Raw genomic sequence first — 72089 nt, 5'->3', positions numbered from 1 at the left:
TGTATACATAGTACTTTATATACTGCTTAAAAGTGTTAATGTTGAAGCTACTGTTGAAGTGTAATGTCTGCATGACTCTGCTAATAAAGCACTGTTATACTCTACTCATCCTCGGCTACACAAAACATAAATCCTTTTTTTATGAGTTTAGAGGCAAGTGGTAGAAATGGAGGGTCAGTTTAACTGGAAACGGGAAAGTTCCGAACGCCAAAGAAGAATTAAAGAGTGTAAGCTCAGTAGCCCAGTGACTGACTAGAGAAGAACTATGGGCAAGTTGTGAGAGTTACAGGATGGAAAGGGTTAAGGCAGGAGGGGGGTCAGCAAGGAGGAGAGAGCTTGGAGGGGGTCACAGTTACAATCTGATGTTTTGCAATAAAGTCCTGAGCGAGAGTGTCAGCTTGTGGGTTCTGTTCAAAGAGGAATCAATATAATTTGGTCGGGGGGCAGGGCTCAGAATCTGGAGAGACATTTCTACTGCGGGAGTTGTACTGTGTATAAGAACCAGAGTATGGAGATGCAGGGAGTTGTACTGTGTATAAGAACCAGAGTATAGAGATGCAGGGAGTTGTACTGTGTATAAGAACCAGAGTATGGAGATGCAGGGTGTTGTACTGTATATAAGAACCAGAGTATAGAGATGCAGGGAGTTGTATTGTGTATAAGGAACAGAGTATGGAGATGCAGGGAGTTGTACTGTATATAAGAACCAGAGTATGGAGATGCAGGGAGTTGTACTGTGTATAAGGACCAGAGTATGGAGATGCAGGGAGTTGTACTGTGTATAAGAACCAGTGTATGGAGATGCAGGGAGTTGTACTGTATATAAGAACCAGAGTATGGAGATGCAGGGAGTTGTACTGTGTATAAGAACCAGAGTGTGGAGGTGCAGGGAGTTGTACTGGGTATTAGAGCCAGAGTATGGAGGGGCAGGGAGTTGTACTGTGTATACGAGCCAGAGTATGGAGATGCAGGGAGTTGTACTGTGTATAAGAGCCAGAGTATGGAGATGCAGGGAGTTGTACTGTATATAAGAACCAGAGTATGGAGATGCAGGGAGTTGTACTGTGTATAAGAACCAGAGTATGGAGATGAAGGGAGTTGTACTGTGTATAAGAACCAGAGTATGGAGATGCAGGGAGTTGTACTGTGTATAAGAACCAGAGTATGGAGATGCAGGGAGTTGTATTGTGTATAAGGACCAGAGTATGGAGATGCAGGGAGTTGTACTGTGTATAAGAACCAGAGTATGGAGATGCAGGGAGTTGTACTGTGTATAAGAACCAGAGTATAGAGATGCAGGGAGTTGTACTGTGTATTAGAGCCAGAGTATGGAGGGGCAGGGAGTTGTACTGTGTATACGAGCCAGAGTATGGAGATGCAGGGAGTTGTACTGTGTATAAGAGCCAGAGTATGGAGATGCAGGGAGTTGTACCGTATATAAGAACCAGAGTATGGAGATGCAGGGAGTTGTACTGTGTATAAGAACCAGAGTATGGAGATGAAGGGAGTTGTACTGTATAAAAGAACCAGAGTATGCAGATGCAGGGAGTTGTATTGTATATAAGAACCAGAGTATGGAGGTGCAGGGAGTTGTATTGTGTATAAGAACCAGATTATGAAGATGCAGGGAGTTGTACTGTGTATAAGAACCAGAGTATAGAGATGCAGAGAGTTGTATTGTGTATAAGAACCAGAGTATGGAAATGCAGGGAGTTGTACTGTATATAAGAACCAGAGTATGGAGATGCAGGGAGTTGTACTGTGTATAAGAGTCAGAGTATGGAGATGCAGGGAGTTGTACTGTATAAAAGAACCAGAGTATGGAGATGCAGGGAGTTGTATTGTATATAAGAACCAGAGTATGGAGGTGCAGGGAGTTGTATTGTGTATAAGAACCAGATTATGAAGATGCAGGGAGTTGTACTGTGTATAAGAACCAGAGTATAGAGATGCAGAGAGTTGTATTGTGTATAAGAACCAGAGTATGGAGATGCAGGGAGTTGTATTGTGTATAAGAACCAGAGTATGGAAATGCAGGGAGTTGTACTGTATATAAGAACCAGAGTATGGAGATGCAGGGAGTTGTACTGTGTATAAGAACCAGAGTATGGAGATGCAGGGAGTTGTACTGTGTATAAGAACCAGAGTATGGAGATGCTGGGAGTTGTACTGTGTATTAGAGCCAGAGTATGGAGATGCAGGGAGTTGTACTGTGTATTAGAGCCAGAGTATAGAGGTGAAGGGAGTTGTACTGTGTATAAGAATCAGAGTATGGAGATGCAGGGAGTCCTACTGTGTATAAGAACCAGAGTGTGGAGGTGCAGGGAGTTGTACTGTGTATAAGAACCAGAGTATGGAGATGCAGGGAGTTGTATTGTGTATAAGGACCAGAGTATGGAGATGCAGGGAGTTGTACTGTGTATAAGAACCAGAGTATGGAGATGCAGGGAGTTGTACTGTGTATAAGAACCAGAGTATAGAGATGCAGGGAGTTGTACTGTGTATAAGAACCAGAGTATGGAGATGCAGGGAGTTGTACTGTGTATAAGGACCAGAGTATGGAGATGCAGGGAGTTGTACTGTGTATAAGGACCAGAGTATGGAGATGCAGGGAGTTGTACTGTGTATAAAAACCAGAGTATGGAGATGCAGGGAGTTGTATTGTATATAAGAACCAGAGTATAGAGATGCAGGGAGTTGTATTGTGTATAAGGAACAGAGTATGGAGATGCAGGGAGTTGTACTGTGTATAAGAACCAGAGTATGGAGATGCAGGGAGTTGTACTGTGTATAAGGACCAGAGTATGGAGATGCAGGGAGTTGTACTGTGTATAAGAACCAGTGTATGGAGATGCAGGGAGTTGTACTGTATATAAGAACCAGAGTATGGAGATGCAGGGAGTTGTACTGTGTATAAGAACCAGTGTGTGGAGGTGCAGGGAGTTGTACTGTGTATTAGAGCCAGAGTATGGAGGGGCAGGGAGTTGTACTGTATATAAGAACCAGAGTATGGAGATGCAGGGAGTTGTACTGTGTATAAGAACCAGAGTATGGAGATGAAGGGAGTTGTACTGTGTATAAGAACCAGAGTATGGAGATGCAGGGAGTTGTACTGTATATAAGAACCAGAGTATGGAGATGCAGGGAGTTGTACTGTGTATAAGAACCAGAGTGTGGAGGTGCAGGGAGTTGTACTGTGTATTAGAGCCAGAGTATGGAGGGGCAGGGAGTTGTACTGTGTATACGAGCCAGAGTATGGAGATGCAGGGAGTTGTACTGTGTATAAGAGCCAGAGTATGGAGATGCAGGGAGTTGTACCGTATATAAGAACCAGAGTATGGAGACGCAGGGAGTTGTACTGTGTATAAGAACCAGAGTATGGAGATGAAGGGAGTTGTACTGTGTATAAGAACCAGAGTATGGAGATGCAGGGAGTTGTACTGTGTATAAGGACCAGAGTATGGAGATGCAGGGAGTTGTACTGTGTATAAGAACCAGAGTATGGAGATGCAGGGAGTTGTATTGTATAAAAGAACCAGAGTATGGAGATGCAGGGAGTTGTATTGTGTATAAGAACCAGATTATGAAGATGCAGGGAGTTGTACTGTGTATAAGAACCAGAGTATAGAGATGCAGAGAGTTGTATTGTGTATAAGAACCAGAGTATGGAAATGAAGGGAGTTGTACTGTATATACGAACCAGAGTATGGAGATGCAGGGAGTTGTACTGTGTATAAGAACCAGAGTATGGAGATGCAGGGAGTTGTACTGTGTATAAGAACCAGAGTATGGAGATGCAGGGAGTTGTACTGTGTATTAGAGCCAGAGTATGGAGATGCAGGGAGTTGTACTGTGTATTAGAGCCAGAGTATAGAGGTGAAGGGAGTTGTACTGTGTATAAGAACCAGAGTATGGAGATGCAGGGAGTTGTACTGTGTATAAGAACCAGAGTATGGAGATGCAGGGAGTTGTACTGTGTATAAGGACCAGAGTATGGAGATGCAGGGAGTTGTACTGTGTATAAGGACCAGAGTATGGAGATGCAGGGAGTTGTACTGTGTATAAGAACCAGAGTATGGAGATGCAGGGAGTTGTACTGTGTATAAGAACCAGTGTGTGGAGGTGCAGGGAGTTGTACTGTGTATTAGAGCCAGAGTATGGAGGGGCAGGGAGTTGTACTGTATATAAGAACCAGAGTATGGAGATGCAGGGAGTTGTACTGTGTATAAGAACCAGAGTATGGAGATGAAGGGAGTTGTACTATGTATAAGAACCAGAGTATGGAGATGCAGGGAGTTGTACTGTGTATAAGGACCAGAGTATGGAGATGCAGGGAGTTGTACTGTGTATAAGGACCAGAGTATGGAGATGCAGGGAGTTGTATTGTGTATAAGGACCAGAGTATGGAGATGCAGGGAGTTGTACTGTATATAAGAACCAGAGTATAGAGATGCAGGGAGTTGTATTGTGTATAAGGAACAGAGTATGGAGATGCAGGGAGTTGTACTGTGTATAAGAACCAGAGTATGGAGATGCAGGGAGTTGTACTGTGTATAAGGACCAGAGTATGGAGATGCAGGGAGTTGTACTGTGTATAAGGACCAGAGTATGGAGATGCAGGGAGTTGTACTGTGTATAAGGACCAGAGTATGGAGATGCAGGGAGTTGTATTGTGTATAAGGACCAGAGTATGGAGATGCAGGGAGTTGTACTGTATATAAGAACCAGAGTATAGAGATGCAGGGAGTTGTATTGTGTATAAGGAACAGAGTATGGAGATGCAGGGAGTTGTACTGTGTATAAGAACCAGAGTATGGAGATGCAGGGAGTTGTACTGTGTATAAGGACCAGAGTATGGAGATGCAGGGAGTTGTACTGTGTATAAGGACCAGAGTATGGAGATGCAGGGAGTTGTACTGTGTATAAGGACCAGAGTATGGAGATGCAGGGAGTTGTACTGTGTATAAGGACCAGAGTATGGAGATGCAGGGAGTTGTATTGTGTATAAGGACCAGAGTATGGAGATGCAGGGAGTTGTACTGTATATAAGAACCAGAGTATAGAGATGCAGGGAGTTGTATTGTGTATAAGGAACAGAGTATGGAGATGCAGGGAGTTGTACTGTGTATAAGAACCAGAGTATGGAGATGCAGGGAGTTGTACTGTGTATAAGGACCAGAGTATGGAGATGCAGGGAGTTGTACTGTGTATAAGGACCAGAGTATGGAGATGCAGGGAGTTGTACTGTGTATAAGGACCAGAGTATGGAGATGCAGGGAGTTGTATTGTGTATAAGGACCAGAGTATGGAGATGCAGGGAGTTGTATTGTGTATAAGGACCAGAGTATGGAGATGCAGGGAGTTGTACTGTGTATAAGAATCAGAGTATGAAGATGCAGGGAGTTGTACTGTGTATAAGAACCAGAGTATGGAGATGAAGGGAGTTGTACTGTGTATAAGAACCAGAGTATGGAGATGCAGGGAGTTGTATTGTGTATAAGGACCAGAGTATGGAGATGCAGGGAGTTGTACTGTGTATAAGAACCAGAGTATGGAGATGCAGGGAGTTGTACTGTGTATAAGAACCAGAGTATGGAGATGCAGGGAGTTGTATTGTGTATAAGGACCAGAGTATGGAGATGCAGGGAGTTGTACTGTGTATATGAACCAGAGTATGGAGATGCAGTGAGTTGTACTGTGTATAAGAACCAGAGTATGGAGATGCAGGGAGTTGTACTGTGTATAAGAGTCAGAGTATGGAGATGCAGGGAGTTGTACTGTATAAAAGAACCAGAGTATGGAGATGCAGGGAGTTGTATTGTATATAAGAACCAGAGTATGGAGGTGCAGGGAGTTGTATTGTATATAAGAACCAGAGTATGGAGGTGCAGGGAGTTGTATTGTGTATAAGAACCAGATTATGAAGATGCAGGGAATTGTACTGTGTATAAGAGTCAGAGTATGGAGATGCAGGGAGTTGTACTGTATAAAAGAACCAGAGTATGGAGATGCAGGGAGTTGTATTGTATATAAGAACCAGAGTATGGAGGTGCAGGGAATTGTACTGTGTATAAGAACCAGAGTATGGAGATGCAGGGAGTTGTACTGTGTATAAGAGGCAGAGCCAGTGCTGTGTTATAGCAGGTAAATTATAGTGTTATATCCTTAGAGGTGAGAGGCTTCAGGAGGGGGTTGAATCCTCAGAAGTAGATCAGTAAATCTAAGTCAGTCCATTGATTCCAGTATCAGATCCGATGATTCTCTGTAATGACATTTCTTCCAGTTCTCCTTGTTGAACTTGTCGCATCATCAAATTATCATCCCCAGAAAATGCTTTTCCCCTGCAAATCACTAGATTTCTGTGAGTGTAATACCTACAGTGACCAGCAGAGGGAATCACACACCATTTCTGTGAGTGTAATACCTACAGTGTCCAGCAGAGGGAATCACACACCATTTCTGTGAGTGTAATACCTACAGTGACCAGCAGAGGGAATCACACACCATTTCTGTGAGTGTAATACCTACAGTGTCCAGCAGAGGGAGACACACACCATTTCTGTGAGTGTAATACCTACAGTGACCAGCAGAGGGAATCACACACCATTTCTGTGAGTGTAATACCTACAGTGTCCAGCAGAGGGAATCACACACCATTTCTGTGAGTGTAATACCTACAGTGTCCAGCAGAGGGAATCACACACCATTTCTGTGAGTGTAATACCTACAGTGTCCAGCAGAGGGAGACACAACCTCATCTTTTTCATAGAACAAAGGTGAAATTACTCTCTGTTGTACAAGGTGCAATAACAGAACGTGACCAGCAGAGGGAGATCGAATTGTTGGACTTTACTTGTTTCAAACTGGGAAAATGCAGCTGCCCCTCCCCCTCTGCTTTTCTCTCTTTATTTCCCCCTCCCCCAAAATTTTGTTCATATTTCAGAGCTCAGTCTGCCCCCCCAGCCCCTGAGACGCTGTTTAACCCCAAGTTGTACCCCAAATAATTCAGTTCCGCTTTATTGTACCGAGTTATTTATTCATTGTATTCACCCAAAGTGGGGGACCCCGTGTCAACCCAGATCAGTGCAGCCCAGTTAGGGGGAGATTTGGGGTGAGTGTTTATTTGTACCCTGGGTACCCCTGGAACTATAGCAGGGTGACACCCCAATGTTTCTATATATCTGTAACCTTGTTATGAGCTAAGGGGGCCCAGTCTGAAGGTCAGTTAGGGGGAGATTTGGGGTGAGTGATTATTTGTACCCTGGGTACCCCTGGAACTATAGCAGGGTGACACCCCAATGTTTCTATATATCTGTAACCTTGTTATGAGCTAAGGGGGCCCAGTCTGAAGGCCAGTTAGGGGGAGATTTGGGGTGAGTGCTTATTTGTACCCTGGGTACCCCTGGAACTATAGCAGGGTGACACCCCAATGTTTCTATATATCTGTAACCTTGTTATGAGCTAAGGGGGGCCCAGTCTGAAGGTCAGTTAGGGGGAGATTTGGGGTGAGTGCTTATTTGTACCTTGGGTACCCCTGGAACTATAGCAGGGTGACACCCCAATGTTTCTATATATCTGTAACCTTGTTATGAGCTAAGGGGGCCCAGTCTGAAGGTCAGTTAGGGGGAGATTTGGGGTGAGTGTTTATTTGTACCCTGGGTACCCCTGGAACTATAGCAGGGTGACACCCCAATGTTTCTATATATCTGTAACCTTGTTATGAGCTAAGGGGGCCCAGTCTGAAGGTCAGTTAGGGGGAGATTTGGGGTGAGTGCTTATTTGTACCCTGGGTACCCCTGGAACTATAGCAGGGTGACACCCCAATGTTTCTATATATCTGTAACCTTGTTATGAGCTAAGGGGCCCAGTCTGAAGGTCAGTTAGGGGGAGATTTGGGGTGAGTGCTTATTTGTACCCCTGGGTACCCCTGGAACTATAGCAGGGTGACACCCCAATGTTTCTATATATCTGTAACCTTGTTATGAGCTAAGGGGGCCCAGTCTGAAGGTCAGTTAGGGGGATATTTGGGGTGAGTGATTATTTGTACCCTGGGTACCCCTGGAACTATAGCAGGGTGACACCCCAATGTTTCTATATATCTGTAACCTTGTTATGAGCTAAGGGGGCCCAGTCTGAAGGTCAGTTAGGGGGAGATTTGGGGTGAGTTAAGTGAAGAGGGAGCAGGATAATGGGGTACATAGACCCCCCCACACCTCAGTCGCACTTGTGGCCCCTTATCCAGACACAGATTTATATGAATCTCGGGCAGTTTGTCAGGAGGTGATGGATGGGGGGGGCAGGAATGTTTTATCAGTAATTGCCCCCCCCCCCGGGTGTATTGAGCAGAGGGTGGGGGGAGGACAATGGGAGAGGTCGGGGGGGTTATTAGGACTAATTATCCCATTGTGTGAGGGAGAGGGAGGGGCAGGTGTAACATTTACCCCGGGGGGGGGGATTTAATTTGACAGATTTGTCTCTGGGGGGAACAAATGTCTGATCTATGGGGGCTCATTATCCCTCGTTTCCATGGGAATATTCCAGAAATCCCAAAGTACCAGAAGCTCAGGGGGGGCAATTCTCTGTCCCCCCCCGTCACTAATACTTTGGTCCAATTACACGAGGGGGGGTCGGTCCCACGTGACGTTTGTGTAAAGTCCAATAAAATGTTCTGTTTAGTTTCAGACACGGGGGGGGCACAGGTTTATTCCTTGGCCTCAGGGGCTGCTGGGAGTTGTAGTCTGACTGGGGGGGGGACTTTGTCTTTGGCTCATTAACGACCCGACCCCAATGTCCACTTTTATTTCCTACGATGAACCCCCCCTTCCCTTCTGCACATTCCCAATATCCCCCCATATCCCCCCTCTTTATCTCTATCTCTGTGTATAAACCCCCCTATTTATACCCCCCCTATATCTGTATATATTCCTGTATCTCCCAATATACCCCCTATTTATAACCCCCCCAAACACAAGGGAACACACAGACTCCATACAGATAGTGTCCTGGGCAGAATGAACCCCCAAACACAAGGGAACACACAGACTCCATACAGATAGTGTCCTGGCAGAATGAACCCCCAAACACAAGGGAACACACAGACTCCATACAGATAGTGTCCTGGGCAGAATGAACCCCCAAACACAAGGGAACACACAGACTCCATACAGATAGTGTCCTGGGCAGAATGAACCCCCAAACACAAGGGAACACACAGACTCCATACAGATAGTGTCCTGGGCAGAATGAACCCCCAAACACAAGGGAACATACAGACTCCATACAGATAGTGCCCTGGGCAGAATGAACCCCCAAACACAAGGGAACATACAGACTCCATACAGATAGTGTCCTGGGCAGAATGAACCCCCAAACACAAGGGAACACACAGACTCCATACAGATAGTGTCCTGGGCAGAATGAACCCCCAAACACAAGGGAACACACAGACTCCATACAGATAGTGTCCTGGGCAGAATGAACCCCCAAACACAAGGGAACACACAGACTCCATACAGATAGTGTCCTGGGCAGAATGAACCCCCAAACACAAGGGAACACACAGACTCCATACAGATAGTGTCCTGGGCAGAATGAACCCCCAAACACAAGGGAACACACAGACTCCATACAGATAGTGAGTATTTTTGGGGTGAGAGGAGGTTCGGGGGTCGCTGTGGAAGGAGAAGTGGCAGTTGGTAGAGGTGACAGTTTGTATTGAGGGGGGGCAGGGGACAGAAATCCTGGGGGGGTGATAAAGAAGATGAATGTGGAGTTTAAGGTCTGTAATTGTGGAGGGGGATTATGGGGGTGTCGATTGCTCAGATCCCATTGAGGGGTGAATAGAGATCAGTGAGAAGGAGTTTCCATTGCCCGGGGGGGGGGGGGGACAAAGAAAAGATTTAGGATTAAAGGGGAGGACAGAGTTGACCCCCAGGCTCTGATACTGGAGATTTGGATTCGACTCTCTTGTTACAACTAATCTGTGAGGCAGAAGCGTTTATTACAGGGGTCCCCCACTTTATGGTCCCACATTCATGGGCTGATGGGAAGGAAAGACCAATTGCAAGGGAGGCTGATGGGATTATACATAGAACCCAGTCAGAAGGGAGGGGGACTGGGACATATGTTCTGGGGGTTCCCCTGTGGCTCCTGTGATGAGGGAACCCCCCTAGGAGCCACTGTGATCACTGTGCATGGCTTCATAGAAATCCTTACAGTCTGCGTCATCACAAGTAACAGAGTGGGAGGAGTCACTGGAGTGGCCTTGCACTTTGTCTCCGTCAATATTGGGCTCGTCCTGTTGCACTTTAATTAACCCTCCCATTGTCTCCCACCAGCCCCACCTTCATGGGGGTCTCCTGAGAGGGGCAATGAAACCCTGACGCTCAATGGAAATGACCCCCATAAACCAACGACCCTTCATGTTCTGTACGACCCCCTGTTTACTGAGTAATAAACCTTCATCCCCTCCTCCTCCTCCTCCTCCTCTTCCCTTTATTCCCCCAATATCCTCTAAACTCTTTATTGTCCCACTGGGGGGTAACAACATACCTGACCAAGGTGTAAACAGGTAACAGGCCCCTCCCACAAACCCCTCCTTCTGCTTTAGGCACAAATATTCTCCTACTGGCTGGGGTGCACTTTGTCTACCCCCTACTGTAAATGATAAGGATATTAGAAGTCACTGAGGGGTTGTTCTGTGACCATATAAAGACACAAGGCTACAGGCTGAGTTATACAGGGAACTCTGAGTATCACTCATGTATTATAAGGGATAATGTACCCCCTACTGTAAATGATAAGGATATTAGAAGTCACTGAGGGGTTGTTCTGTGACCATATAAAGGCACAAGGCTGCAGGCTGAGTTATACAGGGAACTCTGAGTATCACTCATGTATTATAAGGGATAATGTACCCCCTACTGTAAATGATAAGGATATTAGAAGTCACTGAGGGGTTGTTCTGTGACCATATAAAGGCACAAGGCTGCAGGCTGAGTTATACAGGGAACTCTGAGTATCACTCATGTATTATAAGGGATAATGTACCCCCTACTGTAAATGATAAGGATATTAGAAGTCACTGAGGGGTTGTTCTGTGACCATATAAAGGCACAAGGCTGCAGGCTGAGTTATACAGGGAACTCTGAGTATCACTCATGTATTATAAGGATAATGTACCCCCTACTGTAAATGATAAGGATATTGCCTTTCTACAGCAGGAGGCCAGAGTTCTGCACTATGAATATCCAGGCCTACAGATTTGGCAGAATAATGGGAGTTGTAGTTAAACGGTATGATTTGCAATGCAGCCCCCCAGCTGAAATCCCCCGCCAGACAATGAAGTAGAGATTTGGGGGACACACTTACTGGAAGGACACATTTTGGACGCAACTGAACTAAGTTTTTACTGGAACTCCCATCACCCCTGAGAGTGTTTGCTATAAGTTGATAAGTGATAGGGTGCGGGGAATACTGATGATCCCCCTGTAATACACTGACAAGGGGCCCCAGGCCTGAAACAGCTCTCCCCTCCCCCGCATGTGAATGCACCGGTGCATGGAGTATATATATATATATATACAGTATATACACACAATCACTCTGGCAGCTCCGTGCCGCTTCACTACTGGCAAATTGCCTCCCACTACCCCTCCTTCCACTAACTAGTCCCACATGTTCCAATGCTGATAACTAACTAGCAGCACATGCCCAGCACCAGCTCAACAACAACTTAACCACTGCTCTGCCAGAGCCCAGCAGTTGCACTCCTTAACCCTTAATCTGCCAGAGCCCAGCGGTAGCGTAAATTAACCCTTATTCTGCCAGTGCCCAGCAGTAGGGCAATTTAACCCTTATTCGGCCAGAGCCCACCAGTAGGGCAATTTAACCCTTATTCGGCCAGAGCCCACCAGTAGGGCAATTTAACCCTTATTCTGCCAGAGCCCAGCAGTAGGGCAATTTAACCCTTATTCTGCCAGAGCCCAGCAGTAGGGCAATTTAACCCTTATTCTGCCAGAGCCCAGCAGTAGGGCAATTTAACCCTTATTCGGCCAGAGCCCAGCAGTAGGGCAATTTAACCCTTATTCTGCCAGAGCCCAGCAGTAGGGCAATTTAACCCTTATTCGGCCAGAGCCCAGCAGTAGGGCCATTTAACCCTTATTCTGCCAGAGCCCAGCAGTAGGGCAATTTAACCCTTATTCTGCCAGAGCCCAGCAGTAGGGCAATTTAACCCTTATTCTGCCAGAGCCCAGCAGTAGGGCAATTTAACCCTTATTCTGCCAGAGCCCAGCAGTAGGGCAATTTAACCCTAATTCTGCCAGAGCCCAGCAGTAGGGCAATTTAACCCTTATTCTGCCAGAGCCCAGCAGTAGGGCAATTTAACCCTAATTCTGCCAGAGCCCAGCAGTAGGGCAATTTAACCCTTATTCTGCCAGAGCCGAGCAGTAGGGCAATTTAACCCTTATTCTGCCAGAGCATTACAATGGCACGTTGTAACCCTAAGTCTTACTGAGTGTAAGAGCAAATGCAGGTGGGGCAGATGAAGCTCAGGGGACTGGAGGGTGAAACACCTGTGAGTAAGGGCCCTAAGTGCATGGGGGAGGGGCGGTCACAAAACTGAGATTAAAGGAGGATTTGGGAGGAATGTTAAAACTCTCATTAACATACCAGGTGAGTGAGAGAAGGAAAGAGGGATGGGGAGAGGTGCCCACACCTGTACATTAAACACGGGGGGTTAGTGAGGTCAGACAGAGCCCCAGGTACAAAGAGACTCATCCAAGTCTGTAGCAGCCCCGACTCTCACATCTTTCATCAAATGCTGAGCAGCCCCGGGCCCCCCTGCCATGTACAGAGAAAGTGCATCTCTCTTGTACCCTACTGAGCCTGGCATCCCTCTTGTACTGAGCCTGGCATCCCTCTTGTACTGAGCCTGGCATCTCTCTTGTACTCTACTGAGCCTGGCATCTCTCTTGTACTCTACTGAGCCTGGCATCTCTCTTGTACTGAGCCTGGCATCTCTCTTGTACTCTACTGAGCCTGGCATCCCTCTTGTACTGAGCCTGGCATCTCTCTTGTACCCTACTGAGCCTGGCATCTCTCTTGTACTGAGCCTGGCATCTCTCTTGTACTCTACTGAGCCTGGCATCCCTCTTGTACTGAGCCTGGCATCCCTCTTGTACTGAGCCTGGCATCTCTCTTGTACCCTACTGAGCCTGGTATCCCTCTTGTACTGAGCCTGGCATCCCTCTTGTACTGAGCCTGGCATCTCTCTTGTACCCTACTGAGCCTGGCATCTCTCTTGTACTGAGCCTGGCATCTCTCTTGTACTCTACTGAGCCTGGCATCCCTCTTGTACTGAGCCTGGCATCCCTCTTGTACTGAGCCTGGCATCTCTCTTGTACCCTACTGAGCCTGGTATCCCTCTTGTACTGAGCCTGGCATCCCTCTTGTACTGAGCCTGGCATCTCTCTTGTACCCTACTGAGCCTGGCATCTCTCTTGTACTGAGCCTGGCATCTCTCTTGTACTCTACTGAGCCTGGCATCCCTCTTGTACTGAGCCTGGCATCCCTCTTGTACTGAGCCTGGCATCTCTCTTGTACCCTACTGAGCCTGGCATCCCTCTTGTACTGAGCCTGGCATCCCTCTTGTACTGAGCCTGGCATCTCTCTTGTACCCTACTGAGCCTGGCATCTCTCTTGTACTGAGCCTGGCATCTCTCTTGTACTGAGCCTGGCATCTCTCTTGTACTGAGCCTGGCATCCCTCTAGTACTGAGCCTGGCATCTCTCTTGTACTGAGCCTGGCATCCCTCTTGTACTGAGCCTGGCATCTCTCTTGTACTCTACTGAGCCTGGCATCTCTGTTGTACTCTACTGAGCCTGGCATCTCTGTTGTACTCTACTGAGCCTGGCATCTCTCTTGTACTCTACTGAGCCTGGCATCTCTCTTGTACTCTACTGAGCCTTCAATTCCACACCATGAAGGAATTGAATGTATTCGTACATATCTGGGACAAGGGTCCTTACCCAATTATATGGTCAATTTTGTATGTGAATTACTTGATTTTGTTTTACAGAAAAATTATTTCCAGTTCAAAGAGGATTATTTTTTACAGTTACAAGGCTGTGCCATGGGTGCCAACATGGCACCTGCCTATGCCAATGTCTTTATGGATTATTTTGAGAAGAATTTCATTTTTGCTAATAATCACTTTTCCTCTTTTATCCAGGCATACATGCGTTATGTCGATGATACGTTTTTCTTGTGGACTGGGACTAAGGCAGAACGAGTTCCTTATATATTTAAATGGGGTACACTCAACCATTAAGTTTACATTGGAAGCTAGTTCTTCTGTTATACATTTTTTAGATGTTAATGTAATGGTTGAAGGTACTACATTTATCACTTCGTTATATACCAAACCCACTGATGTAAATAATCTACTTAGACCCACATCATATCACCCTCCCGGGTTGTGTAGTGGCCTCCCAAAGAGTCAGTTAACACGTGTGAGACGTATCACTTCTACTGAGGAACTATACGAAAAGGAGTCTAGGGAGATGTGTAATAAATTCATTGAAAAAGGATATAAGAGTAATAACCTAGAAATTACTAGAAAGAGTGTAGGAGATATCCCAAGGAAAGAGTTGCTGAAGAAAAACACTATTAATTGTACTAGGCCATCTAGAATCCCATTCGTATCTACGTATGATAGCAACTCTAAGGCTATTCGTAAGGTTATACTGAAATACTGGGCCATCGTGAGTGGTGACCCTAAATATGGTCACTTGTTTCAAACACCCCCGCTTTTTTCATATAGAAGGGGTAAGAACATAGGTGAATTGATTAAAACCAAACAAAGCTATGGGTTTGGTGAACAATGGTACATTTCCCTGCAGGAATTGTGGCCATTGTACTGGGATAATTCCAGGTAACATGGTCACACATCCGCATAAAGGCTCTAAGCACACCATTAAAGGGTTCTTCACATGTGATACAAATTCTGTTGTTTATTGTATTAAATGCCCATGTGGCTTGGCGTACGTTGGCCAAACATCCAGATCTATTAAAGTAAGATTAAATGAACACAAGTCCAATATACGCAACTACAAACCATCTGTTCCAAGGGTGGTCCCTATAGGTAATATAAGGCAAGAGAAAGTGAGAAAGGAAACTTTATTAGCCCGACATTTCTATACACAGGGACATCGGGTATCCCAGATACGTTGGCAGATATTGGAGAAAGTAAAGGCACGACAGGGTAGTGATATAAAACGTGAATTACTCCAGAGAGAATGTTTTTGGATCTGGCTACTCCAAACAAAAAATCCTAAGGGCCTAAATGAGGAGTATAATTTGTCCTGTTATTTATGAAGTAGTATCTAAATTAAGAAGTAGTATCTAATTCTGTGGTTATATATTTCTTTTCTTTTTTAACAGATAAGAAAACAGCTTCATATCTACCCAGGGACAGAAAAATTTCCCTTCCTTCAATGGTAAGGGAGTAGATATTTTGTAGCCTTTAATGTTGCTAAATGTTGCTAATGTAATCTGATTAGGGACAGAAAGATTTGATATTTTGTTGCCTATTAGTGGTTACTTCGGTCGGTTAAAGAAAAAGCTTTTTTAAGAAAATTTGTATGTCATTTATTATAAAGAATGTTTTTATTTTAGGATGTTTTAATACACTGGATTATTTTGGAAATTTTTAAAAAACGGATTTTTAAACGGATTATGGATTTTCATCACCATGGACACTATGGACACCTAATCTTCACCGAGGGAGTTGAGAATTTAATGCACTTTACATATTGTGTAATTTGAAGATTTTAATAATTATATATGCTAATTTGTTAATTGATCACTCTATTTCTAATGTCTGCACTATGGTTTCCACATGCTTGACAAAGGGGCGTGACCCCGAAACGTTGCAGTCCACACAATAAACGAGCAGGTAACACTGCAAATTGAATGCCTGTGTGCCGATCCTTCTTTGTTTTCTGCATAAGGGAGGCTGCCGGATCCTCTGGGATTGAGCACCAGGCTAATCTACTGAAGGGTGTGCGTCGGTTCTCTCCATTTTGGTGACTCTACTGAGCCTGGCATCTCTCTTGTACTCTACTGAGCCTGGCATCTCTCTTGTACTCTACTGAGCCTGGCATCTCTCTTGTACTCTACTGAGCCTGGCATCTCTCTTGTACTCTACTGAGCCTGGCATCTCTCTTGTACTCTACTGAGCCTGGCATCTCTCTTGTACTCTACTGAGCCTGGCATCTCTCTTGTACTCTACTGAGCCTGGCATCTCTCTTGTACTCTACTGAGCCTGGCATCTCTCTTGTACTCTACTGAGCCTGGCATCTCTCTTGTACTCTACTGAGCCTGGCATCTCTGTTGTACTCTACTGAGCCTGGCACCTCTCTTGTACTCTACTGAGCCTGGCATCTCTGTTGTACTCTACTGAGCCTGGCACCTCTCTTGTACTCTACTGAGCCTGGCACCTCTCTTGTACTCTACTGAGCCTGGCATCTCTCTTGTACTCTACTGAGCCTGGCATCTCTCTTGTACTCTACTGAGCCTGGCATCTCTCTTGTACTCTACTGAGCCTGGCATCTCTGTTGTACTCTACTGAGCCTGGCATCTCTCTTGTACTCTACTGAGGCCTGGCATCTCTCTTGTACTCTACTGAGCCTGGCATCTCTCTTGTACTCTACTGAGCCTGGCATCTCTCTTGTACTCTACTGAGCCTGGCATCTCTCTTGTACTCTACTGAGCCTGGCATCTCTCTTGTACTCTACTGAGCCTGGCATCTCTGTTGTACTCTACTGAGCCTGGCATCTGTGTTGTAGTGTACTGAGCCTGGCATCTCTCTTGTACTCTACTGAGCCTGGCATCTCTCTTGTACTCTACTGAGCCTGGCATCTCTGTTGTTGTACATTAGTGAACCTGGCATCTCTATTAGTAGATCTGGCACAGCTGATGCCCCGGTAGGAGTGGATCAGGGGTTGTTGAATTTAGGACACACAATCCTCATGGGGGAGGGGTGGGGAGGATCATGGAACGATGCTTAATCCATAATAATTAGTGTAATTGGCCCAATGTAAACACGTCGGGTCTCATTTCCTGAGTAACGCTCAGCCCCCCCAGCACCCACCCCCGGCCTGGCAGACAGCTATTAAACAAACTCTGCTAATTAACCCCCTGCCTCTTAAATAAACTCAGCTTTCTGCCTCCAGATGGGAGTGTCTGTCCCCCCATGAGAGGATTAGTTCAGCAGCTTGTTAGGGACAATTACAGGCCTGGCCTATTGGGACAATAAGTGTCCTGCTGAGCTCTTGTTAAACTACCACTCCCAGCATCCCCTGACAGCCAATAGCAGCCCAGCATGTCAGTACAGTAATGGGACTAAGAGGTGACTTCTGTGAGTTGTAGAATAGAACCAGATACTGATTAAAGGGGGTCCAGAACGTTCCTCACTCTGTTCCCACAGAGGCAGAAATTACCCCCCACACACACACCTGGGCAGGACAAGTGGGATCTGAAGTTACAGGAATCCCCTCCCCACTGGTCATTAGAGAATGAACCAATCACCTGCCTTGTCATTCCATAAACTGCAATAGGGCCCCAGGCTGAACCCCTTCCTTTTATTTGCCCATACACAGGCCAACGTGGCTTGAGCCTCTAATTATATCCCCAACTCCACTAGCTACCCCTCTCCCAGTATATATACACTATATACCCCTGCCCTCCTCTAGTCTGACATTCCTATACACTATATACCCCTGCCCTCCTCTAGTCTGACATTCCTATACACTATATACCCCTGCCCTCCTCATAGTCCTGGACATTCCTATACACTATATACCCTGCCCTCCTCTAGTCTGACATTCCTATACACTATATACCCCCTGCCCTCCTCTAGTCTGACATTCCTATACACTATATACCCCTGCCCTCCTCTAGTCTGACATTCCTATAACACTATATACCCCCTGCCCTCCTCTAGTCTGACATTCCTATAGCACTATATACCCCTGCCCTCCTCTAGTCTGACATTCCCTATACATATATACCCCTGCCCTCCTCTAAGTCTGGACATTCCCTATACCACTATATACCCTGCCTCCTCTAGTCTGACATTCCTATACACTATATACCCCTGCCCCTCCTCTAGTCTGACATTCCTATACACTATATACCCCTGCCCTCCTCTAGTCTGACATTCCTATACACTATATACCCCTGCCCTCCTCTAGTCTGACATTCCTATACACTATATACCCTGCCCTCCTCTAGTCTGACATTCCTATACACTATATACCCCTGCCCTCCTCTAGTCTGACATTCCTATACACTATATACCCCTGCCCTCCTCTAGTCTGACATTCCTATACACTATATACCCCTGCCCTCCTCTAGTCTGACATTTCCTATACACTATATACCCCTGCCCTCCTCTAGTCTGACATTCCTATACACTATATACCCCTGCCCTCCTCTAGTCTGACATTCCTATACACTATATACCCCTGCCCTCCTCTAGTCTGACATTCCTATACATTATATACCCCTGCCCTCCTCTAGTCTGACATTCCTATACACTATATACCCCTGCCCTCCTCTAGTCTGACATTCCTATACACTATATACCCCTGCCCTCCTCTAGTCTGACATTCCTATACACTATATACCCCTGCCCTCCTCTAGTCTGACATTCCTATACACTATATACCCCTGCCCTCCTCTAGTCTGACATTCCTATACACTATATACCCCTGCCCCTCTCTAGTCTGACATTCCTATACACTATATACCCCTGCCCTCCTCTAGTCTGACATTCCTATACACTATATACCCCTGCCCTCCTCTAGTCTGACATTCCTATACACTATATACCCCTGCCCTCCTCTAGTCTGACATTCCTATACACTATATACCCCTGCCCTCCTCTAGTCTGACATTCCTATACACTATATACCCCTGCCCTCCTCTAGTCTGACATTCCTTCCCTATACACTATATACCCCTGCCCTCCTCTAGTCTGACATTCCTATACACTATATACCCCTGCCCTCCTCTAGTCTGACATTCCTATACACTATATAACCCCTGCCCTCCTCTAGTCTGACACTCCTATACACTATATACCCCTGCCCTCCTCTAGTCTGACATTCCTATACACTATATACCCTCGCCCTCCTCTAGTCTGACATTCCTATATACTATATACCCCTGCCCTCCTCTAGTCTGACATTCCTATACACTATATACCCCCCCTCCTCTAGTCTGACATTCCTATACACTATATACCCCTGCCCTCCTCTAGTCTGACATTCCTATACACTATATACCCCTGCCCTCCTCTAGTCTGACATTCCTATACACTATATACCCCTGCCCTCCTCTAGTCTGACATTCCTATACACTATATACCCCTGCCCTCCTCTAGTCTGACATTCCTATACACTATATACCCCTGCCCTCCTCTAGTCTGACATTCCTTATTCCTATCTCCCCTGGCCCTCCTCTAGTCTGACATTTATTATACCCTGCCCTCCTCTAGTCTGACATACCTATACACTATATACCCCTGCCCTCCTCTAGTCTGACATTCCTATACACTATATACCCCTGCCCTCCTCTAGTCTGACATTCCTATACACTATATACCCCTGCCCTCCTCTAGTCTGACATTCCTATACACTATATACCCCTGCCTCCTCTAGTCTGACATTCCTATACACTATATACCCCTGCCCTCCTCTAGTCTGACATTCCTATACAATATATACCCCTGCCCTCCTCTAGTCTGACATTCCTATACACTATATACCCCTGCCCTCCTCTAGTCTGACATTCCTATACACTATATACCCCTGCCCTCCTCTAGTCTGACATTCCTATACAATATATACCCCTGCCCTCCTCTAGTCTGACATTCCTATACACTATATACCCCTGCCCTCCTCTAGTCTGACATTCCTATACACTATATACCCCTGCCCTCCTCTAGTCTGACATTCCTATACAATATATACCCCTGCCCTCCTCTAGTCTGACATTCCTATACACTATATACCCCTGCCCTCCTCTAGTCTGACATTCCTATACATTATATACCCCTGCCCTCCTCTAGTCTGACATACCTATACACTATATACCCCTGCCCTCCTCTAGTCTGACATTCCTATACACTATATACCCCTGCCCTCCTCTAGTCTGACATACCTATACACTATATGCTCTATAAATATGTCAGTATTTACAATTATGGCAAATATTGGCATTGCCCATGTACACTTATCACTATTATCTCTGCACCATCAGATATTGAAGTCATTGGTAGCCCACCTGCCTTAACTCCACCACCACAGCCATTGGCATCTGTCTTGGCAAAGTGTCAGCCATTCTTGACCCAGGCATAGATTTGGACCATGCCCAGTGACCCATCCCATCATCCATTTTAACCCCTATGGTAGCCAATGCCACGGTCATCTTTGTAGCCATTAGCAGCTGTGCCAACCTTTGGTAAGTAGCTTTGTGCCACCCCCTACCCTTTCCTGATGGGACAATGCTATGGTAGATCCACCAGAACTGACAGTGAGAAATGGCCTTTGTGCTTGGCATGTGTAACCAGAACTGCTGCTTCAGACTAAACAATCCCCATTCACTGGCCCATTTTTCATGAACCTTGTCCCATTATGCACTTGCCCTTCCCATGTAGGGGCTGATGTTCATTGTGTTTGTTATGTAGGGAGTGCACTGCAAGTTCTCCCCGAGCCCATCAGTACTACTGGTCTGGTACTACTATTAGTACTGCTCTCGAGGTGCTGGGGACCCAGAGAATTCTAGCCTGAGGATAAAAACCTTGAACCCATCCTGACTCCCAAGTGCACTTACCTTATTGGCACCTTCCTCCAATCACATTCCTTTTTGCTTTCACAGCTGCTTCTTGACCTTGAGCTCAATGTGCTGCCCAATATTTCTCCTGAGCCGGCCGAGTTTATTTTATGTCTGCGGCCCAAGAAAATGTTCCTACAGACCCCCCTTCCCACCCCAAAATCAGTCTTTTCCATTGGCCTTGACAGTAATTGCACCGGGAGAGGTAATTAAATACTGACCAAGGGCACATCACCCCCTCTGTCCCCCCTGAAAAATGACCCAACTGTACTTGCAGGGGCCCCACTCACATTCTTAGTGGATTTATAGGGAATGGCAGGTCTCACCTACAGACAATACAATGGGGTCCGTTGGGATTTTGTAATACAAGTAATGGGCCCCACAATAAGCCTGAGCCTTTCTTAATCTTTCCTGAAAGAGAGGCGGGGCCAAAGCACCTGAGGGAGATTGGGGCCCCAGTCTGAGGAAGTATAATGTATATCTAGAGGGCCACATGACATAGTGGTTGTACCTACTGTATATAAGGATCATATCTAATAATACATATGTCACGCCTGCTTTTATCCATCCATTAAGGGTCTTTATATTCAGATGTGGCCCGTGTGGTTCATTATATTGAGATGTGAGGCCTGGTCCATGTGGATCATTATATTGAGATGTGAGGTCTGGCCCATGTGGGTCATTATATTGAGAGGCTTGGCCTGGCCCATGTGGGTCATTATATTGAGATGTGAGGCCTGGCCCATGTGGGTCATATTGAGATGTGAGGCCTGGTCCATGTGGGTCATTATATTGAGATGTGAGGCCTGGCCCATGTGGGTCATTATATTGAGATGTGAGGCCTGGTCCATGTGGTTCATTATATTGAGATGTGAGGCTTGGCCCGTGTGGTTCATTATATTGAGATGTGAGGCCTGGTCCATGTGGATCATTATATTGAGATGTGAGACCTGGCCCATGTGGGTCATTATATTGAGATGTGAGGTCTGGCCCATGTGGGTCATTATATTGAGAGGCTTGGCCTGGCCCATGTGGGTCATTATATTGAGATGTTAGGTCTGGCCCATGTGGGTCATTATATTGAGATGTGAGACCTGGCCCATGTGGGTCATTATATTGAGATGTGAGGCTTGGCACATGTGGGTCATGATATTGAGAGGCTTGGCCTGGCCCATGTGGGTCATTATATTGAGATGTGAGGCCTGGCCCATGTGAGTCATTATATTGAGATGTGAGGCCTGGCCCATGTGGGTCATTATATTGAGATATGAGGTCTGGCCCATATGGGTCATTATATTGAGATGTGAGGCTTGGCCCATGTGGGTCATTATATTGAGAGGCTTGGCCTGGCCCATGTGGGTCATTATATTGAGATGTGAGGTCTGGCCCATGTGGGTCATTATATTGAGATGTGAGGCTTGGCCCATGTGGGTCATGATATTGAGAGGCTTGGCCTGGCCCATGTGGGTCATTATATTGAGATGTGAGGCCTGGCCCATGTGGGTCATTATATTGAGATGTGGGGCCTGGTACATGTGGGTCTTTATATTGGGGTCATTATATTGAGATGTGAGGCTTGGCCCATGTGGGTCTTTATATTGGGTCATTATATTGAGATGTGAGGCTTGGCCCATGTGGGTCATTATATTGAGAGGCTTGGCCTGGCCCATGTGGGTCATTATATTGAGATGTGAGGTCTGGCCCATGTGGGTCATTATATTGAGATGTGAGGCTTGGCCCATGTGGGTCATGATATTGAGATGTGAGGCTTGGCCCATGTGGGTCATGATATTGAGATGTGAGGCCTGGCCCATGTGGGTCATTATATTGAGATGTGGGGCCTGGCACATGTGGGTCTTTATATTGGGTCATTATATTGAGATGTGAGGCTTGGCCCATGTGGGTCTTTATATTGGGTCATTATATTGAGATGTGAGGCCTGGCCCATGGAAGGCTGCAGGACCAGACAATATCCCTGGCAGAAGAGTGCTAAGAGAATGTGCAGATCAGCTGCGAAATGTTTTCACTGATGTATTTAACATCTCCCTGATCACCTCCACTGTCTCGAAGTGCTTCAAAACCACCACCATTGTCCCTGTGCTGAAAAGTCATCAGTGTCCTGCCTCAATGACTACTGTCCTGTGGAACTCTCCCCCATCATCATGAAGTGTTTTGAGAAACTTGTCAAGAAACACATCAAAACCCTGCTGCCACCAGCACTGGACCCCCTACAGTTCACATACCGTCAAAATCAATGAACAGACGATGCAATAGCCACCACCCTCCATGTGGCCCTCTCTCATCTGGACAAAAAAGACACCTCCGTTTTGAATCAGTTCAGCATTCAACACTATCATTCGTCAGCATCTGATAGAAACGCTGAGTCTGCTTGGACTGAACACCTCCCTCTGCAGTTGGGTTCTGGCCTTCTTAACCGACAGACCTCAGTCAGTCAGGATTGGAACCATCATCTCCAAAACCACCACATTGAGCACCGGAGCCCCTCAAGGCTGTGTGCTTAGTCCTCTACTGTTCACTCTGCTGACGTATGACTGTGTAGCCTCTCACCGCACAAATCACATTATAAAGTTCACTAATGACACGACCGTGGTGGGTCTCATCAGCAATAATGACGGGTCACCATACATGGAGGAGGTGCAGCGGTTAACAGACTGGTGCAGAGCCAACAACCTGTCTCTCAATGTAGACAAAACAAAGGAGATGGTTGTTGACTTTAGGAAGACTAGGAGTGACCACCTGCCACTGTACATTGATGGCTCTAATGTGGAGATCATCAAAAGCACCAAATTCCTTGGTGTCCACCTGGCAGAGAACCTCACCTGGTCCCACAACACCAGCTACTTAGCCAAGAAAGCCTAACAGCGCCTCTACTTCCAGAGGAAATCCCATCTCCCACCATCCATACTCACAACCTTCTACAGAGGGACTATCGAGAGCATCCTGAGCAGCTCTATCACTGTCTGGCCTGGAACTGCACTGTCATGGAGCACAAGACCCTACAGAGGATAGTGAAGACATAGAGAAGATCATAGGTGTCTCTCTTCCTTCCATCACAGACATTTACACCACTCGCTGCATCCGTAAAGCCACCAGCATTGTGTCTGATCCAACACACCCCTCACACTCACTGTTCACTCTCCTGCCATCTGGAAAAAGGTACCGGAGCATTAGGGCCCTCACTACCAGACTGTGTAACAGTTTCTTCCCATAGTCATAAGGCTCCTGAATACTCAGGGACCGGACAGATCTCACTCACACTCCATCTGACCTTACTATATACCACAACGTTACACAGCCACTGTACTCCATTGTATAAATAAATAGCCATTGGATACAATTGTTCTCTATGTACATCTGCACTTTATCATGTTCTTACTACTGTCATATCCCAATGATACACCATCATGTCTGACGTTTAGCATTATTTACTGTACATATTACATCTGCTGAGTGTGTCTTGTCCCTGCACTGTCCTGTCCTGAGTTGCACTTTTTGTCTGTTGTCCGGTACATCTATGTTGTGTGTAGCACCTAGAGGTCCTAGAGGAACGTTGTTTCACCTCACTGTGTACTGTACAACGTATATGGATGAAATGACAATAAACTCTTGACTTGGCCCATGTGGGTCATTATATTGAGATGTGAGGCCTGGCCCATGTGGATCTTCAACCACAGAAAGTCTATGCACAGGCCTGGGCACTGGGAGAGTCCTATACAGTGTGGGGCAAGGCTGGCTAAGCATGCTGGGAGCTGTAGGAATGGAGGTGCCACCCAGGGAACACACAGGTACAACTACAACTTTTATTCTTTTATTATGAAATAATTTAATATAAAAATGAAGGGAGGAGTCATGTGACTGTGAGTATATATATATATACACACACAGACTGGACACGTGGCCGGGACCAGAGGCGCAGTCCTACACTTCAGATCAGTCCAGTCATGATTGGAGGAAACAAACTGCAACATTTCATTCAGATTCCCTGATTGGACAGAAGCTCCACCCATTGACTGTGCTACATTGTGCATAGATAGGGTACACAGTGACACCCCACTATAATGCACCCACAATGCACTGCAGCAGCTGGAAAGTCCTTTTGCTTTCTCCTTCCTTTCCTGGCCCCCGGGGGTCCTGATGTGGCACTGCTTAATGAATAAGCCCCACTGCATACACGGGAGGCACCGAGATGGGGGATTAATCGGCTTCACCCCAAGTTTGCTGATTATTTATATAAATTGCATCAGTCCACCAGCAGCAGTGAAAATGTCCTTGTGCGTCAGCCAATCAGCTTCTTTCTTTATGTGACATCATGTCAAGTTCAAGATGGCGGAGCACAGGGCGGAGTCAGTAGCAGTGATCTGGGATTGGGGTGCTCTTCTCACTGGGGAGGATCTGCTGGAGGCTGGAGAGGATTTTTTTCTGGTGACCGGCGAGTGTCACCCCCATCCTGAGGAGATCTCTGTGGGGATAAAGCAACAAAATGGTTACGGGGAGAAGGGGCGAAAACTAGCCAAGAAACCCCCCCCACAATGCAACAATGCCTTGAACCCCTACATCCCCCCACACTCCTCCTGAACCCCTACATCCCCCACACTCCTCCTGAACCCTACATCCCCCACACTCCTCCTGAACCCCTACATCCCCCCACACTCCTCCTGAACCCCTACATCCCCCACACTCCCCTGAACCCCTACATCCCCCACACTCCCCTGAACCCCTACATCCCCCACATTCCCCTGAACCCCTACATCCTCCACACTCCCCTGAACCCCTACATCCTCCACACTCCCCTGAACCCCTACATCCCCCACACTCCCCTGAACCCCTACATCCCCCACACTCCCCTGAACCCCTACATCCCCACATTCCCCTGAACCCCTACATCCTCCACACTCCCCTGAACCCCTACATCCCCCACACTCCCCTGAACCCCTACATCCCCCACACTCCTCCTGAACCCCTACATCCGCTCACCCCCTGTGCTGCCCCACTGCTGACTCTACACCCCAAGTCAAGTCCTTACTCAGTGCTGATGTTCTGCACTCGGCTGAATGTGGTGAATCCGGCGTTCCTGAACCCGTCCTCGTAGCGCCCCATCTTTATGGCATGGAGCCACTCACTGACCGACGAGAAGGAGGAATAATGGGGGGTGCGCTGATCCAACAGGGGCTGAGACGTCCTGGGGCCACAGAGGAGCAGAGACAGAGAGTGTGAGACACCCACTATGGGTGAGACATTCAGTATGAGACTCTGATTGTGGGTGAGAGACAGTCAGAAGAGACCCAGAAGACTTGGGGTCATTAACCCTGCAGGTGCACCTCATTCATAAAGAGCTTTTTACCTCCCCCCCTTACTCCCAAGGTCAAGGACCCCCACACACTGCTGATAACTCCGCCCCCTCATTCCACTGACATGAAACAACTGCACCCCAACCTTCTTCTCCTCCTGAGAGATCCTTAACCCCTCTCCTGCCAGAGCCACATGCTGCATCTCTCCTTTAACCCCTCTCCTGCCAGAGCCACATGCTGCATCTCTCCTTTAACCCCTCTCCTGCCAGAGCCACATGCTGCATCTCTCCTTTAACCCCTCTCCTGCCAGAGCCACATGCTGCATCTCTCCTTTAACCCCTGTCCTGCCAGAGCCACATGCGGCATCTCTCCTTTAACCCTCTCCTGCCAGAGCCACGTGCTGCATCTCTCCTTTAACCCCTCTCACAAGGTTCTCCCATTGGCTCATGACAGGAGCGGCTCTGACCATTGTGTTGCCATAGTGCAGGGCATAATGACATTCTTACCCCAGCTGCTCTCGTGTGGTGATTTTTAGACTTGCAGGGTTGCGGATCAGCTTGTCCAAAGAGCTCACAATGTCAGCGAAGCGAGGCCGTAATGCCCGGTCCCGCTGCCAACAGTCCAGCATGAGTTGGTGGAGGGCGGTGGGACAATCTGGGGGTGCAGGGAGTCGGTAGTCTTGCTCTATGGCATTAATCACCTAGGAAAGGAGCAGATAGTATGGCTTTAATATCAGTGCAAATACAATCACCTGTAAGTGCACTTACACACAGGGACGGAGTAAAGCTCAGCTGGGGCAGTGGCCTCACGTATGGTGTCGTACATACAAGTAAGTGCAACAATTAGGCCCAGACTATAATACTAAGGCCAGTTTATTATAGTAAATTCTATCTATAGACCTATTGTAAGGCCCATCTTATAAGAGAAGATCCCAGGTTATAACAGTAAGGCCAGTAGTAACAGCAGGTCTCAGTTTATACAAATAGTTGTGTAGTAACATCAAGTTTAAAATAGTAAGGCCTAGCTTATAACATTAAAAACAGTAGTACGGGACAGTTTATAATAGCAAATCCCAGCTAATAGTATTAAGGCCAGTTGTAAACCCATCTTATAATAGTAAGGTCAGTAGTAAGCCCAGCTTATAATAGTAAGGTCAGTAGTAAGCCCATCTTATAATAGTAAGGTCAGTAGTAAGCCCAGTTTATAATAATGTCACTAGTAAGCCCAGCTTATAATAGTAAGGTCAGTAGTAAGCCCAGCATATAATAATAAGGTCAGTAGTAAACCCAGCTCATAATAGTAAGGTCAGTAGTAAACCCAGCTTATAATAGTAAGGTCAGTAGTAAGCCCAGCTTATAATAGTAAAGTCAGTAGTAAGCCCATCTTATAATAGTAAAGTCAGTAGTAAGCCCAGTTTATAATAATGTCAGTAGTAAGCCCAGCTTATAATAGTAAGGTCAGTAGTAAGCCCAGCATATAATAATGTCAGTAGTAAACCCAGCTTATAATAGTAAGGTCAGTAGTAAGGCCAGCATATAATAATAAGGTCAGTAGTAAACCCAGCTTATAATAGTAAGGTCAGTAGTAAGCCCAGCTTATAATAGTAAGGTCAGTAGTAAGCCCAGCTTATAATAGTAAAGTCAGTTAGTAAGCCCATCTTATAATAGTAAAGTCAGTAGTAAGCCCAGTTTATAATAATGTCAGTAGTAAGCCCAGCTTATAATAGTAAGGTCAGTAGTAAGCCCAGCATATAATAATGTCAGTAGTAAACCCAGCTTATAATAGTAAGGTCAGTAGTAAGGCCAGCATATAATAATAAGGTTAGTATTAAGGAAAGCGTTTAATAGTGAATGTACTCACATCCTGATTGGACATATCCCAGTAGGGTCGCTCTCCGAAGGACATAACTTCCCACATGACTATTCCGTAGCCCCAGACATCGCTGGCTGATGTAAACTTGCGGAAAGCAATGGCTTCTGGGGCAGTCCATCGGATCGGGATCTTCCCTCCCTGGGGGAACAACAAAAGATGAGAGTTAGGGGTTATTCCCATAGTGCTCATGTTCCTCCCTCTTATTCTCCCTATCCCATTACTCTCTCCTACCCTGTGTACTCTTTACCAACCCTCACTAGTGCCATCACCCCCTTGTGTCCTCTCTACTTGCTTCTCTCTTCCTACTTTCCCTCCCTTTATCTTGTTCCCTCTCCATTACGTCTGAGCTGCCCCTCTCATTCTCCCTCCAGCCCCAGTACATCCATCTCCCCCCTGGGCTCTCACCAGACAAGAGGTGTATGTTGGGTCAGTAGATCCCTCCTGCAGGAACCGGGAGAGGCCAAAGTCGGACACTTTACACACCAGGTTACTGTTCACTAGTATATTCCTGGCGGCCAGATCCCGGTGCACAAAACTCATCTCTGACAGGTAGCGCATGCCGGACGCAATTCCTCGGAGCATCCCCACCAGCTGGATAGGCGTGAACTGCCCGTCGTTTTGCTGAATAATAATAAACAATTACATTTGCACTATTTCCACTGATCAGTTGCGTTGGAGTGCACTATTATCACAAACGTGACTCCTGAGCCAGTAACAAATGCACAGACACAAGACAAGGAATTGTTACTGCCACGTCCAATCTCTGCCACAAATGCACACACACACACAACTGTACACTGTATCACGTCACACACACAACTGTACACTGTATCACGTCACACACACAACTGTACACTGTATCACGTCACACACACAATTATATAAATATATACGGGGTGCACGGATACTGTACAAAATCACCCACATCATCACTCACTACTCTTATAGATAAAGTACACTATTACTTGCACACACTAGTGGATCACACACATATATCCTGACTGATACAATCACACACACTAGTGCATCACACACACATATATCCTGACTGATACAATCACACACACTAGTGGATCACACACATATATCCTGACTGATACAATCACACACACTTGCCCTAGTGCACAATACATCACTTACTCGCAGGAATGAGTCCAGGGCCCCGTTCTCCATATACTCAGTGATGATCATGACGGGGCAGTTGTTGGTGATGACCCCCTCCAGGTGAATAATATTGGGGTGGTTGAACTGGCCCATGATGCTGGCCTCACTAAGGAATTCCTTGCGTTGGCGCTCCGTGTACCCCCCTTTCAGTGTTTTGATGGCCACGTAATTCTCTTTCTTTCCTGGAACCTTCAGGCGCCCCCGGCACACCTCCCCAAATTCCCCTGCAGGGGCAGAAAGGAAAGAAACAATGGCAGCCACATATCACTCCCTCTCCTCTCCCCAAAATATACTGACCCTTCATATTCCATCATCTTATGCCCCCCCCCCAATTCCTGCTGCTTCCCACTCGGTGTTAGTTGTACTGAGATGTATAATCCCCCAGGAGCAAGTTACCCCCACCCATCATAATTCTTCTGCCCCCAACATATATAAGTTACTATTGATCTGATATCTCTGAGCAACTAGTCTGTATCTCCTCCCATGTACCCCCTCTTTCCTTCATCCTCCCCACCCCCAATCATTTGCCCCACCCCTATGTCATTACTCACCTGCTCCAATCACCTCCTCGATCTTTACACAGGACACGTCAATCTCCTTAGCAAACTCCCTCACTGCTTCATTGGGATCCTCATAGGTGAAAGGGTCGATGTACACCTTGGAGTCTGCAGGAGACAACACATATTACATAAGCCCTACACCCCCACTAACACATATTACATGAGTCGTACACCCCCACTAACACATATTACATGAGTCCTACACCCCCACTAACACATATTACATGAGTCCTAGACCCCCACTAACACATATTACATGAGTCCTAGACCCCCACTAACGGATATTACATGAGTCCTAGACGCCCACTAACGGATATTACATGAGTCCTAGACGCCCACTAACGGATATTACATGAGTCCTAGACGCCCACTAACGGATATTACATGAGTCCTAGACCCCCACTAACGGATATTAAAGGGAGGCTGAGGATATTATAAAGAAAGAAAGTCCATTAAGCACAAGAACAGACTTACTGTGACCAATGAGGTACTGGCCAGGTTTGTCACAATACTCGGGCTCGTTGGTGCTCCCGTGCTTTCTGTGAATGGCATAGAATGGGTAAATATTACATGTGACTTGTTCAGAGCTCCATCCATTGGCTGTAGGATCACTGTTGCTGGAATAAAGGTGCACTTACCTGATACACACCACCGCAGTGATGATGACTGCTAATATTAGTAATGTGCCCACCCCAGCGGTGCCAGCTATTAATGCCACCTGTGGGTGTGGCTTCTCTGGGTCTGGGGAAGGAGGAGAAACGATTAAAGCCTTTGGTAATCCTCATTATTATCACTGGTGAAGTTGAAATACTAGAATAGTTCACTATGTATATAAAGCGTCAGCTCCTCTCACTCACCTTGTGTCAGGGTCTGGAATAAAGTGTCCCCGCTGAATGCCCCATACCCGGCCTCTGTCCTTGCCCTGACTTGTACCACATACACGGTGCCAGCGTGGAGCTCAAGCAGACGAGCCTCATTGCTTGGGGTCTTCAGAAACATTATCAGGGGCTTCTCCTGGTCCTGGGGACACAAATGGAGGTAGAAACCTTTATTCTCTCACCCAATACCTTTTGTCTGTTCCCCAAACAACACACACACACACACACATTATATATATATATATGTATATATATATATATATATATATATATATATATATATCTCCCCCAAATACCAAGCCTCTCACCTTCTCATAGTATTTGACTTCATAATCCAGAATGTTGCCTTTGGTGGGTGCTGAGTGCAGAGGGGTGGCCCAGCGGAGGGTGAGTGTCGTTTCTGTTGCGGCCATTTGTTGTATACCACTAACTGGGAGGGGAACTGGAGGTGAAATCAAGGAGAGGAGATTAATGAATCTGACACAAAGGTTATAAAAGGGTTAAAGGCTAAAAGTAAGTAAGCTTTATCAGAAAGGTCTATATAAATACACCAGTAACCCCTCAAAGTAATGCTGCTCTGAGTCCTCTGTCAAACATCACATTTCTTTCCTTCTATTGTGTACTCATGGGCTTCTGTATCAGACTAACTGTTTTCAGCTTAAACCTCCAGGGCTAGGGCTTGAGCATGCTCAGTTTGCTCCTCTCTCCCTCCCTCCTCCCCTCTCTGCTGTAATCTGAGCCCAGAGCTATGAGCGAGAGGGAGAGACTCAGGCAGGAAGTGATGTCACACCAAGTTAATATGGCAGCTGCTATCCTAAACAAACAGAGAGAGCATCTAGAGCTGCTTACTCAGGTATAGTTAAGCATTCTGCAGAATAAATATAGCATTCTAGCAATAAACTGCCTCAATAGCTTTCCTTCTTGTTTAAGGAAAGTACCTACCATCACGGTCAGTGGTCACATTTACTTCCTCCCCCACTGCCCCGCTGCTTCGCTCAGACACGCCATTTAAAGCCAACACGCGGAAGTTGTAGGTTACTCGGGGGCGGAGCCCAGACACGCGGAGTCTGCGATCTTCCAATCGCTGAGGCCGGGGACTGTAGTTTAACCGGGAGCAGGGAATGCAGGGCCCAGCACATTCCATACACTGAACTTCATAGTACAGGTCCCCTCTCCCACCAGCGTCAAGTGGTTCGCTCCATTCTAGGTCTACCATTGATCCGTTCACCCGGGCAACAATACTGCGTGGAGCTGAAGGGGGAGCTAGAGAGCAAGGAGGAGACAATAGGATAATGTTGGGAGGCAGTACATAGAGGAGGCTGGGGGTGGGAAGATGTACAAGCAAAGAGGCTGTGGGTCATTTTGGCTACTGGGTCACATACAGTTAATATGGGGGCAGATAAAGAGACAGTTCATGTATAGAGGGTACTCACTGCTGCAGGCTGCTGTTGGGGGGTCCGTCGAGGCTCTGTAATACCCTGGCTTGCAAGCACACACAGTTGCCCCAGGGCCAGTAGAAAGGCTGTTGGCAGGACAAGGCTGGCAGGGCTTCTCTCCCACGGAGGCTTTAAAGTATCCAGGGACACAAGCTGTAGGGTCACAAAACAGAGAATGGGCTTGAACAGAGCAATGCTTGTCTTTGCATTCATATATACACAGATGGGAGCTGTCATACTGCAAGCATACATATATATATATATATATATATATATATATATATATATATATATATATATATATATATATATATATATATTTATCTCTGTGCTTTTGAGGTGTGTATATATATATATATATCCATACGTGGGAATTGCCATATTATTTTGCCAATACAGAATGGGGTATTCGCTACTCACTGGGGAAACTCCTCCCATTCTAGCTGTGAAAAGCAGCAGGAAGTTACTGAACTACAGCTCCCATCATCCTCTGCCCCACGTGTTGGACAGCCCTGCTGTACGCTGAGAAATATAAAAGACTGGGTAATGTAGAAGAGTCTGCACGGCTGTATAAATAGCCCCTGGGACTGTCCCTGTTTCCTTCCTGCCTTTGTTTAATGACACAAAAGGGGGGGACACAAGGGGCACAATCCGCTCATGAATCAGGGAGATAAGGACTGGAGACAAGGACGGAGGATAATGATCCTATGGTCTATGCTTCTGAACTACAACTCCCAGCAGCCTGGCAGAGACCAATGATATCCTAGGGCCACTTGTCCGACTGCAGCCTGATTTCTGGTGGTCCAATTTACTACTTTCTGCCCCAAGCGAATCAGAATGGCCAACTAACATCACAAAGCAATTTGCCTGCTTTGAACTGTGCTAACGACACCCAGAATAATTACAATATCTGTATTAAGTAAAGGGTCACTTTTAAACTTTACATGAACTGTTCACAGCATCTGATCTTTTTGACAAATGATCGGTTGCTAAGGACATTCAGCTTGGCAACCAGAAAGCAATGTCAATTTCCAGCTCAGGAACGACTGAGTTTAAAGTAAAACAAAAAAGTGGAAACATTAAAAAATAAAGCAATGAAAGCAAGCTCTTTGTCACCATTTGTCCCCATTAATGTGTATATAATGGTTAGGGGCTTAGTATGAAGCAGCTCAGAAACATTAAATCCCCCCCATGTTTAGGGATTACACTAAATACGCTTCTGTTATTTATTTATTTTGCCCTGTGACTGACTAACATGGTACAGAACAACTTTACCTGGAACTACATACTTTTCTAATCGGGGTAAACAGTCACTTTGGGCCGTGTTTGTCCTACAAGGAAGCCTCTCAATGCAGCAGCACTCACAGCACTCTGGCAGCAGCAGGGTTAAAGGTATATGAATTTAACTCCTCCCTCCCCCTCTCCTTGCATCTGTCCCATTCACACTTCCTGGCCCCATCCCCCCAAATACCTGACATTCCGGCTCCCTTTTGTCTGTGACACCTCTGAGCTCCTGCCTGCCCCCCCCCCCCAGCTCTCATGCAATTCTCATACAACTCTCATGCCCACACACAGGATTGGGTTATACCCAGCGGGGAGGTGAGAAGGAACAGGAAGGCTGCAGTGAAACCGGAGATTTCAGGGGAGAGGCACACGGGGTGGCAAATACATCAGGAACACATTATGGCAACACAAAGGCCTGAAAGTACGAGAGTATTGTACTGTATTGGCCCCAGACTAGTGTTCTGTATGGGCCCTAGAGCTGGACAATAGACAACTGTAGTCTGCTGCATGGGCCCAGGCTGAGAGCACAGCCCAGTGTAAAGTATAAGAGCCAGAGCAAGAATACAGCCTACTGTACTCACTGTATGGGCCTCAGAAAGAGAGAGAATTCAACTGTACTCACTGTATGGGCCTCAGAATGAGAGAGAATTCAACTGTACTCACTGTATGGGCCTCAGAATGAGATATAATTCAACTGTACTCACTGTTTGGGCCTCAGAATGAGAGAGAGTCCAACTGTACTCACTGTATGGGCCTCAGAATGAGAGAGAATTCAACTGTACTCACTGTATGGGCCTCAGAATGAAAGAGAAACCAACTGTACTCACTGTATGGACCTCAGAATGAGAGAGAAACCAACTGTACTCACTGTATGGGCCTCAGAATGAAAGAGAATTCAACTGTACTCACTGTATGGGCCTCAGAATGAGAGAGAAACCAACTGTACTCACTGTATGGGCCTCAGAAAGAGAGAGAATTCAACTGTACTCACTGTATGGGCCTCAGAAAGAGAGAGAATTCAACTGTACTCACTGTATGGGCCTCAGAAAGAGAGAGAATTCAACTGTACTCACTGTATGGGCCTCAGAATGAGAGAGAATTCAACTGTACTCACTGTATGGGCCTCAGAATGAGATATAATTCAACTGTACTCACTGTTTGGGCCTCAGAATGAGAGAGAGTCCAACTGTACTCACTGTATGGGCCTCAGAATGAGAGAGAATTCAACTGTACTCACTGTATGGGCCTCAGAATGAGAGAGAAACCAACTGTACTCACTGTATGGACCTCAGAATGAGAGAGAAACCAACTGTACTCACTGTATGGGCCTCAGAATGAAAGAGAATTCAACTGTACTCACTGTATGGGCCTCAGAATGAGAGAGAAACCAACTGTACTCACTGTATGGGCCTCAGAAAGAGAGAGAATTCAACTGTACTCACTGTATGGGCCTCAGAAAGAGAGAGAATTCAACTGTACTCACTGTATGGGCCTCAGAATGAGAGAGAATTCAACTGTACTCACTGTATGGGCCTCAGAATGAGATATAATTCAACTGTACTCACTGTTTGGGCCTCAGAATGAGAGAGAGTCCAACTGTACTCACTGTATGGGCCTCAGAATGAGAGAGAATTCAACTGTACTCACTGTATGGGCCTCAGAATGAGAGAGAAACCAACTGTACTCACTGTATGGGCCTCAGAATGAGAGAGAAACCAACTGTACTCACTGTATGGGCCTCAGAAAGAGAGAGAATTCAACTGTACTCACTGTATGGGCCTCAGAAAGAGAGAGAATTAAACTGTACTCACTGTATGGGCCTCAGAATGAGAGAGAATTCAACTGTACTCACTGTATGGGCCTCAGAATGAGAGAGAAACCAACTGTACTCACTGAATGGTCCTCAGAAAGAGAGAGAATTCAACTGTACTCACTGTTTGGGCCTCAGAATGAGAGAGAGTCCAACTGTACTCACTGTATGGGCCTCAGAATGAGAGAGAAACCAACTGTACTCACTGTATGGGCCTCAGAATGAGAGAGAATTCAACTGTACTCACTGTATGGGCCTCAGAATGAGAGAGAAACCAACTGTACTCACTGAATGGGCCTCAGAATGAGAGAGAAGCCAACTGTACTCACTGTATGGGCCTCAGAATGAGAGAGAATTCAACTGTACTCACTGTATGGGCCTCAGAATGAGAGAGAAACCAACTGTACTCACTGTATGGGCCTCAGAAAGAGAGAGAATTCAACTGTACTCACTGTATGGGCCCCAGAATGAGAGAGAAACCAACTGTGCTCACTGTATGGGCCTCAGAATGAGAGAGAATTCAACTGTACTCACTGTATGGGCCTCAGAATGAGAGAGAAACCATCTGTACTCACTGTATGGGCCTCAGAATGAGAGAGAAACCATCTGTACTCACTGTATGGGCCTCAGAATGAGAGAGAATTCAACTGTACTCACTGTATGGGCCTCAGAATGAGAGAGAAACCAACTGTACTCACTGTATGGGCCTCAGAATGAGAGAGAATTCAACTGTACTCACTGTATGGGCCTCAGAATGAGAGAGAAACCAACTGTACTCACTGTATGGGCCTCAGAATGAGAGAGAATCCAACTGTACTCACTGTATGGGCCTCAGAATGAAAGAGAATTCAACTGTACTCACTGTATGGGCCTCAGAATGAGATATAATTCAACTGTACTCACTGTATGGGCCTCAGAATGAGAGAGAGTCCAACTGTACTCACTGTATGGGCCTCAGAATGAGAGAGAATTCAACTGTACTCACTGTATGGGCCTCAGAATGAAAGAGAAGCTCAATGTACTCTACTGTATGGCACCTGAGCTAGAGCATAGCCTACATTACTCTACTGTAGCTAAGAGGGGTGCTGCCACAGTAATAACATCTTTCAAAACATGCATTATACCCGCACCCGCAATTAGCCCACCATCTTTATACCTGCAACCCCTGCAGTTTATATTTAACTTGCTCGGCCATTCCCTTCCAATCAATACTTGAAGTGTTTCCTTACCTGCGCACTTGGTGCGTCCATCCTTCTCCTCCCGTCCAGCCACACAAGCGCACTCCCCTACAGCCGGCTTTGCCCATTCTCCATCTTCTCTGCAGTACATGGTTGGCCGTCTTCCCTGTGGCCCCTCTGCCCCCTCAACACAGCTGCCTTCAGCTGATACCACCAGTCCCTCAGAGACAGTCTTTGGGAAGCTTGCCAAGGATGCCACCACAGCTGGGCAAACCCTATAGAAGACACGGACGGCCAATAGTGCCATGCATGCCCCTTGGTCCTGGAAAGCCAAGTAGAAGCCATCGCCTGTCAGGGGCCCTATTCGAAGGGTCTTCACATTTATCCTAGTGGAACCTGAACTTACTCTTCTATTAGGTCGGCCCAAAAAATCAGCTGCTACAGTGTCAACTCTAACCCAAGGGTTCTCCATCCAAGGAGGGAAATGGTCATTGGCCAAGTCATGGTTAGCTTGGTAATAGTAGAGGTTAAAGGTTTCCTTGCAAGAGCGACCGGCCCGTGATAGGAAGGAGCACTCCAGCATAGTAAATGTGATTTCCACGTACGCATTGCTGGCCAAGCCACGTTGGATGTAATTGGTCCGAAGCCAGTTGTTCTGATTGGAAAGATGGGCATTGCAGATCTCATACGTGCGAACTGGTGTTCCCTCGTCATCCAGGCCAGACATCTCGTCCCACTACAGTAACAAAAGGATATAGGAAACAATAAAATTAATAATGGATTCTAGCACGGACAAGTGCAAGGGGTGGGATTAATCCAGCAGGACCACTCAGGAGCTTGTTGGGCCTTCAGCAGGAAAGAAGGATTAGAAACAGGTATTAACTGTGACTAGAGGCATCCTGGAGAAAAGGAAGCAAGAAGCGGAACAGGAAACCCACAAGTAAGTAGTATTATTTATACTGGAATTTAAACAGAAACAACAGGAAGCTGAAATGGAAGCTGGTTTAAAAAGTCAGGAAACAGTTATCCCAGGAAGGCTGGAAAGGAAGTTAAAAGTTATAAAAGCAACAACTTCTCTCAAAAATGGAAGGAAATAGTTCACTTAACGACAGGAAGTAAAGAAGGAAGTTGGCTAAACAGGAAAGGAAGTATGGTGTGCGGAGTGGGAAAGCTGAACGGCCAGAGAGTGTCTGACAGGGGGTCCATACCTGTCCGTCCACTTTGGGATAACTTGTCCATTTAAGATCTGAGGTCTCCAGCTTGGTGTTCATGAGGTTGACTGTGGGGGACAGAGAGGGGGACAAATTGAGTGGATGGAACTAGACATGGTGGGACCCCATAAAGATGGAAACCAGTACAAGCCCCTCTATCACTTACCCAGACTGTGTCTCTTATTAACCCGAAAATACTACTGAATTTACCATGGAAATTCCCATCTGGGATTCCCACCATCACCCAAAATGCACCTGGAAAGTCCCAGCACCCAGGCCTTTGTGCTTATGATTTGTATATAATACAAGTCCCCAATATACATGCTGAGTACATGGCAGTGCCTCTGTATATTATATATAATAATGATCTGTACCTGTGCCCTTGTGGCGGGGGCATGGGGAGACAGGCACGCGGTTAGTAAATATGCCATTTTGTCATGGCGTGACAAGCGCTTGGCACAGACCTCAGGCGATTAAAGTGGCGGCGTATGAGTGTGACGGGCAGTGTCCTGTGTATAAAGGCTGATAACTAATGGAAGGCTGAGATATCAGAGTGAAGGCAAATATTGACTGTACAACGCCAGCGCGTCTCGCTTACACGACAAGGACAGCGGCATTGTGGGATCTCTCACCAGTACATACCCGGGGGGGGGGGCAGACATAAGGGATTTGCCAGTGTAAAGGTTTATCAGATGGGAGACGTGCCAGTTCTGTATTGTGGTACCAGCCGACTGTACTGGCAATGCAATATAATCTGTATATTTACTGAGCTTATTCTCAGCTATAATATCACTATATGATGTGTGCAGATATGTGGCCCCTGCAGAGACCCCACCCCAGGCACTGAGTGGCCCTAAGCCTTAGCAAATCAATGGGCAAATCAGTGGGCAGCTCCAGAGCATGCTGGGAAGTGTAGTTCTTTAGGCTGGTACCTTAGCAAATGAATGGGCAAATGAATGGGCAAATGAATGGGCAAATGAATGGGAAAATGAACGGGCAAATGAATGGGCAAATTAATGGGAAAATGTATGGGTAATTGAATGAGCAAATGAATGGCAAATGAATGGGCAAATGAATGGGCAGCAGACTGACTCCTGGGCAGGATCCGTAGAGTGAACCCAGGGAGTGAGGCCCAAGGTTTGGAAGTATAAAAGACTGGTATCCAGGTAAGAGAGGAGTGAGTAACAAAAGGAAAGCCTTTGTCTCCCAGTAGGAACATTATGGGAAAGGCACAGAGCGGGCACAGGTGGGCGTGTCTAATTCCAGGTGTCTGGGCAGGAGCGGGGGAGGGTAATTACAGGTTTGGCAGACTGTGACGGAGCTGCCCCAGGGGCAATCGGAGAGAAACGTGAGTCACAGAGATGTGAGACTGGATTTATAGGAGGTGCGTGAGCAGACAAATGCCAGAGCCCATGTAACTCTCTGCCCCATCCCTGTTATACAAGCAAATAAATACTCCCCTACAGGTGCACCTCTCTCTCCCATGGGTGCTGCTCACTCCTATGTCTGTGGGTGCCAGGCCCAGTAACACAGCTCTCACCATCATTCTCTTAAAACTGTACTGATTCCTCTATCTGTCTATGTGAGTACTGACCCAGTTCTACTGATTCCTCTATCTGTCTATGTGAGTACTGACCCAGTTCTACTGATTCCTCTATCTGTCTATGTCAGTACTGACCCAGTTCTACTGATTCCTCTCTCTCTCTATGTGAGTACTGACCCAGTTCTACTGATTCCTCTATCTGTCTATGTCAGTACTGACCCAGTTCTACTGATTCCTCTCTCTCTCTATGTGAGTACTGACCCAGTTCTACTGATTCCTCTATCTGTCTATGTGAGTACTGACCCAGTTCTACTGATTCCTCTATCTCTCTACGTCAGTACTGACCCAGTTCTACCGATTCCTTTATCTTTCTTTGTCAGTACTGACCCAGTTCTACTGATTCCTCTATCTCTCTGTGAGTACTGATCCAGTTCTACTGATTCCTCTATCTGTCTTTTTAAGTACTGACCCAGTTCTACTGATTCCTCTATCTCTCTATGTGAGTGCTGACCCAGTTCTACCGATTCCTCTATCTCTCTATGTGAGTACTGACCCAGTTCTACCGATTCCTCTATCTCTCTATGTGAGTACTGACCCAGTTCTACTGATTCCTCTATCTGTCTATGTGAGTACTGACCCAGTTCTACTGATTCCTCTATCTCTCTACGTCAGTACTGACCCAGTTCTACCGATTCCTTTATCTTTCTTTGTCAGTACTGACCCAGTTCTACTGATTCCTCTATCTCTCTGTGAGTACTGATCCAGTTCTACTGATTCCTCTATCTGTCTTTTTAAGTACTGACCCAGTTCTACTGATTCCTCTATCTCTCTATGAGAGTACTGACCCAGTTCTACTGATTCGTCTATCCGTCTTTGTAAGTACTGATCCAGTTCTACTGATTCCTCTATCTCTCTGTGAGTACTGACCCAGTTCTACTGATTCCTCTATCTCTCTGTGAGTACTGACCCAGTTCTACTGATTCCTCTATCTCTCTGAGTACTGATCCAGTTCTACTGATTCCTCTATCTCTCTACGTCAGTACTGATCCAGTTCTACTGATTCCTCTATCTCTCTACGTCAGTACTGAACCAGTTCTACTGATTCCTCTATCTGTCTATGTGAGTACTGACCCAGTTCTACTGATTCCTCTATCTCTCTATGTCAGTATTGACCCAGTTCTACTGATTGATTCTATCTCTGCAATATCAGAACTACATTTCCCAGCATGCTCTGGAGCTGCCATTGTGCAGCAGCTACTAGTGATAGGGTGCAGCGTTGTATCTCATAGTTATATATATATACACACACACACACACACACACATTAGGGCTGCATAAGATTAGAAGGTATAATTAGTATTTAAAGGGAAAGTGTTGCTACAGTGGTACAATCCTATTAGTGGGAGAGCCCTATCCCAGGGTTACATAACGCAGCCTGGAAATGATAAATCGGCCGCTCCATTCTCACTGTTTACTCTGCTTATCGTTCCATAAACAAACCCCTGGGAGTTTATCTTACTGTTTCTTTAAACACAGGGAGTTGGGGCTGGAATGGAAACGCAGAGCTCAGTTACATCCCACACTTGTTGTGACCCATGAGCTAACAATCGGATCAGAAGTGCTGCTAGGCCGGCAGTTGGAGCAAGGAGCACATCAAGGGGCAGATATGGAAATGATCAGATGGGAAAGTCCAACTTTTGGTGGATGGGCCCCTTATACAGGCAGATAAACGGTCAGATCGGTCTGAAGGGTCAGAATCTGCCCCAACTGCCATCAATGTGACTGCCAATCTCTGTTGTCATAGCGACACAGAACCAGCTGTGGGACAATGTGGCCCTTTGCGGTAACTTAAGCTGCCATTTATAGTCATGCCAGTAATAGTTAATGGTGCAGATAGGGTTAATAGTAGGTAAGTGTCAGTTACTGAGTAACTAGTGTGAGCAGGGGGCACGGAGGCAGGTAATGGGAAGGTGGCACCCAGGATGCACTACAGACAGGCGGGGCTCATGGGCACGAGTGGGAGGAGGGAGACTTCAGAGTAACCGCCGAGTAATGGGAGGGCCCCAGGGCCCCAGTCTAATACTCATCCTACACACAGGATCAAAGCCCAGGAATGTACCAACTGCAATGTGGCTTCTCACGCTCAGCAAGAGAAAGTCTTTGGGAAAGGGAGATCATGTTCAACTAGCTCGTCCCAAAAGCTAGCACTCTATGTACTCAGCACCCACCCCTCCATACACTCACATATATACTCTCACATATATACACTCACTCACACCCCTCCATACACTCACATATAAACACCACAGACTTTTGGTCGATGGGCCCCTTACTAATGTTTAATAAGCTGCTGTGTAGCCATAGGGCAGCCATTCAAAGGAGAAAAGATTCAGGTTACACAGCAGATAGCAGATAAGCTCTGTAGAACATAATGGTGTTATCTGTTATCCATTATTTAACCTGTGCCATATAGACTTTTTTCAATTTCTGTCATTGCTACACAGCAGCTTGTTTATATAAACTATAGTAGTACTTATCTGTTATCTACTGTGTATCCTGTGCTTGAATGGCTGCCCCCATGGCTACACAGCAGCTTGTTTATATAAACTATAGTAGTACTTATCTGTTATCTACTGTGTATCCTGTGCTTGAATGGCTGCCCCCATGGCTACACAGCAGCTTGTTTATATAAACTATAGTAGTACTTATCTGTTATCTACTGTGTATCCTGTGCTTGAATGGCTGCCCCCATGGCTACACAGCAGCTTGTTTATATAAACTATAGTAGTACTTATCTGTTATCTACTGTGTATCCTGTGCTTGAATGGCTGCCCCCATGGCTACACCGCAGCTTGTTTATATAAACTATAGTAGTACTTATCTGTTATCTACTGTGTATCCTGTGCTTGAATGGCTGCCCCCATGGCTACACCGCAGCTTGTTTATATAAACTATAGTAGTACTTATCTGTTATCTACTGTGTATCCTGTGCTTGAATGGCTGCCCCCATGGCTACACAGCAGCTTGTTTATATAAACTATAGTAGTACTTATCTGTTATCTACTGTGTATCCTGTGCTTGAATGGCTGCCCGCCATGGCTACACAGCAGCTTGTTTATATAAACTATAGTAGTACTTATCTGTTATCTACTGTGTATCCTGTGCTTGAATGGCTGCCCCCATGGCTACACAGCAGCTTGTTTATATAAACTATAGTAGTACTTATCTGTTATCTACTGTGTATCCTGTGCTTGAATGGCTGCCCCCATGGCTACACAGCAGCTTGTTTATATAATCTATAGTAGTACTTATCTGTTATCTACTGTGTATCCTGTGCTTGAATGGCTGCCCCCATGGCTACACAGCAGCTTGTTTATATAAACTATAGTAGTACTTATCTGTTATCTACTGTGTATCCTGTGCTTGAATGGCTGCCCCCCATGGCTACACAGGCAGCTTGTTTATATAAACTATAGTAGTACTTATCTGTTATCTACTGTGTATCCTGTGCTTGAATGGCTGCCCCCATGGCTACACAGCAGCTTGTTTCTATAAACTATAGTAGTACTTATCTGTTATCTACTGTGTATCCTGTGCTTGAATGGCTGCCCCCATGGCTACACAGCAGCTTGTTTATATAAACTATAGTAGTACTTATCTGTTATCTACTGTGTATCCTGTGCTTGAATGGCTGCCCCCATGGCTACACAGCAGCTTGTTTATATAAACTATAGTAGTACTTATCTGTTATCTACTGTGTATCCTGTGCTTGAATGGCTGCCCCCATGGCTACACAGCAGCTTGTTTATATAAACTATAGTAGTACTTATCTGTTATCTACTGTGTATCCTGTGCTTGAATGGCTGCCCCCATGGCTACACAGCAGCTTGTTTATATAAACTATTGTAGTACTTATCTGTTATCTACTGTGTATCCTGTGCTTGAATGGCTGCCCCCATGGCTACACAGCAGCTTGTTTATATAAACTATTGTAGTACTTATCTGTTAGTGCTGTACTTTGCAGTTGGAATGTGTCTGTGCCGAGGATGAGGGAAGACTTGCCCCAATGATCAGTGAGGAAGAGGCAATTAGCTAACAAGTCACTGCTCTAGTGAAAGTGTCAGCGAGTGGGGGAGGGCAGTGTGGGGGGAGCGGCTCAATGGAATAAAGTGCTTTGGTCTCTAACAACTTTCATCTCCCTTTAATCTTCTATGAATGGGGAGAGAGTGATGGGGGGGGGGTTACTGCACCAAGGGGGCAAATTGGGAGGGAGGAGACCAGCCATATAAATGCCAGTTATCTTCTAAAGTGCCCTTTCTGCAGTGGCCCAAACACATAAACACTTGTATACACAGCATGGTATAGTTACACATACACTACTACTATAGCACGGCATTTATACACAGCATGGTACAGTACAGTTACACATACACTACTACTTTAGCACGGCATTTATACACAGCATGGTACAGTTACACATACACTACTACTATAGCACGGCATGTATACACAGCATGGTACAGTACAGTTACACATACACTACTACTATAGCATGGCATTTATACACAGCATGGTACAGTACAGTTTACACATACACTACTACAGCATGGCATTTATACACAGCATGGTACAGTTACACATACACTACTACTATAGCATGGCATTTATACACAGCATGGTACAGTACAGTTACACATACACTACAGCACGGCATGTATACACAGCATGGTACAGTACAGTTACACATACACTACTACTACAGCATGGCATGTATACACAGCATGGTACAGTTACACATACACTACTACTACAGAATGGCATGTATACACAGCATGGTACAGTACAGTTACACATACACTACTAATATAGCACGGCATGTACTGTATACACTGCATGGTACAGTACAGTTACACATACACTACTACTACAGAATGGCATTTATACACAGCATGGTACAGTACAGTTACACATACACTACTAATATAGCACGGCATGTACTGTATACACTGCATGGTACAGTACAGTTACACATACACTACTACTACAGCACGGCATGTATACACAGCATGGTACCAGTACAGTTACACATACACTACTACTACAGAATGGCATGTATACACAGCATGGTACAGTTACACATACACTACTACTACAGCATGGCATTTATACACAGCATGGTACAGTTACACATACACTACTACTACAGCACGGCATGTATACACAGCATGGTACAGTTACACATACACTACTACTACAGCATGGCATGTATACACAGCATGGTACAGTTACACATACACTACTACTACAGCATGGCATGTATACACAGCATGGTACAGTACAGTTACACATACACTACTACAGCATGGCATTTATACACAGCATGGTACAGTTACACATACACTACTACTACGGCATGGCATGTATACACAGCATGGTACAGTACAGGCAGCAGCAGGGCCCCCCCAATGAAAACAAAGAAATATGTGGCCCCTAAGTGGAAGGTTCTATGAGCCCGTGGGCAGTCGCACCCTATAATTAAGCACCTGGGGAGGAAGAAGAAGGGGGGTAGATAATTTAGGGGTGTAATTAATGTGTTTATGTACAGGGGGAGAAGAGAATGAGAAGCAGAGGGGGCGCAGAGATAAACGAGGACATATGGACAGCAGGGAAAGTGCAGGGTACTGGGAGTTGGAGAGAGAGGAGATGAAAGGCGGAGGGGGGAAAGGAGGGAAGAGGAAGGGAGGGGGACACAGGAAGGAGGAGTGAGCAGAGTCGGCCATTGTTTCTAAACAATCCTGAGAGGCAGCAGCTTTTCTACATTGCAGCCACTATATTAATAACTTTATAGGGGTGCTCGGCTGCAGAGCTTACAATCACCCTGGGGTTAGAAAAAGTTATTATAGATGGGATGGTTCGGGGGGGGGGAGAGTAACTTTTGAGTCTCAAGCTGTTCCTGAACTACAAATCTCAGCATGCCACTACAGACTTTAGTTGCGGAGGATGCTGGGACTTTTAGTTCTTAAGACAACAGGAGGGCATCATGGTCCCTGAGAAGGGTAACCAGATAGAGAGGAAGGGTACAGGCAGGGGAAGAAAGGGTGCAACCAAATGGGACAAAGCAGAGGAGTCTGGGACCCACACTGGAAGAGATACGAGCAGGTGCAGGGTGAGAATCAGTCCCGAGTAGCACCAACCTTTAGTAAGGGAAGCACAGGGGTGAGCCAATGCCAGGCAGTGGGTACAGGGGAGAAAGAAAGAAAGAAAGAAAGAAAGAAAGAAAGAAAGAAAGAAAGAAAGAAAGAAAGAAAGAAAGAAAGAAAGAAAGAAAGAAAGAAAGAAAGAAAGAAAGAAAGAAAGAAAGAAAGAAAGAAAGAGGGAGTAAGGAAGAGGTGCAAAGATAAGAGCTATGGGGTAAGGGAGAAAAAGGGAGAGATATAGGGAGTAAGGAAGGAGTAGAAAGGGTAAGATAAGAGCTCTGGGCTAGGGGAGAAAAGGGAGTAGGGAGAGAAGGAGACACACAGGGAGCTGAGAGAAGGGGAGTAAGAGAAATTGGGGAGTGGTGGGTCAGTAAAGTGTCAGACTGGGATGGGGGAAAGGGGTTCAGAGGTCTGTGGGGGAGGGTAGATTGGGGGACACATAGGAGGGGATGAATTGAAGTAGGAAGAAATACTCCAGCACAGACAGACAGTCCCTGGGAGAGAAGCGAGTGACAGACAGACAAGGGCAAATAATATGCTAGAGAATTAGGCAGAAAAGTACATTGTTTCTTGTGGTCAAACACTGGGTTTCTCTATCTGGAGGGAAAGCAGGGGGGTGATGAAAGTGAGAAAGGGACAAACCAAGTAAGACGGGGAGGCGAGAAAAAGGGGCAGAATAAGAGACGGGGGAAGGTGGGAGAGAGGGGCCAGGTGAGAGGGCTATTGTATGATGCCAATACAATAGCTTATAATCTTGTGCTTATAATGTACCACTATATCCCGCCCGCAGCACTATATACACAGGCATTATATATATACACAGGCATTATATATACACAGGCATTATATATATACACAGGCATTATATATACACAGGCATTATATATACACAGGAAACGGGAATATCAGTGTCTCTCACACGGCACCTTCCCTAATGGAGCTCAACTTTCCACTGCTCCTCCCAAACCCCTGGGAAACTTCCCTTTTCTCGGAATTCTCTCTGACAGGCCCAGGGACAGCCCAGGCCTTCTAGGGGTACAACCTTTACCCACAATGCCAGGACAGTGGCACAAGTATAATATGAACATATCAGGAGAGGCCGGGGTATATACAAATGAATCCTCGTTATACAAAATCCTTTCATTGTTCTGCTGCTCCCCCTGCATTACACACTCAGTGCCATGTTACTGTATAGTCACAACACAACTGCCTATAAAGCAATGTATCCATCATACCACTATATATATATGTGTAATGTACACTCTATTTATTATATACACTCTGTCTGTATACACAGTTTCCATCATATAACTGTATTTGCACATATTATCCTCTGTATCCATCACGTGACTTCACTGTACATTATACCCACTGTAGCCTCCATACAACTTTATTTTGTATATTATACACAAAAGCCATGAATATCTTGTAAATTATATCCTTATAAACGGTGAGTTCTGATGTCATCAGTTATAAACGGTGAGTTCTGATGTCATTTCAGTCACATGACTCATTGAAATTTGTGTATTATAATAAATAAAGTACCCCCAGTTGTAAAATATGAGGATATTATAAGTTACCTCGGAGTTCCATGACCTGTATAAAAACACTCGGCCTTCGGCCTCGTACTTTTATATGGTCATGAAACTCCTCGGTAACTTATAATATCCTTATATTTTACAAGAGGGGGTACTTTATTCACTATATTATACCCACTGTATCCTCCATACAACTTTATTCTGTATATTATACCCACTGTATCCTCCATATGACTTTATTCTGTATATTATACCCACTGTATCCTCCATACAACTTTATTCTGTATATTATACCCACTGTATCCTCCATACAACTTTATTCTGTATATTATACCCACTGTATCCTCCATACAACTTTATTCTGTATATTATACCCACTGTATCCTCCATACAACTTTATTCTGTATATTATACCCACTGTATCCTCCATACACCTTTATTCTGTATATTATACCCACTGTATCCTCCATACACCTTTATTCTGTATATTATACCCACTGTAGCCTCCATCCAACTTTATTCTGTATATTATACCCACTGTATCCTCCATACCACTTTATTCTGTATATTATACCCACTGTATCCTCCATACAACTTTATTCTGTATATTATACCCACTGTATCCTCCATACACCTTTATTCTGTATATTATACCCACTGTATCCTCCTTATGACTTTATTCTGTATATTATACCCACTGTATCCTCCTTATGACTTTATTCTGTATATTATACCCACTGTATCCTCCTTATGACTTTATTCTGTATATTATACACACTGTATCCTCCTTATGACTTTATTCTGTATATTCTACCCATTTTCCTCCATATGACTTTATTCTTTATATTATACCCACTGTATGCTCCATATGACTTTATTCTGTATATTATACCCACTGTATCCTCCATATGACTTTATTCTGTATATTATACCCACTGTATCCTCCTTATGACTTTATTCTGTATATTCTACCCATTTTCCTCCATATGACTTTATTCTTTATATTATACCCACTGTATGCTCCATATGACTTTATTCTGTATATTATACCCACTGTATCCTCCTTATGACTTTATTCTGTATATTCTACCCATTTTCCTCCATATGACTTTATTCTTTATATTATACCCACTGTATGCTCCATATGACTTTATTCTGTATATTATACCCACTGTATCCTCCATATGACTTTATTCTGTATATTATACCCACTGTATCCTCCATATGACTTTATTCTTTATATTATACCCACTGTATCCTCCATATGACTTTATTCTTTATATTATACCAACTGTTTCCTCCATATGACTTTATTCTTTATATTATAACCACTGTATCCTCCATATGACTTTATTCTGTATATTATACCCACTGTATCCACCATATGACTTTATTATGTATATTATACCCACTGTATCCTCCATATGACTTTATTCTGTATATTATACAAACTGTTTCCTCCATATGACTTTATTCTTTATATTATAACCACTGTATCCTGCATATGACTTTATTCTGTACATTATACACACTGTATCCTCCATATGACTTTATTTTTTATATTATACTCACTGTATCCTCCATATGATTTATTCTGTATATTATACACACTGTATGCTCCATATGACTTTATTCTGTATATTATACCCACTGTATCCTCCATACAACTTTATTCTGTATATTATACCAACTGTTTCCTCCATATGACTTTATTCTGTATATTATACACACTGTATCCTCCATATGACTTTATTCTGTATATTATACCCACTGTATGCTCCATATGACTTTATTCTGTATATTATACCCACTGTATCCTCCATATGACTTTATTCTGTATATTATACCCACTGTATCCTCCATATGACTTTATTCTTTATATTATACCAACTGTTTCCTCCATATGACTTTATTCTGTATATTATACCCACTGTATCCTCCATACAACTTTATTCTGTATATTATACCAACTGTTTCCTCCATATGACTTTATTCTTTATATTATACCCACTGTATCCTCCATATGATTTATTCTGTATATTATACCCACTGTATCCTCCATATGATTTATTCTGTATATTATACCCACTGTATCCTCCATATGACTTTATTCTGTATATTATACCCACTGTATCCTCCTTATGACTTTATTCCGTATATTATACTCACTGTATGCTCCATATGACTTTATTTTGTATATTATACCCACTGTATCCTCCATACAACTTTATTCTGTATATTATACCAATTGTTTCCTCCATATGACTTTATTCTTTATATTATAACCACTGTATCCACCTTATGACTTTATTCTTTATATTATACTCACTGTATCCTCCATATGACTTTATTCTGTATATTATACCCACTGTATCCTCCATATGACTTTATTCTGTATATTATACCCACTGTATCCTCCTTATGACTTTATTCTGTATATTATACCCACTCTATCCTCCTTATGACTTTATTCTGTATATTATACTCACTGTATCCTCCATATGACTTTATTCTGTATATTATACCCACTGTATATAAAGATGGTCATAGACACAAAGATACTATCATATGTAACAAAGATTTGTATGACTTTCGGACTGTGTGTGGATCGCACAGACATTTTTCGTACCATGGGGATCGGTCGTTCAGTCGATGGGGACAGGTTTTTATCAGTTGGAAACTGTCACTTTCCTACAACTGCTGTCTGTCAATTAATGGCCTGAGCATTGAATGGTTTGTTCTTTTTACTACTTTTTATTAATGTGAATGGTCAGTTGTAGGTCAGAAGGTTGGATGTCCGTTGGTCCAATATAGGCTAATAATCTGCACCAGGGAGCAGGAATTGCACAATGAATGCCCCTCTCACTTATTGACTTGGAGTAGCTGTTCATGTTATACACACAGTATCCATTTGCTCTCTCTCCTGCCGGCAGTGTTTCACTGATAAACATTCTACATCTCTACTCCTTACAACAGAGCTTTCCAAACAAGCCCCCATGTGAGACAAGGGTTGGTAGGAGGCACTTAGAGCCTGTCCTTACTCACTGGAATATAAACATTTCTGTGTGTCCAACAATAACTGCATGTATTGGAATACAGTATACATACAGTATCCTTACTCTTATTATACACATACAGTATCCTTATTAATATTATATACATACAGTATCCTTACTCTTATTATACACATACAGTATCCTTATTAATATTATATACATACAGTATCCTTACTCTTATTATATACATACAGCATCCTTATTAATATTATATACATACAGTATCCTTACTCTTATTATATACATACAGCATCCTTATTAATATTATATACATACAGTATCCTTACTCTTATTATATACATACAGCATCCTTATTAATATTATATACATACAATATTATGTACATACAGTATCCTTACTCTTATTATATACATACAGTATCCTTACTCTTATTATATACATACAGCATTCCTACTCTTATTATATACATACAGTATCCTTACTCTTATTATATACATAAAGTATCCTTACTCTTATTATAAACATTCCTACTCTTATTATATATATACAGTATCCTTACTCTTATTATTTACATACAGCATTCCTACTCTTAATATATACATAACGTATCCTTACGCTTATTATATACATACAGTATCCTTACTCTTATTATACACATACAGTATCCTTATTAATATTATATACATACAGTATCCTTACTCTTATTATATACATAAAGTATCGTTACTCTTATTATAAACATACAGCATTCCTACTCTTAATATATACATACAGTATCCTTACTCTTATTATTTACATACAGCATTCCTACTCTTAATATATACATAACGTATCCTTACGCTTATTATATACATACAGTATCCTTTACTCTTATTATATACATTCCGTATCCTCTGTGTAATGTTACTCTGTACACTTACTACAGAGGGCAAAGCATAGATTATGTAACTTTCAGTCCTTACTACCAGCCAGTAGTACATAGCCATATACATATATACAGTATATCAGACTATACATTACCTTCTAGAGCCAGTGAGAGGGGGAGCCAGAGGAAAAGTGTCCAGAGATCCATGGGGAGGAGAGAGGGGTGCAGCTCCTAAGTGACCCCAATACAGTGGCCCAAGACAATGGGGAGGTGAGCAGAACCCCTAAACCAGCTGGACACCCCAATGTCAGGGGGGAGCAGCGTCTTTAATGCAGCCAGAACCCCGAAACTCAAGGGGCAGCAGTAGCCTTAATCCATCCAGGACCCCAAAATCCAGTGGGTAGCAGAGTGGGGTGCAGAGTTGGGAGCAGAGTGGGGTGCAGAGTGGGGAGCAGAGTGGGGTGCAGAGTGGAGAGTAGAGGGGGGTGCAGAGTTGGGAGCAGAGTGGGGTGCAGATTGGAGAGCAGAGTGGGGAGCAGATTGGAGAGCAGAGTGGGGTGCAGATTGGAGAGCAGAGTGGGGTGCAGATTGGGGAGCTACAGTAGAAATGTGCGGTGGGTGAATTGGGGGAGCAGGAGGTCAGGGCACAAGGGGCTCATTGTTGAGGGGTTCGGGGAGCAGTCACGTGACTAATCCAAATCTCAGGCCGGTGAGTCTGATACAAAGTAACAGCGGGGGGATTCCCGGGAGATGCGCAGCTCGTGTATCAGATAATTCCCGTTCCTGGGGGAGTGAGACGGTGCAGAAGAGAAGAAGAGCCGGATACAGTGAATTCCCCGGTGGCTCAGAGAGAACAGATAATGGTCCCAGCGGAATTCAGCAGCAGCGGCACCGACCGAACATCCAAACTCGTCTCTCTCCAGTCCCGAACTAACTCTCTGCTCCCCTCACTCGCACTCGCTCGGGCTGAATGGGCGGGAGGACACGCCTATCGCCGCTATGATTGGCTGGAGTTCTACTATTATTCATGAGCCGCTGATACACCGAGCTCCGGGGCGGGGCCAGACACTGACTGACTGGAGAACCTGAAGTACAGACTGAGGTACAGACTCACCTACTCACTGACTGACTTACTCACTTCTATACTCACTCACTGACTCACCTACTGACTGATACACACTCACTGACTGACTTACTGACTGATACTCACTCACTGACTGACTTACTCACTTTTATACTCACTCACTGACTGACTTACTTCTATACTCACTCACTGACTGACTTACTTCTATACTCACTCACTGACTCACCTACTCACTTCTATACTCACTCACTGACTGACTTACTCACTTCTATACTCACTCACTGACTGACCTACTCACTTCTATACACACTCACTGACTGACTTACTGACTGATACACACTCACTGACTGACTTACTCACTTCTATACAAACTCACTGACTGACTTACTCACTGATACACACTCACTGACTGACTTACTCACTTCTATACACACTCACTGACTGACTTACTCACTGATACACACGCACTGACTGACTTACTCACTTCTATACACACTCACTGACTCACCTACTGACTGATACTCACTCACTGACTGACCTACTGACTGATACTCACTCACTGACTCACCTACTGACTGATACACACTCACTGACTGACTTACTGACTGATACACACTCACTGACTCACCTACTGACTGATACACACTCACTGACTGACTTACTCACTTCTATACACACTCACTGACTGACTTACTTCTATACTCACTCACTGACTGACTTACTCACTGATACTCACTCACTGACTGACTTACTGACTGATACACACTCACTGACTCACCTATTGACTGATACTCACTCACTGACTGACTTACTGACTGATACTCACTCACTGACTGACTTACTGACTGATACACACTCACTGACTGACCTACTGACTGATACACACTCACTGACTGACTTACTGACTGATACACACTCACTGACTCACCTATTGACTGATACTCACTCACTGACTGACTTACTGACTGATACTCACTCACTGACTGACTTACTGACTGATACACACTCACTGACTGACCTACTGACTGATACACACTCACTGACTGACTTACTGACTGATACACACTCACTGACTGACTTACTGACTGATACACACTCACTGACTGACCTACTGACTGATACACACTCACTGACTGACTTACTGACTGATACACACTCACTGACTGACTTACTGACTGATACACACTCACTGACTGACTTACTGACTGATACTCACTCACTGACTGACCTACTGACTGATACACACTCACTGACTGACTTACTGACTGATACTCACTCACTCACTGACTTACTGACTGATACACACTCACTGACTGACTTACTGACTGATACTCACTCACTGACTGACTTACTGACTGATACACACTCACTGACTGACTTACTGACTGATACTCACTCACTGACTGACTTACTGACTGATACACACTCACTGACTGACTTACTGACTGATACACACTCACTGACTCACCTACTGACTGATACACACTCACTGACTGACTTACTCACTTCTATACACACTCACTGACTGACTTACTTCTATACTCACTCACTGACTGACTTACTCACTGATACACACTCACTGACTGACCTACTGACTGATACTCACTCACTGACTGACTTACTGACTGATACACACTCACTGACTGACTTACTCACTTCTATACACACTCACTGACTCACCTACTGACTGATACTCACTCACTGACTGACCTACTGACTGATACTCACTCACTGACTCACCTACTGACTGATACTCACTCACTGACTGACTTACTGACTGATACACACTCACTGACTCACCTACTGACTGATACACACTCACTGACTGACTTACTCACTTCTATACACACTCACTGACTGACTTACTTCTATACTCACTCACTGACTGACTTACTCACTGATACTCACTCACTGACTGACTTACTGACTGATACACACTCACTGACTCACCTATTGACTGATACTCACTCACTGACTGACTTACTGACTGATACTCACTCACTGACTGACTTACTGACTGATACACACTCACTGACTGACCTACTGACTGATACACACTCACTGACTGACTTACTGACTGATACACACTCACTGACTCACCTATTGACTGATACTCACTCACTGACTGACTTACTGACTGATACTCACTCACTGACTGACTTACTGACTGATACACACTCACTGACTGACCTACTGACTGATACACACTCACTGACTGACTTACTGACTGATACACACTCACTGACTGACCTACTGACTGATACACACTCACTGACTGACTTACTGACTGATACTCACTCACTGACTGACCTACTGACTGATACACACTCACTGACTGACTTACTGACTGATACTCACTCACTCACTGACTTACTGACTGATACACACTCACTGACTGACTTACTGACTGATACACACTCACTGACTCACCTACTGACTGATACACACTCACTGACTGACTTACTCACTTCTATACACACTCACTGACTGACTTACTTCTATACTCACTCACTGACTGACTTACTCACTGATACACACTCACTGACTGACCTACTGACTGATACTCACTCACTGACTGACTTACTGACTGATACACACTCACTGACTGACCTACTCACTGATACTCACTCACTGACTGACTTACTGACTGATACTCACTCACTGACTGACTTACTGACTGATACACACTCACTGACTGACCTACTCACTGATACTCACTCACTGACTGACTGATACTCACTCACTGACTGACTTACTCACTGATACACACTCACTGACTGACTTACTGACTGATACTCACTCACTGACTGACCTACTGACTGATACTCACTCACTGACTGACTTACTGACTGATACTCACTCACTGACTCACCTACTGACTGATACACACTCACTCACTGACTGACCTACTGACTGATACTCACTCACTGACTCACCTACTGACTGATACTCACTCACTGACTGACTTACTGACTGATACTCACTCACTGACTGACTTACTGACTGATACACACTCACTGACTGACCTACTCACTGATACTCACTCACTGACTGACTTACTGACTGATACACACTCACTGACTCACCTACTGACTGATACACACTCACTGACTGACTTACTCACTTCTATACACACTCACTGACTGACTTACTTCTATACTCACTCACTGACTGACTTACTCACTGATACACACTCACTGACTGACCTACTGACTGATACTCACTCACTGACTGACTTACTGACTGATACACACTCACTGACTGACCTACTCACTGATACTCACTCACTGACTGACTTACTGACTGATACTCACTCACTCACTGACTTACTGACTGATACACACTCACTGACTGACTTACTGACTGATACACACTCACTGACTCACCTACTGACTGATACACACTCACTGACTGACTTACTCACTTCTATACTCACTCACTGACTGACTTACTCACTGATACACACTCACTGACTGACCTACTGACTGATACTCACTCACTGACTGACTTACTGACTGATACACACTCACTGACTGACCTACTCACTGATACTCACTGACTGACTTACTGACTGATACTCACTCACTGACTGACTTACTGACTGATACACACTCACTGACTGACCTACTCACTGATACTCACTCACTGACTGACTGATACTCACTCACTGACTGACTTACTGACTGATACACACTCACTGACTGACTTACTGACTGATACACACTCACTGACTGACCTACTGACTGATACACACTCACTGACTGACTTACTGACTGATACTCACTCACTGACTGACCTACTGACTGATACACACTCACTGACTGACTTACTGACTGATACTCACTCACTCACTGACTGACCTACTGACTGATACTCACTCACTGACTCACCTACTGACTGATACTCACTCACTGACTGACTTACTGACTGATACTCACTCACTGACTCACCTACTGACTGATACACACTCACTCACTGACTGACCTACTGACTGATACTCACTCACTGACTCACCTACTGACTGATACTCACTCACTGACTGACTTACTGACTGATACTCACTCACTGACTGACTTACTGACTGATACACACTCACTGACTGACCTACTCACTGATACTCACTCACTGACTGACTTACTGACTGATACACACTCACTGACTCACCTACTGACTGATACACACTCACTGACTGACTTACTCACTTCTATACACACTCACTGACTGACTTACTTCTATACTCACTCACTGACTGACTTACTCACTGATACACACTCACTGACTGACCTACTGACTGATACTCACTCACTGACTGACTTACTGACTGATACACACTCACTGACTGACCTACTCACTGATACTCACTCACTGACTGACTTACTGACTGATACTCACTCACTCACTGACTTACTGACTGATACACACTCACTGACTGACTTACTGACTGATACACACTCACTGACTCACCTACTGACTGATACACACTCACTGACTGACTTACTCACTTCTATACTCACTCACTGACTGACTTACTCACTGATACACACTCACTGACTGACCTACTGACTGATACTCACTCACTGACTGACTTACTGACTGATACACACTCACTGACTGACCTACTCACTGATACTCACTCACTGACTGACTTACTGACTGATACTCACTCACTGACTGACTTACTGACTGATACACACTCACTGACTGACCTACTCACTGATACTCACTCACTGACTGACTGATACTCACTCACTGACTGACTACTGACTGATACACACTCACTGACTGACTTACTGACTGATACTCACTCACTGACTGACCTACTGACTGATACTCACTCACTGACTGACTTACTGACTGATACTCACTCACTGACTCACCTACTGACTGATACACACTCACTCACTGACTGACCCTACTGACTGATACTCACTCACTGACTCACCTACTGACTGATACTCACTCACTGACTGACTTACTGACTGATACTCCACTCACTGACTGACTTACTGACTGATACACACTCACTGACTGACCTACTCACTGATACTCACTCACTGACTGACTTACTGACTGATACACACTCACTGACTGACTTACTGACTGATACACACTCACTGACTGACCTACTGACTGATACACACTCACTGACTCACCTACTGACTGATACTCACTCACTGACTGACTTACTGACTGATACACACTCACTGACTGACTTACTGACTGATACTCACTCACTGACTGACTTACTGACTGATACACACTCACTGACTGACCTACTCACTGATACTCACTCACTGACTGACTTACTGACTGATACTCACTCACTGACTGACTTACTGACTGATACTCCACTCACTGACTGACTTACTGACTGATACACACTCACTGACTCACCTACTGACTGATACTCACTCACTGACTCACCTACTGACTGATACTCACTCACTGACTGACTTACTGACTGATACTCACTCACTGACACACCTACTGACTGATACACACTCACTGACTGACTTACTGACTGATTCTCACTCACTGACTGACTTACTGACTGATACACACTCACTGACTGACTACTGACTGATACTCACTCACTGACTCACCTACTGACTGATACACACTCACTGACTGACTTACTGACTGATACTCACTCACTGACTGACTTACTGACTGATACACACTCACTGACTCACCTACTGACTGATACACACTCACTGACTCACCTACTGACTGATACTCACTCACTGACTGACTTACTGACTGATACACACTCACTGACTCACCTACTGACTGATACACACTCACTGACTGACTTACTGACTGATACTCACTCACTGACTGACCTACTGACTGATACTCACTCACTGACTCACCTACTGACTGATACTCACTCACTGACTGACTTACTGACTGATACTCACTCACTGACTGACTTACTGACTGATACACACTCACTGACTGACTTACTGACTGATACTCACTCACTGACTGACTTACTGACTGATACACACTCACTGACTGACTTACTGACTGATACTCACTCACTGACTGACTTACTGACTGATACACACTCACTGACTGACCTACTCACTGATACTCACTCACTGACTGACTTACTGACTGATACACACTCACTGACTGACTTACTGACTGATACACACTCACTGACTGACCTACTGACTGATACACACTCACTGACTCACCTACTGACTGATACTCACTCACTGACTGACTTACTGACTGATACACACTCACTGACTGACTTACTGACTGATACTCACTCACTGACTGACTTACTGACTGATACACACTCACTGACTGACCTACTCACTGATACTCACTCACTGACTGACTTACTGACTGATACTCACTCACTGACTGACTGACTGACTGATACTCACTCACTGACTGACTTACTGACTGATACACACTCACTGACTGACTTACTGACTGATACTCACTCACTGACTGACTTACTGACTGATACTCACTCACTGACTGACTTACTGACTGATACACACTCACTGACTCACCTACTGACTTACTGACTGATACACACTCACTGACTCACCTACTGACTGATACTCACTCACTGACTCACCTACTGACTGATACTCACTCACTGACTGACTTACTGACTGATACTCACTCACTGACACACCTACTGACTGATACACACTCACTGACTGACTTACTGACTGATTCTCACTCACTGACTGACTTACTGACTGATACACACTCACTGACTGACTTACTGACTGATACTCACTCACTGACTGACTTACTGACTGATACACACTCACTGACTGACTTACTGACTGATACTCACTCACTGACTCACCTACTGACTGATACACACTCACTGACTGACTTACTCACTTCTATACACACTCACTGACTGACTTACTTCTATACTCACTCACTGACTGACTTATTATACCCACTCTATCCTCCTTATGACTTTATTCTGTATATTATACCCACTGTATCCTCCATATGACTTTATTCTGTATATTATACCCACTGTATCCTCCATATGACTTTATTCTGTATATTATACCCACTCTATCTTCCTTATGACTTTATTCTGTATATTATACTCACTGTATCCTACATATGACTTTATTCTGTATATTATACTCACTGTATCCTCCATATGACTTTATTCTGTATATTATACAAACTCACTGACTGACCTACTCACTGATACTCACTCACTGACTGACTGACTGATACTCACTCACTGACTGACTTACTGACTGATACACACTCACTGACTCACCTACTGACTGATACTCACTCACTGACTGACTTACTGACTGATACACACTCACTGACTCACCTACTGACTGATACTCACTCACTGACTGACTTACTGACTGATACACACTCACTGACTCACCTACTGACTGATACTCACTCACTGACTGACTTACTGACTGATACACACTCACTGACTGACTTACTCACTTCTATACACACTCACTGACTGACTTACTTCTATACTCACTCACTGACTGACTTACTCACTGATACACACTCACTGACTGATACACACTCACTGACTGACCTACTGACTGATACTCACTGACTGACTTACTGACTGATACACACTCACTGACTGACCTACTGACTGATACTCACTCACTGACTGACTTACTGACTGATACTCACTCACTGACTGACTTACTGACTGATACACACTCACTGACTGACCTACTCACTGATACTCACTCACTGACTGACTTACTGACTGATACTCACTCACTGACTGACTTACTGACTGATACACACTCACTGACTCACCTACTGACTGATACACACTCACTGACTGACTTACTGACTGATACACACTCACTGACTCACCTACTGACTGATACACACTCACTGACTGACTTACTGACTGATACACACTCACTGACTCACCTACTGACTGATACTCACTCACTGACTGACTTACTGACTGATACACACTCACTGACTCACCTACTGACTGATACACACTCACTGACTGACTTACTCACTTCTATACACACTCACTGACTGACTTACTCACTTCTATACACACTCACTGACTGACTTACTTCTATACTCACTCACTGACTGACTTACTCACTGACTGACTTACTGACTGATACACACTCACTGACTGACCTACTGACTGATACTCACTCACTGACTGACTGATACACACTCACTGACTGACCTACTCACTGATACTCACTCACTGACTGACTTACTGACTGATACTCACTCACTGACTGACCTACTGACTGATACACACTCACTGACTGACTTACTGACTGATACACACTCACTGACTGACTTACTCACTTCTATACACACTCACTGACTGACTTACTTCTATACTCACTCACTGACTGACTTACTCACTGATACACACTCACTGACTGACTTACTGACTGATACACACTCACTGACTGACCTACTGACTGATACTCACTCACTGACTGACTTACTGACTGATACACACTCACTGACTGACCTACTGACTGATACTCACTCACTGACTGACTTACTGACTGATACTCACTCACTGACTGACTTACTGACTGATACACACTCACTGACTGACCTACTCACTGATACTCACTCACTGACTGACTTACTGACTGATACTCACTCACTGACTGACTTACTGACTGATACACACTCACTGACTCACCTACTGACTGATACTCACTCACTGACTGACTTACTGACTGATACTCACTCACTGACTCACCTACTGACTGATACACACTCACTGACTGACTTACTGACTGATTCTCACTCACTGACTGACCTACTGACTGATACTCACAGACTGACTGACTTACTGACTGACTTACTGACTGATACACACTCACTGACTCACCTACTGACTGATACTCACTCACTGACTGACTTACTGACTGATACTCACTCACTGACTGACTTACTGACTGATACACACTCACTGACTCACCTACTGACTGATACACACTCACTGACTGACTTACTCACTTCTATACACACTCACTGACTGACTTACTCACTTCTATACACACTCACTGACTGACTTACTTCTATACTCACTCACTGACTGACTTACTCACTGACTGACTTACTGACTGATACACACTCACTGACTGACCTACTGACTGATACTCACTCACTGACTGACTTACTGACTGATACACACTCACTGACTGACCTACTGACTGATACTCACTCACTGACTGACTTACTGACTGATACTCACTCACTGACTGACTTACTGACTGATACACACTCACTGACTGACCTACTCACTGATACTCACTCACTGACTGACTTACTGACTGATACTCACTCACTGACTGACTTACTGACTGATACACACTCACTGACTCACCTACTGACTGATACTCACTCACTGACTGACTTACTGACTGATACTCACTCACTGACTCACCTACTGACTGATACACACTCACTGACTGACTTACTGACTGATTCTCACTCACTGACTGACCTACTGACTGATACTCACAGACTGACTGACTTACTGACTGACTTACTGACTGATACACACTCACTGACTCACCTACTGACTGATACTCACTCACTGACTGACTTACTGACTGATACTCACTCACTGACTGACTTACTGACTGATACACACTCACTGACTCACCTACTGACTGATACACACTCACTGACTGACTTACTCACTTCTATACACACTCACTGACTGACTTACTCACTTCTATACACACTCACTGACTGACTTACTTCTATACTCACTCACTGACTGACTTACTCACTGACTGACTTACTGACTGATACACACTCACTGACTGACCGACTGACTGATACTCACTCACTGACTGACTTACTGACTGATACACACTCACTGACTGACCTACTGACTGATACTCACTCACTGACTCACCTACTGACTGATACTCACTCACTGACTGACCTACTGACTGATACTCACTCACTGACTGACTTACTGACTGATACTCACTCACTGACTGACTTACTGACTGATACACACTCACTGACTGACCTACTGACTGATACTCACTCACTGACTGACTTACTGACTGATACTCACTCACTGACTGACTTACTGACTGATACACACTCACTGACTGACCTACTCACTGATACTCACTCACTGACTGACTTACTGACTGATACACACTCACTGACTCACCTACTGACTGATACTCACTCACTGACTGACTTACTGACTGATACTCACTGTAAGGATCCGCTTCCGCGTTCCTTCCAGCGCAGGCGCGCTCATCGGGGAACCGATGCGCGTCGGCGCGTGGCGTTGGACGCCGGCGACGGTCGCCGACGCAAGGGCGTCAGCGACGGACGCCAATGACGGATGCACTGACGTCAGCTGTGCGACGCCAGCGTGAGGACACCAGTTTGGCGCCAAATAGCTCTATTTAATCCTAACCTGTACTGTGACTCTTTGCCTGGTTATTAGGTTATTTGACTGAAACCCTAGCATTGTATTCTACTGATCTTCTGTGTTTGACCTCAGCTTGTTCCCGGATTGTCTTATTGCCGCCTGCCCTGATCTTCTTGCCTGACTACGTTTACGATTCTTCGCTGCCTGCCCCGACTTCGGCCTGCCTGACTTCGCTTCTGTCTGAACCCTCTGTACTTCGCTTTGGTTAGTCTCATTGGCTACTCGTCACTTCACTTCTCCCTGTTCCACTCCAGGTGGGTTAGTGTTGTGCGAGGCGCTTGTGGGTTCGTGTTCTACAAGTTCCTGCTCCTTCTTCGTTGGATCAGACGGTAAGCCTGACACTAACTCACTGACTGACCTACTGACTGATACTCACTCACTGACTGACTTACTGACTGATACTCACTCACTGACTCACCTACTCACTGATACTCACTCACTGACTGACCTACTGACTGATACTCACTCACTGACTGACTTACTGACTGATACTCACTCACTGACTTACTGACTGATACACACTCACTGACTGACTTACTGACTGATACACACTCACTGACTCACCTACTCACTGATACTCACTCACTGACTGACTTACTGACTGATACTCACTCACTGACTGACTTACTGACTGATACTCACTCACTGACTGACTTACTGACTGATACACACTCACTGACTGACCTACTCACTGATACTCACTCACTGACTGACTTACTGACTGATACACACTCACTGACTGACTTACTGACTGATACACACTCACTGACTCACCTACTGACTGATACTCACTCACTGACTGACTTACTGACTGATACTCACTCACTCACTGACTTACTGACTGATACACACTCACTGACTGACTTACTGACTGATACACACTCACTGACTCACCTACTGACTGATACACACTCACTGACTGACTTACTCACTTCTATACTCACTCACTGACTGACTTACTCACTGATACACACTCACTGACTGACCTACTGACTGATACTCACTCACTGACTGACTTACTGACTGATACACACTCACTGACTGACCTACTCACTGATACTCACTCACTGACTGACTTACTGACTGATACTCACTCACTGACTGACTTACTGACTGATACACACTCACTGACTGACCTACTCACTGATACTCACTCACTGACTGACTGATACTCACTCACTGACTGACTTACTGACTGATACACACTCACTGACTGACTTACTGACTGATACTCACTCACTGACTGACCTACTGACTGATACTCACTCACTGACTGACTTACTGACTGATACTCACTCACTGACTCACCTACTGACTGATACACACTCACTCACTGACTGACCTACTGACTGATACTCACTCACTGACTCACCTACTGACTGATACTCACTCACTGACTGACTTACTGACTGATACTCACTCACTGACTGACTTACTGACTGATACACACTCACTGACTGACCTACTCACTGATACTCACTCACTGACTGACTTACTGACTGATACACACTCACTGACTGACTTACTGACTGATACACACTCACTGACTGACCTACTGACTGATACACACTCACTGACTCACCTACTGACTGATACTCACTCACTGACTGACTTACTGACTGATACACACTCACTGACTGACTTACTGACTGATACTCACTCACTGACTGACTTACTGACTGATACACACTCACTGACTGACCTACTCACTGATACTCACTCACTGACTGACTTACTGACTGATACTCACTCACTGACTGACTTACTGACTGATACTCACTCACTGACTGACTTACTGACTGATACACACTCACTGACTCACCTACTGACTGATACTCACTCACTGACTCACCTACTGACTGATACTCACTCACTGACTGACTTACTGACTGATACTCACTCACTGACACACCTACTGACTGATACACACTCACTGACTGACTTACTGACTGATTCTCACTCACTGACTGACTTACTGACTGATACACACTCACTGACTGACTTACTGACTGATACTCACTCACTGACTCACCTACTGACTGATACACACTCACTGACTGACTTACTGACTGATACTCACTCACTGACTGACTTACTGACTGATACACACTCACTGACTCACCTACTGACTGATACACACTCACTGACTCACCTACTGACTGATACTCACTCACTGACTGACTTACTGACTGATACACACTCACTGACTCACCTACTGACTGATACACACTCACTGACTGACTTACTGACTGATACTCACTCACTGACTGACCTACTGACTGATACTCACTCACTGACTCACCTACTGACTGATACTCACTCACTGACTGACTTACTGACTGATACTCACTCACTGACTGACTTACTGACTGATACACACTCACTGACTGACTTACTGACTGATACTCACTCACTGACTGACTTACTGACTGATACACACTCACTGACTGACTACTGACTGATACTCACTCACTGACTGACTTACTGACTGATACACACTCACTGACTGACCTACTCACTGATACTCACTCACTGACTGACTTACTGACTGATACACACTCACCTGACTGACTTACTGACTGATACACACTCACTGACTGACCTACTGACTGATACACACTCACTGACTCACCTACTGACTGATACTCACTCACTGACTGACTTACTGACTGATACACACTCACTGACTGACTTACTGACTGATACTCACTCACTGACTGACTTACTGACTGATACACACTCACTGACTGACCTACTCACTGATACTCACTCACTGACTGACTTACTGACTGATACTCACTCACTGACTGACTGACTGACTGATACTCACTCACTGACTGACTTACTGACTGATACACACTCACTGACTGACTTACTGACTGATACTCACTCACTGACTGACTTACTGACTGATACTCACTCACTGACTGACTTACTGACTGATACACACTCACTGACTCACCTACTGACTTACTGACTGATACACACTCACTGACTCACCTACTGACTGATACTCACTCACTGACTCACCTACTGACTGATACTCACTCACTGACTGACTTACTGACTGATACTCACTCACTGACACACCTACTGACTGATACACACTCACTGACTGACTTACTGACTGATTCTCACTCACTGACTGACTTACTGACTGATACACACTCACTGACTGACTTACTGACTGATACTCACTCACTGACTGACTTACTGACTGATACACACTCACTGACTGACTTACTGACTGATACTCACTCACTGACTCACCTACTGACTGATACACACTCACTGACTGACTTACTCACTTCTATACACACTCACTGACTGACTTACTTCTATACTCACTCACTGACTGACTTATTATACCCACTCTATCCTCCTTATGACTTTATTCTGTATATTATACCCACTGTATCCTCCATATGACTTTATTCTGTATATTATACCCACTGTATCCTCCATATGACTTTATTCTGTATATTATACCCACTCTATCTTCCTTATGACTTTATTCTGTATATTATACTCACTGTATCCTACATATGACTTTATTCTGTATATTATACTCACTGTATCCTCCATATGACTTTATTCTGTATATTATACAAACTCACTGACTGACCTACTCACTGATACTCACTCACTGACTGACTGACTGATACTCACTCACTGACTGACTTACTGACTGATACACACTCACTGACTCACCTACTGACTGATACTCACTCACTGACTGACTTACTGACTGATACACACTCACTGACTCACCTACTGACTGATACTCACTCACTGACTGACTTACTGACTGATACACACTCACTGACTCACCTACTGACTGATACTCACTCACTGACTGACTTACTGACTGATACACACTCACTGACTGACTTACTCACTTCTAATACACACTCACTGACTGACTTACTTCTATACTCACTCACTGACTGACTTACTCACTGATACACACTCACTGACTGATACACACTCACTGACTGACCTACTGACTGATACTCACTGACTGACTTACTGACTGATACACACTCACTGACTGACCTACTGACTGATACTCACTCACTGACTGACTTACTGACTGATACTCACTCACTGACTGACTTACTGACTGATACACACTCACTGACTGACCTACTCACTGATACTCACTCACTGACTGACTTACTGACTGATACTCACTCACTGACTGACTTACTGACTGATACACACTCACTGACTCACCTACTGACTGATACACACTCACTGACTGACTTACTGACTGATACACACTCACTGACTCACCTACTGACTGATACACACTCACTGACTGACTTACTGACTGATACACACTCACTGACTCACCTACTGACTGATACTCACTCACTGACTGACTTACTGACTGATACACACTCACTGACTCACCTACTGACTGATACACACTCACTGACTGACTTACTCACTTCTATACACACTCACTGACTGACTTACTCACTTCTATACACACTCACTGACTGACTTACTTCTATACTCACTCACTGACTGACTTACTCACTGACTGACTTACTGACTGATACACACTCACTGACTGACCTACTGACTGATACTCACTCACTGACTGACTGATACACACTCACTGACTGACCTACTCACTGATACTCACTCACTGACTGACTTACTGACTGATACTCACTCACTGACTGACCTACTGACTGATACACACTCACTGACTGACTTACTGACTGATACACACTCACTGACTGACTTACTCACTTCTATACACACTCACTGACTGACTTACTTCTATACTCACTCACTGACTGACTTACTCACTGATACACACTCACTGACTGACTTACTGACTGATACACACTCACTGACTGACCTACTGACTGATACTCACTCACTGACTGACTTACTGACTGATACACACTCACTGACTGACCTACTGACTGATACTCACTCACTGACTGACTTACTGACTGATACTCACTCACTGACTGACTTACTGACTGATACACACTCACTGACTGACCTACTCACTGATACTCACTCACTGACTGACTTACTGACTGATACTCACTCACTGACTGACTTACTGACTGATACACACTCACTGACTCACCTACTGACTGATACTCACTCACTGACTGACTTACTGACTGATACTCACTCACTGACTCACCTACTGACTGATACACACTCACTGACTGACTTACTGACTGATTCTCACTCACTGACTGACCTACTGACTGATACTCACAGACTGACTGACTTACTGACTGACTTACTGACTGATACACACTCACTGACTCACCTACTGACTGATACTCACTCACTGACTGACTTACTGACTGATACTCACTCACTGACTGACTTACTGACTGATACACACTCACTGACTCACCTACTGACTGATACACACTCACTGACTGACTTACTCACTTCTATACACACTCACTGACTGACTTACTCACTTCTATACACACTCACTGACTGACTTACTTCTATACTCACTCACTGACTGACTTACTCACTGACTGACTTACTGACTGATACACACTCACTGACTGACCTACTGACTGATACTCACTCACTGACTGACTTACTGACTGATACACACTCACTGACTGACCTACTGACTGATACTCACTCACTGACTGACTTACTGACTGATACTCACTCACTGACTGACTTACTGACTGATACACACTCACTGACTGACCTACTCACTGATACTCACTCACTGACTGACTTACTGACTGATACTCACTCACTGACTGACTTACTGACTGATACACACTCACTGACTCACCTACTGACTGATACTCACTCACTGACTGACTTACTGACTGATACTCACTCACTGACTCACCTACTGACTGATACACACTCACTGACTGACTTACTGACTGATTCTCACTCACTGACTGACCTACTGACTGATACTCACAGACTGACTGACTTACTGACTGACTTACTGACTGATACACACTCACTGACTCACCTACTGACTGATACTCACTCACTGACTGACTTACTGACTGATACTCACTCACTGACTGACTTACTGACTGATACACACTCACTGACTCACCTACTGACTGATACACACTCACTGACTGACTTACTCACTTCTATACACACTCACTGACTGACTTACTCACTTCTATACACACTCACTGACTGACTTACTTCTATACTCACTCACTGACTGACTTACTCACTGACTGACTTACTGACTGATACACACTCACTGACTGACCGACTGACTGATACTCACTCACTGACTGACTTACTGACTGATACACACTCACTGACTGACCTACTGACTGATACTCACTCACTGACTCACCTACTGACTGATACTCACTCACTGACTGACCTACTGACTGATACTCACTCACTGACTGACTTACTGACTGATACTCACTCACTGACTGACTTACTGACTGATACACACTCACTGACTGACCTACTGACTGATACTCACTCACTGACTGACTTACTGACTGATACTCACTCACTGACTGACTTACTGACTGATACACACTCACTGACTGACCTACTCACTGATACTCACTCACTGACTGACTTACTGACTGATACACACTCACTGACTCACCTACTGACTGATACTCACTCACTGACTGACTTACTGACTGATACTCACTGTAAGGATCCGCTTCCGCGTTCCTTCCAGCGCAGGCGCGCTCATCGGGGGAAACCGATGCGCGTCGGCGCGTGGCGTTGGACGCCGGCGACGGTCGCCGACGCAAGGGCGTCAGCGACGGACGCCAATGACGGATGCACTGACGTCAGCTGTGCGACGCCAGCGTGAGGACACCAGTTTGGCGCCAAATAGCTCTATTTAATCCTAACCTGTACTGTGACTCTTTGCCTGGTTATTAGGTTATTTGACTGAAACCCTAGCATTGTATTCTACTGATCTTCTGTGTTTGACCTCAGCTTGTTCCCGGATTGTCTTATTGCCGCCTGCCCTGATCTTCTTGCCTGACTACGTTTACGATTCTTCGCTGCCTGTCCCGACTTCGGCCTGCCTGACTTCGCTTCTGTCTGAACCCTCTGTACTTCGCTTTGGTTAGTCTCATTGGCTACTCGTCACTTCACTTCTCCCTGTTCCACTCCAGGTGGGTTAGTGTTGTGCGAGGCGCTTGTGGGTTCGTGTTCTACAAGTTCCTGCTCCTTCTTCGTTGGATCAGACGGTAAGCCTGACACTAACTCACTGACTGACCTACTGACTGATACTCACTCACTGACTGACTTACTGACTGATACTCACTCACTGACTCACCTACTCACTGATACTCACTCACTGACTGACCTACTGACTGATACTCACTCACTGACTGACTTACTGACTGATACTCACTCACTGACTTACTGACTGATACACACTCACTGACTGACTTACTGACTGATACACACTCACTGACTCACCTACTCACTGATACTCACTCACTGACTGACTTACTGACTGATACTCACTCACTGACTGACTTACTGACTGATACTCACTCACTGACTGACTTACTGACTGATACACACTCACTGACTGACCTACTCACTGATACTCACTCACTGACTGACTTACTGACTGATACACACTCACTGACTGACTTACTGACTGATACACACTCACTGACTCACCTACTGACTGATACTCACTCACTGACTCACCTACTGACTGATACTCACTCACTGACTGACCTACTGACTGATACTCACTCACTGACTGACTTACTGACTGATACACACTCACTGACTGACTTACTGACTGATACACACTCACTGACTGACTTACTGACTGATACTCACTCACTGACTGACCTACTGACTGATACACACTCACTGACTGACTTACTGACTGATACACACTCACTGACTGACTTACTGACTGATACTCACTCACTGACTCACCTACTGACTGATACACACTCACTGACTGACCTACTGACTGATACACACTCACTGACTGACTTACTGACTGATACTCACTCACTGACTCACCTACTGACTGATACTCACTCACTGACTCACCTACTGACTGATACTCACTCACAGACTCACCTACTGACTGATACTCACTCACTGACTCACCTACTGACTGATACTCACTCACTGACTGACTTACTGACTGATACACACTCACTGACTGACTTACTGACTGATACACACTCACTGACTGACTTACTGACTGATACACACTCACTGACTCACCTACTGACTGATACTCACTCACTGACTCACCTACTGACTGATACTCACTCACTGACTGACTTACTGACTGATACACACTCACTGACTGACTTACTGACTGATACACATTCACTGACTGACTTACTGAATGATACTCACTCACTGACTGACTTACTGACTGATACTCACTCACAGACTCACCTACTGACTGATACTCACTCACTGACTCACCTACTGACTGATACTCACTCACTGACTGACTTACTGACTGATACTCACTCACTGACTCACCTACTGACTGATACACACTCACTGACTCACCTACTGACTGATACTCACTCACTGACTGACTTACTGACTGATATTCACTCACTGACTGACTTACTGAATGATACTCACTCACTGACTGACTTACTGACTGATACTCACTCACTGACTCACCTACTGACTGATACACACTCACTGACTGACTTACTGACTGATACTCACTCACTGACTCACCTACTGACTGATACTCACTCACTGACTCACCTACTGACTGATACTCACTCACTGACTGACTTACTGACTGATACTCACTCACTGACTGACTTACTGACTGATACACACTCACTGACTGACTTACTGACTGATACACACTCACTGACTGACTTACTGAATGATACTCACTCACTGACTGACTTACTGACTGATACTCACTCACTGACTCACCTACTGACTGATACACACTCACTGACTGACTTACTGACTGATACTCACTCACTGACTGACCTACTGACTGATACTCACTCACTGACTCACCTACTGACTGATACTCACTCACTGACTGACTTACTGACTGATACTCACTCACTGACTGACTTACTGACTGATACTCACTCACTGACTGACTTACTGACTGATACACACTCACTGACTGACTTACTGACTGATACACACTCACTGACTCACCTACTGACTGATACTCACTCACTGACTGACTTACTGACTGATACTCACTCACTGACTGACTTACTGACTGATACACACTCACTGACTCACCTACTGACTGATACTCACTCACTGACTGACTTACTGACTGATACACACTCACTGACTGACTTACTGACTGATACACACTCACTGACTCACCTACTGACTGATACTCACTCACTGACTGACTTACTGACTGATATTCACTCACTGACTGACTTACTGAATGATACTCACTCACTGACTGACTTACTGACTGATACTCACTCACTGACTCACCTACTGACTGATACACACTCACTGACTGACTTACTGACTGATACTCACTCACTGACTGACCTACTGACTGATACTCACTCACTGACTCACCTACTGACTGATACTCACTCACTGACTGACTTACTGACTGATACACACTCACTGACTGACTTACTGACTGATACTCACTCACTGACTGACCTACTGACTGATACTCACTCACTGACTCACCTACTGACTGATACTCACTCACTGACTGACTTACTGACTGATACTCACTCACTGACTGACTTACTGACTGATACACACTCCACTGACTGACTTACTGACTGATACACACTCACTGAC

At 44.9% G+C, this 72089-nt stretch overlaps 1 protein-coding gene across 1 annotated transcript; it reads right to left on the bottom strand.

Moving 5' to 3' along the window:
* Nucleotides 1-24711: 24711 nt before the first annotated feature.
* Nucleotides 24712-51276, bottom strand: ephb4.L (EPH receptor B4 L homeolog). Its single transcript, NM_001136172.2, is given in 16 exon segments — nucleotides 24712-25378; nucleotides 25943-26098; nucleotides 26714-26907; nucleotides 28068-28217; nucleotides 28485-28700; nucleotides 29220-29467; nucleotides 29795-29908; nucleotides 30278-30342; nucleotides 30442-30544; nucleotides 30661-30823; nucleotides 30990-31123; nucleotides 31624-31944; nucleotides 32115-32270; nucleotides 36441-37125; nucleotides 37598-37668; nucleotides 50916-51276. Coding segments are annotated over 16 exon segments (2943 nt in total). The 5' UTR covers nucleotides 50968-51276; the 3' UTR covers nucleotides 24712-25263.
* Nucleotides 51277-72089: the final 20813 nt, after the last annotated feature.

Source organism: Xenopus laevis, chromosome 3L (assembly GCF_017654675.1).
Source record: "Xenopus laevis strain J_2021 chromosome 3L, Xenopus_laevis_v10.1, whole genome shotgun sequence".
Classification (NCBI taxonomy): Eukaryota; Metazoa; Chordata; class Amphibia; order Anura; family Pipidae; genus Xenopus; species Xenopus laevis.
This window is presented reverse-complemented; position numbering and strand designations above follow the sequence as displayed.